The following is a 59,189-nucleotide window of genomic DNA, read 5'->3' on the forward strand; positions in this document are numbered from 1 at the left end:
CTGAAACAATAACCGGTAAATAAAAGGTTTGCTCTCACCAAAATTATTAGCTCAGTGATCTACATTGGAAAAAATAAGTTGACTGTTCCAAATCTAAAACACTTTTATTTTTTCCAGCTTTTGACCTTCTGATGGTACAGCTTGTAAAATCACGTCAGTTCAGGTATAAGAAATTAACTTTGATGTTTTAAAAAAAATGTTTGAACCTCTACAAAAGGGAAAAGTAAGAGTGTTGTGTTGTTATTCTTGTCTCTGTGGAAAGTTGTACTTCTGTTAAGGGTTGACAAGCCCCTGACTGTCCTTGAGGTGTAATTCAGATGATGCCTCACTTGAATTTTGAAATCAGCCTAAACGGTTCAATTCTTTCAATGCTACTGTTTTAAAAGAATCACTCGATCCCTACGTTTTTACAGACATTTTACGTTGAGGTATTGAAAACATTTGTCTGTGTGAACGGATGTAGGCACGCTTCCAAAATGTATTCCTGCTCTGGAGTCACATCCAGATGGGTCTGAACTAAAACCAGATGCGTTGTGCAGGGGAGATAATAGGTGCAGTTTTGCTCTGAGATGCATATGGTCAGGAACCTTCATGGGGCCAGACTAGTCTGTTTCTAAATGCGCAAACATCATGTCCACCTGTCTAACATGTTGATCTTCTCACCACTGCATATTTTATAACCTTTTCATCTGTCTGTACTTACTTCTTCCACAATTTGAGCTTATTTGAGTTAAATTACAGCATTTTAGTCTTTACTGCGTCATCAAATCATCACTATCTCTTTCTGGAGCCACTTAATGGGTACTGAGCACTTCAACACAACACAATGTAAAAAAAAAAGGGCAGATAAAAAGTATTGACAGATGCCAGACTTTAATTTCACTATGTCTTATTTGTGTAAATTAATTAAACAAAAAAAGTCAAATTTAAAATCACAGGAATACATTTCATGTATCAATTATTTAGCAAATATTCTAAATTTTCAGTCACAGAAAATAAAACCTTAATTGCTTATTACCACATTATTACCATTCAGGCACTCCTTTGCAACTCACAAGAACCTAAATCTTAGCTTGAAGCTCAATCAAAGATTATGTGAAAGTTTAATAATGTCACAGTCACCTCAACTTTTAGATGCATCCTGCAGATGCTTTGCTTTATTGATGGGCTTTTTTCTAGCTTTTATTTTTGAATAAAACACTTTTTGAGCAGTTGTGCAGAAATGAGAGAAAAGTTCCAACAACCTAGTCATTCCAAACCAAAAAGAAGCGAGTCCAAACAAATGAGTAACAGATCTGTGTTTTTTTAAGCCAATCTGTAGCAACTGGACTTAATGACTTTTATGAGTATGAGTGTTAAACACAATAAATTTAAAACATATGCAGTGATGTGAATGTCTCAGAGATAAAAGTGTCCACATGCTGCATTACTGCTGTGCCCTTTTTTTGCTTTGAATGTATAGTTTTTTGCCATTGCAATTGTGAAGTAATGTGTGGAATAGGGATTTTAAAGGCATCAATATAGCTGTCTTTAAGGGCATGTTTTTGATCATATCATGCTTGCAATTATTTACAGAAAAAGATTTTGTAAATTTGAGGGGTGAATTTTGCGTTTGCCAAAATGATCATTTTCCCAAGTTTTCAAAATTTTGGACGATAGCAAAATGAGATTATGATGAAAAACAGTGTTTAAGTCTTTCATAATGGTTTTGTGATCAAAACACTTTATCCCAGTTGAAACACTTTGGTTGCACTCAACTTTCCTTAACCAGCGCACTCAAAAATGTGGTTTTTAAGAACACTGAATGGTACAATTTGATTCACAAAAGCAGCTTCAAAACGTTTTTGGACATTTTTCTTAATGAATGTAATTTCTCTGCGTAGAGTTTTACAGATGGATAATTTCTTGAGATTTAAACTCATTGGCGTCTCTTCAGACAACTGATGTTACCACTGGATGCTGCTGGACAGATTCTGTTATTTGATTTTTTTTTCCGTCTGCAGAGCCTCTTCCCAGTGCCCAGCTCCTGTTAAAAATATTTCCTCAAAATTTAAGTGTTATTCTCATGAGAGTACCACAAGCATCTGCTGCTGGAGAGAAAAACATATTATCCCCTTGGCCAAACTTCACACATCAAAACACAAACACACTCTCAATTCCAAATGTAGGCACAGCCACAAAAGCACGGACGGGTTTGAGAAGCAGTTCGAACCACACTCGATCTGCAGACTGTCTTGTCAAAGAACCCCTAAAGAGTTTTTATTTCAACCATTCCAGATCCATTAAATTGCGTCTCTTAATTTAAGCTTCATAAAAGTTACCAACGTGCAACTAAAGTCCCTCTTGTGGACACAAATAGATTTGCAGTGACTTTGAACTCTTTTCTAACAGTTAAACTTTTTTCTAATTTTTATGCAAATACGAGTAATATTTGTATGGGATGAAAATGTTGACCTGTAGCTGCAGATTTATTTTGTTAACCTTAATCTTAAATTTGTTTATACTTAGCAATCTGACAGTCTTGTGTGTGAGCTTGCAGCAGAGGCAGCAGATGCTGGACGGCAAACAGCAAAATGCTTAGGGCAAAATTCAACTTAGATGCAAAGTGATCCCCAATCAGAACATCTTCACCCATCTCGATGGAAATGAATGTAAAGTTTTTTTTTTTCACTGCAGCAGAGCGTTCAATGCATGTCTAGTCTTTGCAGAAGATGTGTCCTTTCAGTGAACTCTGTCCTCTGTCTCCAGTAGCATGTCGGTGTCTGTGAGGTTTTCTGTGAACAAGGTGAAACACCTTCTCCCACCTGACAATAGAATTCATTATCTTTCCCCACTGAGGATGCAGAACTTGTCTTCATAAGAGTTTTGTGGTATGGCTGTGTTCCAACAAGGAGGGGGCACGGTGATGCCTTCGCAGGGATCGCACTAACTTCCACACTCATGAATAAACTCTTTTACTTCACATCTTCAGCTACAGACACACCAAACCTCCACCCACTTGAGTCAAGAAAGCAAAGAAAGTAAGGAATTTAAGAGAAGTACCATATCTACACCATACATTGTTAGAGCTTTGTCCTCCTTTTAATTTTAAGAGTACTGACCCAACACACATGCAGCAAAAATAACTTCTGCTGTACATGACAGTTATTTTATATAGGGGAGAGCTAGCCATTTGTAAAATTGTCTAATTTTGCATTTAACATTTAGGTTTTTTGAAGAGAATCGTAGTAAAGACCCACTCTGATCATTTTTTAAGCTATTGCAAAAAATGTTCCCAGTGGTCTTTTTTTATTGTGATAGTGCAGTTTTTAGCGAAAATTTAAAAAACTGTCATATGTCTAGGACAAAGTTTCTGCAGAACGGCAGTAGTTTATTAGAAACTTGCCTATACGTTGTGGGCAAACCTGCCCTCATTTCTGTTACCCATAACTGAGAGCTATCCTCTTTCATGATCTCCTGCTAGCTTACAGCTCCTCACAACCCCAACCTAACATCAACGGTGCAACAAAAATGGTGAGCAATTTTGGAGCTATCCAGCCGTACAGTTTTGAGCCAGATGTCAGCTCAGATGAGGAAAGAGAAGACGTTAATGGATCTATTTGTCTGCAAGGGGATACATCAGAATGGTGTGGAGCAGGGAGACTGTTGCCTGCCAATTGTTTCTACGTTACTGCTACAAACTTTCTCAAACAGCATATTACGTCCACTCCTGATTCGCAATGATTTTTAAAAATAAATACGCAGAAATGCTATTTTTGGCTTTATTTTCTTTATGTACTGTATGCCCTCATTTGTTCACTTGTGCTATCCTATGACCCCACCCTTGCATTGACGTGTTATCCCTAACATGACAAAGGTGGATAAAGGTGAAGAGGATTTCATGTAATCCATGGACACCAGTGAGGATCACAAATCATTCAAGAAAAAAGGTTCCGCTCCCAACTCCCGATGTTAAAGTGCCTAGGATAGCACAAGGGTTACAAGAAAAAGGCCTTAAGCAGATGTTAAAAATACCAAAAACACTATTTTCATCTGAGAGGGTCTATAAGGTGTCTTAATACTTAATCGTGCAACATCTTTTATAGTCTCTCATCCATCTTTTTTACCATAATTGAGTCTGAAAATTGATAGAAGTTTCTTTGTAAGGCTGCCAAATGTAATGTCTGCCAATGATGAATGTCACTTCCTCCTCCCCCAGCAGGTCCATAAGTGGTTTCCCAAATAAAATAACTGCTAGCTGCCAAAACAAGTGACAGGGAAGAAACAGATTCCTGCTAAGTTTCACTAAACTTTGCAAAATGCAGAGACACAAGAATTGCCACTTACTACTGAAGCTAAAGCATTCACGCATGAATCAACAGAGACATCAAACAATCAGCTGCATGTGTGAACATGCAGTGAGCATGGAAACATGTTCAGGGAGATGAAATTGGACTAGTTTGAAATCTAAATCTGCATCCCTCACACTCTGATCATCAGGGTATTTCAGCTTGCGCTGTCTGAAATGGTAGAGCAGCACACTACGTGAGGAGGCGTGTGGCCTCCACATTAAATGATAGCTTACAGTCCCACACATCATCCTCTGTGTGCCGGAATGTACAGCTGCAAATTAGTCAACTGTGAGCCAGCTTTTTACAGGTTGAGAGGAAGAGAACAGTGCACAGTGTGAATCAGCAACTCTTGTGGCTTATCTCCATGTCCAGTAGATCTCCCAAGCACAAGTTACAGTGAGGTCATCCTCAGGCATGGTTCAGGAGAATGTCAAAGTGATAAAAAAAAACATGGCATTTGAGTTGATATTTGAACGATGCTGTTAAAATCTGGACAAGTCCCTGCTTCATTTGACTAACAACTTTGTGATGTACCTGCTGTTAGTGTGGTTAGAGGGTTTTGAATCTGCCGATAGGAAAGACTGGATAACTTGACTTTTGTCCTCCACCAAATGGGTACAATCACAATTTAGAGTGTAAGAGCCTTGCTGTGCGTGAACGTCCACTCATTTTGGGCTTGTCTTGTCTTCACTGTCTCAGCCCTGAAAAGATTCATTATGAGCAACATTCAAGGCACCTAAAACAAATGGACTTTTGAGACAAGCAGACTAATTTTTTTGATGAAATCAAGTGTATTTTGTGTACAGATGTTGGTTTCCTGAATCAGGCCAAATACATCTGTGCAACAATTTTTTCCGATTTCTTTTCCTTTCTCCATTTATAACTTATTTTGAAAAGAAAGAGGTTCCATAAAATGACAAGATAATAAGAAACTGTCCATCTGTACTTCCATCTTCAGAACCTACTGAAACTCTTTGGGGTCATGGGGTTTCTGGACCTACTGTCGAGCGAAGGCAGGACAACCTGAAAAGGTTGCAAGTATGTTGCAGAGCCCCACACTCACACACTCACATGTACTCCAAGGGGCAATTTAGAGACACCAATCAACCCATGAAGCATGCTTTTAGAAGCATGCTTTTGGACCATAAGAGAAAGCTGGGGCATCGGAGAACATGCAAACACGCAAAGTTCACACAGAAAAGTCTCAGCTGGGATGTGAACCAGGGCCTTCTCGCTGTGAGGTGACTGCGCCACCATGCAGCCCCATAAAACATTGTATCTTCGTGTATTTATTTAGGGAATAATGTTTCATAATTGCTTATTTTCTCCTACAAACCAATGGCACAAAGTTATTTCAAAGTCTTTTGATTGTATTACCTCAATTTTAGGGACATCAACTGGACATGGAGACAAGCCACAAGAGTTGCTGATTCAAACTGTGCACTGATGTCTTCCTCTAAACCTGTAAAAATCCCTTCACTTTTAATTATCTATAAAAGGCAGGACAATGCCATTATAAATTTTAAAAAAGAAATGAATTGTTGCATCATAAAAAACAACAGAATGCAAGGATTTGAATTTATGATGAAGAAGAAACAGGAAAGGCACATTTTTGGAAGCCTGGTTCAGATCATATTGGAGCACAACTATTGCACTGAATTTTCTCAGAGCAAAAGACAAGATGTTAACCTAGTTTCTGTCAGGTCAGGTGACCTAATTTAATGGGGCAGAAGTTCAGTCAAGGATCAGCCTGTTTCTAGTGAAAATTCATTATATAATAAAACCGCAACTGAAGCTTAGGATCAATGGAACAAATAGAAATATAAATGATTTCTTAGGAAAAAAACATGAAGTGAGTCATGGTATGAATCATCAAACTCTGAAGATCCTTTATCTATAGTGCTGACTAATGTAAAATATTGAGATAGTGGAAAGACCAGGACCCCCGGCTTGAATGCTGGATTCTGATTGGCCTGTGCGCTGAATCCATAACATGCAGCGCTCCTACATAAATGCAGACTCAACATCGGAGCGATCTGCCATGCAAGTCATGAGGATAGAGAGGAGTACTCTGTAGAACGGGGGTGTGGGGGGGAAGAACCTACTTGTTCCAGCCTGCAATTTGTTCTGCATGAGCTTCTGGAGCGTTGTTCTGATGAACTGCACTCCGAGCGGGAGGCGCTTTTTTCTGTTCAGTTGCATGATCTGCTGCGCTGAGAGGACGATGCCTTTGAGGAGCGGACTTTTCCTGCTGATGGTGCTGAGTGCATCTGCACATGAGCTGGATCAGAACGAGTCCTCTTCGCCCAGGAGGGCACGCTTCCCTGCCAACAGCCCTTGTAAGTACCACGCTGCTTCCATCTGCATATATTTCAGAGCCCAGCTGCTTTCTTCTGTTCATCCTCACCGTGCGTAACCCTGCTCCATCTCTGTATTCCCTTTCATTTTCTTTTTGCATGTAGTCTTCTTTTGTTGTTGTTTTTGTGTTTGTTTATTTATGAGATGGTGCGTTAATTCACACAAGGGGCTGCAAGACTAATTGTTTTTTTTTTTGCCGGTGTCCTACCGGCAACAGATGAGCGTGGAGCTTGGTGCTGACACCTGAGGGTGCAGGCTGCGTCTCACAGCTTAGGCTGGTAGATGATCAGGAATCTGTTCAACCAATCGATCTGTCAGAAAATAAAAATTAAAAATAGATAAAATAAAAATAAGAGGTTGAAAATGTGTTTTTAACCCATTAGAACCCAGGACCATTTATCCTAAAAAAAAAAGATAAGTGATTCACAGAAGACATCTCTGATGTTCTTCTGATGTCACCACACGCTCTTATGGGTTAAAATCTCAACAGAAGCTAAAAAGCTTTTCACTAACAGAAGCAAATCTAGCTCGATAAGGATTCTGTCATAAATATGCACCAAAGCGATGTTTCATTTTTACTGACACATCAAGCAATAACTTTCGGGGATTTGGTGAGGAAAACACCCCTCAGTATGTGGGAATTGATTCACCATTCTACGACCTAGAGTTGACTCTAAATTTTCAAAGCAATCTTTGGTCCCTGATGGCTGACAGACGTTGTCTGACTGTACAGGTCAACAAGGGGGCCCTTATTCAAAGGCTGCCAAGTAGGCTTAGGCTTCTCTATGACATTTCTTAATGGCTATTACATAGGATTTGAGTCGGGCTGGCCTCCATCTCTGGATTCTCGGATAAAGATTAAGAAAAGCCAACCTTCTGGATATGCTGATTTACAGATTATGTTTTATAGCTTTGTCTTGGTATAAAATTTCAAGCTGACTGCATGGAATTGGCACTGTGTCCACTTCTGACCATCATCACTTTCTGGCTTATGGAAGGAAATAGTGAACACTGCTGCTGGATGGCAATTTACAAGGATTACCAAAGATGGGGGTCACTGGTAGGTTAATCAGCCTGATAACTATTCCAGTTATTTGACTCGCTAAAATGAGAATGGCATTTTTTTTAACATATTCCTGAACGTACATGATTATGTAAATGTACACAGAAAGGAGGATTTTTAGGAGTGCTTAGTTAAAACTTGAGGCCTTGATTTTTGTAGCAGCTTATGCAAAATCATTTCAGATGGAGCCCGGTGGATGTTTGCATGCGTGCGAGGGGTAAAAGTGGCTGTTTATGCATTTTTTCAGGAATGCCAATAATATGCAAGGAAGTCTTTGGTATTTCTGGTGTTGTTTATCCAAGCGCCGTTGAAAAGAATCAAACAGAGGAATATCAGCTTCTGCCAAGAGAAGAGAACAGAAGTGCCAAATAATGTCTGAGATTCTTGAAGTTGTAAAGTGTCCAAACTCTAGTCAAGTAGCCGTTTGCCCTGAATGACTGTGCAATCTTTTGTGAATCACTAAAGTATAAAGATTCCCTTTAGTTCATTGCATATTTTAGCCGAATCCCAGGCGACCCTTGCATAATGAGCTCAGTGAGTGTGCAGCGATTCCCTGTGAACCCTCTGTTGGCTCCTAGGCTGATGGTTCATTCTCTGTGCCCACAGCAGATGTGGCACGCTGTCTCAACAGTGCACTCCAAGTTGGCTGCGGAGCCTTTGCCTGCCTGGAAAACTCAACTTGTGACACAGATGGCATGCATGACATTTGCAAGTCCTTCCTGTACAGTGCTGCTAAATTTGACACTCAGGTATCTAATTTAACTCTCATCATTGCACATAAAGCTGTGGATGCTGACATGGACGTTAACTGCCAAAGCAAGAATCATTGAAGGCTGAATGTTCTGTTTTCGCAGGGTAAAGCATTTGTGAAGGAGAACCTTAAATGCATTGCTAATGGTATCACCTCCAAGGCATTCGCCACCATCCGCCGCTGCTCCACCTTCCAAAGAATGATCACTGAAGTTCAGGAGGAGTGCTACAGCAAGCTGGATATCTGCACTGTTGCCCGATCTAACCCAGATGCCATTGGAGAAGTGGCACAGCTGCCAAGTCACTTCCCCAACAGGTGAGCTCTTCTTTTGCTTTTCATCTGGTGTTTTTGAACAGAATTGATTGGCAAAAAAGCTGAAGAAGAGTCTTGTGTTTTTTAGAAGCTAAGAAAAAAAATCTATCTATCTATCTATCTATCTATCTATCTATCTATCTATCTATCTATCTATCTATCTATCTATCTATCTATCTATCTATCTATCTATCTATCTATCTATCTATCTATCTATCTATCTATCTATCTATCTATCTATCTATCTATCTATCTATCTATCTATCTATCTATCTATCTATCTATCTAGAAATTGAGTGCACGAAACCAACATTGACCTTAACAAACAAATACAAGACATTAGGGCTCAGCGGTATAGACAGCTTCCCATAATTCCATGCTTTGGTTTGACTTTATCCGTCCTTGGATACAGTAAAAACACTGCAAACTGGAATGTCGAGTTGGGATGTTTTTGTCCATTGTGATGCATTTAGGATTGCAGCTTGGGAGTGGACACAAAAGAACTAGAGGGTGGAGCACAAGGTTTAGTGGTGACTAGAGTTACAGCATGGTCACTCCCATGCAGATGACCTCAGATCATACAACATGTGTGCAAACAATAAGGACATTCTATAAAGCAGTTAGGTCATTTTGTTGTATTTTTCTCCCATATGGCTGTAAACTCTGCAAGTTCCCTCTGTGATGCCACCTTTTTTCTAGGTTTTATGGGAAGCTTCTGCAGAGCCTGATGGACTGTGACGAGGACACAGTGGATCACATTAGGACCAGCATGGTGTCGAGGCTGGGCCCTGAGATGACCATGCTTCTTCAGCTGCTGCAAAACAAGCGCTGCCCATCCACTGCTGTGGCTGCAGCTGCTGCCATCCCGACTGGAGTGGAGGGCCGTGGGAGCTGGCGCTGGTCCACGGGTCCCCATATGTACAAAATTCAGCCTAATCTGCGAAACAGAGACACTGCTGGTCACTTGGGGAAAAAGCGCTCGTCCAGTGACAGCTCCTAACTTGTGCTCAGATTTAATAAAATTCCCAGCACTACTCAAAACATCAAAAAAGCTCTGCCATTCCCTCGGGGAGAAAAATCTTTTCTCCTGCTAGACTGGAAATTACTGAAATATGCACCACTAGGGAATGCCCCACCCTCCATATAAAATATCAGTTTGATTCTTATTACATTATATATCCTATCCACTAGACTTGAGATGAACCCTTCGCCATGACTTTGTTTTTTCTTAAATTTTTCTCATCGTAGTCAGTGTTAAACACAAGGCTGTCACATCTGAGAAACATGGTCCTGGTCACTTTTTCAAATCCTTCAACAGATGCACGTCTTGTAATGCCAAGTAAAAAAAAATGTAAAAAAATCCTCTAGAATACAAGGCGGGGGCATTAAAAGACCAAAGCCCCATTTAATTCTTCTAATTTGTACAAAAATTGAATTGAAATAGAAGTTGTAATAGTATTAACTAATTTTTAAGGATGATATCTTTTTTTTTTTGGAAACTCCAGTCAAGTTTTGAGCATTAGAAAAGTGTTGTACTGTAGCGCAAACTTAACACTCAACTGTACTGTATCCTATGTCATCAGAAGCAGCCATAGCCTGCCCTCTAAAAAGTGCTCACATAGGTTGTGGTCGAATTCCTTCACCACCTACTGTACTGTGTAGTGCAATTACCATTTTGTAGAGCTGTCCAAATCTACAATTCCAAAATCCAGTGCCCTAAAAATTATCTAGCAGTCTCAGCGTAACACCACTGTGCATCAATTCTTTTTAGATTGGCCAACATTGACCACAATGCATTACGTTTGAAGGATTTTTCATTTGGGGAAAAAAGTGTTTCTATTTATTTTTTATAAACTATCCAGGTTTCATATTCAGATTTGGTGTCCAAATTGCTTTAAAAAACCAGAGCACTGGATAGTTCCGCACTATAGATTTTAGAAAAGTAGGGAGGGAATTCGGACATAGCGATAGTCAGTGTTAAACACATAGAGCCATAGAGTAAGGTTTGTGGATGTTTCATGACAGCCTTTGAAAGGTTAGACTGACCTAAAAAAAAAGAAAAGAAAAAATCAAAACTGCCCGAATGCTATTCATGGAATACCAAACTTATGTATAGCTTTAGCGCTTAGATTTATTTATTTTTGTCTTAAAAGATATGTTTCAAATGATCAATCTGCACAGAAGGAATGTCAAGATTGTGGTTGCATCTATGGGGGGAAAACAACATTTGTGTATCCAGACAATTGCGACGCATGAGACTGTTGCGTTCTACAGAGTATGATGCAGTTTACGTCACTCCAGAGAGGGAAGCAGTAATGTAGATTCAGCACCTGATGAATCTCTGAGATGAATCATGTGACAAACACACTGACTCCCTGTGTCAAGATAGAGAATGACTATTTTAAAGAAAAGCCTTCTTTGAATGATATTTATTTTCCTACTATATTATTTAATGTTTTATTATAATTTGAATGCATTACTGTAGTTTTCATTACTTTATAGGTAAAAACAGTTTAGTCGAGGCTCCTAGTTAAACAAGAGCTTTATGCCAAAAAAAGAAGAATAAGAGGAAATGGGAGCTGTTGCTCAGGTGACTGAATGAGACCCATGTCATGACTCTATGCTGGCCATAGGGGAACACGGTTGATTCAGGTCAGATGATCTTTGTTTCAGGTGTTACAAGGGACCACAAGAAAAGCTATCTTTGTTTGACATTTCTGGATTTTTTTTAAATAGGTAATTGTTGCTTCTGATTAAAGCATATGTTAAGAAGAGGTTGGTCATCTTAGTGAAGATTGAACAGATTTAATGAGGGGGAAAACAAACACTAGTATCAAGCATCCTGTTGATGAAATATTCGGTTGGTTCTGCAGCAGTTTGTTGTGGCTCTCCTATAATTGCATTTAATTCATAGAAACGACTATGTTGGGGGTTTTTTGTGTGTAAAAAAGGGAATTATATTGACTTTTTGAGCATTTCTCTTTCAGAGGAAGACAATCATTCAGAATCATTAGGTTAGTGCCAAGCCATGCATAATAAAGAAGGGTCTTTATGGTAGTGTTTGCTTTTACATTTACAGAAATTCTAGCAAGGTGGATGTCAGTGAGTTCAGGAGAGGTTCCTCACACTATATATAAGCATGAAAGACATCGTACAGAGGTGAACTGTCAGAGCTGGGTTTAGGTCGCAATTTCCATCATCTGAAAACTCAAAGCCTGCAAATTGCTTTATTTCATAAAGCATCATTATGACAACGCAGCAGCTATTTACTATTCAGATTTTATTTTTTTGACTTTATGAAAGGAAATGACCCAAATCCCCTTTACAGTGAATTTGTCCTGGATTTCTTGGAATGAAGCACAGAGCAGAGTTCTATTTTTCTGTGTCAGTTTAAGAGCTATGTTAAGAATTCCAAACTATGCAATATCGCACACAAAGGATTTACAGCAACACAAAAACTGACCTTTATTTCATTCAGTGCCAGCTGATGCTGTGTGAATTAAAGTGGCAGCGTGTGTGCTTTCATGCTGCACTCACAGTGTGAAGGAATAACTCCTGGATCACTGTCATTTTCATTCTTCTGAAGCTGTGTTTCTATGGTTCTGTGAATAGAATTGCTTTGTTTGTGCCAAGCAGAATAAAGGGACAGACTCTCTGAAGGAATTTCTTAGGAAGTAAAGCGCTATAGCGACACTGTAGTACGTCCAAGCGTATATATTTTTTTGTTGATATGCATTTTAACCACTATAAAAGGGCATTGAAACATTCAGCACACGTGCAACTTCAGCATGTTTTATTTTACTTGATTAATGGAGAGGAGCTAGAATTTAGCTGGAATATTTCATAATCAGAAGGTCAAGGTTTTTTTTTGGTATTGATACATTTGTCTGTATCATTGTTGTCCATGGTTACAGCCAAATCTCAACAGTTGCTGCTAAACTCTATCCACCCTGTGTGATGCTGCCTGTCTGCTGCGGCCGCTCTGATCCATCAACCTGCAGAGAGCTCAACCTCATCACACAACTCCAATCCAAATGTTGATCTGTTTGCTTTTTTATTTTTCTGTGATCATTCACATCAAATACATTCAGCAAGGGCAAACTGACTGTTTTCTCACCAAGTAAAATGTAACGGTAATTTCAGAGAATGTACCTGTACACTGAATGTTGATTTTAAAACAAGGATAAGTCATGTGACCAATGAAAGCTACGAAGAAAACCAAAAGTGAGAAAAATGTTTTTAGTTCTCTGTCGTCTTAGATTTTGATCTGGATGTTTGGTGCTCGAGGTGATACAGGAGTATTGTCAAGTTGCCCCATGGTGACCTTTGTGAGACTTTTCTTGTTACCACTAGAGATTAAAACCTCCCCGACCTTTTGGCACTAAATGGTACTCTTTCCCCCTCAAGACTTGAAACAGATTAATAAGTGTTGTGCTTTAATCCAAAAGCTTCAGTGACTCGTGGACTTTATTTTTATTTTCATGTATAAGTGACAGATATCTGACTTTCAAATACAACATTTGTTGCAGATTAAGGATGATTACTGAAGCTCCTGTTACTGATGTTATGTAACGCATGATTGACCCTTGTGAATCACTTGCACTTTAAAATATACCCATATACATATGTACCCCTTCTGTGTATATGTTTGGGTTTTTCCTCTGTACTGAAAAAAAACAGATGCATCAACTGTGTGTCTTTGGCTGATTAGAAATAAAATATTTCTCAAATCTGGGATATGGGTATGAAATATGTTGCTTTGGCCTCTTTTTTTCCATCCACTTGTTTTAATAATTACAATTTAACACAAACTACACAAAATATCAAGATCTCAGTTATTTATTCTTTATTTTCGCCCCTCATTTAAGTCTAAAACTGGTGCCGGAACATTTAGCCTGAAATTTTACGGGTTAACCAACATTTTGCCAGAGTATATCATACTAAGAACATGCTGTTCGCAAATGTTTGGGGCAGTTGCAACGCCTTACTTTCTTTGACATATTAAAATTGAAGTGACCACAGCCTTATCTCAAATCTCTGGTGCCTGCTTTAAGAGAGCCAAGCCATGTGGTTTCCCTTTGTTAAATTTAACAAAGGACTGCAAGGAATGTTGGAATTCTAACAGTAAAAAGGTGCCAAAGTTTAGATTACCAGCTACCAGATGAGCACAGGTCATAACTATTAAATAATACTGTCTCTGCGCAGTGTTATGGCTGTGAAGCAGTGCATTTTGCTGAAAAAATTAAATAACAACAAATAAAGTAGAAGCAAAATAATCATTACTGATACATTTTGAGAAACTTTTTAATTAGATTCAAGCCTTAAAGTATTTTGCCAATAGGTCAGTACTGATTTGTACCCACATTCCAGGTTCTGTTTACTTCATGTCTGTCCTGTAGTCTGAGAAGACTACATCTAAAGCTTTGTATAAACCAAGCATGTTCAAGAACATGCATTTAGTGTGTGCTTGAATGCAATGAACACAATGGAAGAACATGCATTTAGCGGGTTTTTGAAAGCGTGTTTAGCGTCTGGTGTTTACACCGGACTTTAGCTACCTGATACCAGTGCATGTCCGCCATCTACAGTTGGAAGAGACTTGGTGTGATAGGTCGAAGTAGTCTAAATCTCGCAAATCTTGCTCCATGCTTTTACTTTCCCACTTCTATTCCGATATATGAAAGACCTGCATAATTGCACTTACTGCAATTATTAATTTCTCCTTCAAAAGACGTTCAAACGGTTGGCACTTCCATGAATTAACCCTTGTGCTATCTTAGATGACCCCACCCTTACTTTGACGTGTTCTTCCTACCATGACAAAGGTGGATAAAGGTGGAAAGATTTCATGTAATCCATGGACACCAGTGAAGATCACAAATCATTGAAGAAAAAAGGTTCAGCGCACTGTCTAGTGGGTCTAGATGACCCAACTCCCAACGTTAAAGTGCCTAGGATAGCACAAGGGTTACAAGGGACGCCATCCATACGTCACTACCAAATCTTAGCCCCTGATTTCGGCCTAGTTTAACCTGCAACACGTGTCCAGTGCATGCAAGTTTTGCACGAAGAGCCCAAAATTGGTTGTAGAAACTTGTGTGACGATGTGTGTGTGAATGCGAGAGTTTTGAACGTGGAAGCACGAAACACGTGTTTACATAGACCTTTCATTGAAAGTGGTCACTTGAACATGCATTGCCAATGGCAGTGTGAATGTAGCTTAAGGTCCTTGAAACATCATTCGTTAATGTTGCCAATATCCAGAATTTTCATGCAAAGGTGCTATTTTTTTTTTGCACAAGTGAGTTTTTATTGATGCGTACAGATGTAAGGTTACAGCTTTAACAGAGGGAATTTAGCTTAGTACCAATTTAAAGACATAAATTGAGCTTTTTTGTAAGCTGTGTGTTCTAAAACCCCAAAGTACAACATTCTTTCCACTCAGTCATACAATAGCTGCTTTCTTAAGCACCAATAATTAGAATAAAGAATTGCTTTGGTTTACCACATACCCTCAGCATGTAATAAACCCTGCAATACCCATGAAGGACGATGATGGGATGCAGACGGTACCTTCTAAAGAACATGAACTTTCTTAAACTCTTGCTGAAATGAGCTGAAGCTGCAAAGTGACTGGTTGGTTTGACAGCCCGAGGACAAGAGCTGGCAGAAGGCAAGAAGCTCTGTGGACACTAATCTCAGTCAGTGGATGATATAATTTCATGCTTATTTAGAGAGAGATCCTGAAGGGCTTTCTCATCAGCCACTACGCTCATTGATAGGTAATGCAGCAGCTCTGCTTTTCTGCCTATAAAGGGACATTCAAAACACACTCCTCTGGACTATCACACACAAGCATGATGGACAGATTGCTTTGTACATCCCTTTTAAAGACAGGTTTTCTCATTATGTCTTTCTGCACTGCTACAGTTATGTGGTGGGCAACTTTTAATAGCTATTTAGATGGAAGGACTGCTTTCAACAGAGGAACATCTTGTTGCCAGGAAACATTTGAGCAGATTTTTGACCCTGCCTATTCATTTTGTTGCCTGTTGCTTGGACAGCTGCCAAGTCTCTCACCACCCAAAAAAAAAACCCGACCAGAGTAATAATGCCTAATGACAAAATTACGATGTCATTGTGAAGATGCAGTTTGTACCATCTGCTTGTATTCGTAACTTTTTTAGCACAACTATCTTTTTTTTCTTTTTAATCAGCAGAACGTGTGCTTTGAAATTATACAACCAAGTGTAACAGATGTGTGCATGCTTGTGAATGTGTGTGGCTTTTGCAAAAAGCGAGCTCTCAGAGAATGCATTCGTTTGCACAGCTTGATGGGGTGCTGCTTTTTTTTTTTTTTTTTGTCCATGGGTAAACAAAGTGACCCTGAAGTCAGGCATCATAAATGATCACAGAGCTGCACAGAGGCAATTGACCAAGCTTTGTTTGTCACTTGTTTAATCTCTTGATGTGATTCTGAGGGAGGATAGCAATGTCTCCACAGTGCACATACACAGGGTCAGCAATTTCATGGGGCAAAAAGAACAATGCACTATGGTTACTGCGGTACAGCAATTGCTTCCACGCTTTCCCAGTGTGTTTTATATTCACTATGTCCTTCTCTTTCCCATGAAACTTGTGGGATATTCATCAGCACTGTGACAAATTAGATGTGCAGTGAAATGGAGAATGACTGAGAGCAGTGGAAGATTACATCCACTTCAATCTTACCCAGCAATCACTATCCCTTTATTTCTGTGGGGAAATATTCAAGGACAGGAAAGAAAATTAGATCAAATTTTTACTGAAGAAAGAGCTAGAGTGGCAGGGGGAGAGGATGAAACTGTTTTTTTTCTCAGGTTTTACCAAAGCAGGACTGTCTGAGGTGTTTGTCCGGAAATCAAAAGAAATGCAGTCTTTGTGGATCTGAATATGTTTGTTTCACAAAAGTACAAAAGAAAAAGTACATTATGAGGGATTGAACCAACAGCACATTTGATCACTTTACTGAAGCTCAAACATTGTAATCCTTGAGATGTTGCCTTCTTTATCTGCACCTATCAATGTCCCCATTTCTCTAAGCACAGTGAGAAATGCAACTAAGGTCAACATATGATTCATATCAGTAAAATCCTCTGTTCTTGCTGCATTCCCATCTTTGTGGATGACCTGGAAGAGATGTTCAGACCAGAGAAACACACCTACACATCACTGAGCCTTCAAACTCGCATTCAACATCCTCAAAAGACACATCTCAACTTAAGTCCATGAAAGAGATGAGGTTCACATATACATACTTTCTCTGTCTTTGTATTTCTGAAAGTCTGAAAAGAAGCTCCTAAGTATACACTTAATTCTGCATTGAGATAGAAAAAAAGTTACTGATCAGAAACTTTAAACAGGACCAATGATGTGCAGACAGTGTGGTAGAGACATCTAGTGGCCAAAATTAAGTTGCACCAATTTCCACATGGAAAGCTTTTGCTGACACCCTTTATAGTCATACACTGCATTTCCATATGCTCTTTCCCATCAGATGTCATGCTGGACATCAAGTGAGCTGAGAGCAAGAGCTCAAAATACTGTTGAGAATCTGCTAAATTCCATCCAGCCATAGAAGTTAGAAGGGATTTATTGTTTGATCAGTAACAAATTGGCTACAGATTTTTCAAATGCTAAATTTTATCAAGTATATTTGTCTATTTTTCCTATTACCTATAATCTGTTTTATACAAAACACAACAACTCAACATAAAATTTTGCTAAGAGAGAAAAACTTACTGAAAAAACGGGTCACATTGAGTCAAACATTCTTTTGACAGATTTTCTTTAAATAAAAAAAAGAAAACAATCTGGCAATGGGGTTAGAAAAACTGTCTTCTCAAGAATTCTTATTTTAAGAAAAAAAATTCAACACACCAAGACATGTCTCAAACGGACATTCAACATTCAATCACAAATTCACCTGGTTCCAATTTATAGCAGCAAGTAGGACATATCCAAGATCAAACGGTATTTGTGCCGCACTGATCAAAAAATGTGTTGACATCCCAATAATAACTTAATTATATGAATTACAAAAGATACTGTCAATGTTGTCATGCCACAGGCAATGATGGAAAACAGTTTACCAAGGTGGTAAGTGCCGAGGTAAACGGAGCTTTAGTCGGTTAAATGAAAATCTATTTTTATTATACAGAAATAACAGACTTTGAACGTTGAATTCATTTTTGTTTTTGTTTTGCTGATTCAATAACTTCTAGACTATGATTAACATGCGGGTCCATGTAAAACATGTGAATGTCCTGCAAAAATTTATATTTTTATATTTTATATTCATAGATTGATACGTTTTAAACCTTTATTTTGTTCTTGACATCTTTACTATAGTTTTGAAAATCCAAGATTTAGTGTCTCTGAAAATTAGAACATTGTAACAAGAAAAATAATAATAATCGTGAAACGTATACACTTAAACCACAATTGGCATCTAAGGTTGAGTGAGTGAAGAGGTTTCTAACATTTTTAAGAAGACCTTAAATTGCTCATCAGCCAATGGAAGTCTGGGTTAAGTTTCCGTCAATAGAGGCAGAAGCCATCTTCTCTTTCAGCTTCTATCAGGCTCCTCTTTTGCCAAAGGTCTTCTGGGTAAACTGTACTTCTTATGTTACCGTGACAGGACACATGATGGAATCAGTGGAAAAAGATCTTAATGATTTTAAGCAACATTAGTCATAGAAACAGTTAGACAGCATTGCCTCAAGGTTCGAGGTAACACCAGCGTGGTGATTAGGCAATTAACCCATCAAAACTGGGCAAACTGAAATGCCCCTAGGTATCACACAGTCAAGTGTTTCCACCTGTACGTTTGAAGTTCAGGTTTCTTTTTTTTCTTTTTTTTACTTTTTGCTGACTTCTTTTACAGAATATTACTGTTAAATATTTTATTGTTTAGGACTAAAGCAAGGTTTAGTTTGTTCTTAAACAGGAAGTATGATCCGGAACACTTTCTTCCCTTTTTTTTTGATTTATTGGAGTTTGTGGCAGAAACTCCTGGTGTAACATTATATCGACATTGTTTGACATGTAACATGAGAAACAAAGGAACAGAAAAAGAACTGGAAAATAAATTATGCCTTGATAATGAAGCGAGGAAAAAAATATTTAGGGGATCTTTCCACACCAACGTCCCCACTCATGATCACAGAGGGCTTCACCACAGGATCCCCCTTTCCAAATGGTAAAGAAAGACATTTGCCAGTAGAGGATTGAAGGAAAATATATGGAACTGACTTGTTTTTAACCATTTCCATAACAATTGAAGATATTTTTCTTGAGTTGTCATTCGAAATGTGTTCATTTTCTTTTATCCCAGATTAATATTTATTATAAACTTTTTGTTTTTTTACTGTAAATCCATATGGGCATTTGTTTCATGCAGTCGCTTAACTTTGATTAAAGAGGCTGAAACCTTATAAAAATTATTCATTTGAATTTTAGATGACTCCAAACAAAGTTTGACACAATTTCTTTCAATTAAATATTAGTATTCAAGCAGGACCTTCAGGTAATGTTAATCACTATCAACTTAGAAATTATTATTAATAATAATTTAAGACTAAATCTTCCATTTTTATTGTACACGCAATCATTTAGATGTCTATCTATCTATCTATCTATCTATCTATCTATCTATCTATCTATCTATCTATCTATCTATCTATCTATCTATCTATCTATCTATCTATCTATCTATCTATCTATCTATCTATCTATCTATCTATCTATCTATCTATCTATCTATCTATCTATCTATCTATCTATCTATCTGTCTGTCTATCTATCTATCTCAGGAGGAGCTGCTTCTCAATGTAGTATTGTATTGTATTGTAGTAGGCTGTTTCTCCTCATCACCATCACATCATGTCGACATTTTTATTTTTTTTATTTTTGGAGGGGGGACTTTAAATTTTGTCTCATTAAATTATGTTTCAGTTGAACATAAAGGCTAAAGGTTTTGTGGGAATTCACCACAGAACCACTGGAGTTTCTTCAAAATAACTGTATGAAAAGTAAGTGCAACCTCCAAGATTTTAAAGACAGTTTTCTTTGCTTGAAGAAACTACCACACCTATGTGGTTACTGTTTCTTTTCCAAATTTAAGATTTGACTTACAGTTTTTCTCAGTCGCTTTAGTACAATTCTCAGATCAGAATGAAATTCCCAAAACTATTTGTTCAATCTTCACATCATGATGTCACTTGTGCACATTATATAAGCAGTTTCTCACTTCTTTGAACAAGTTGCAATTGCTTTGGTACATCCATGAAAATGATTATGTACAAGTCTCTGCTCTTTGCTACATTATCAGTCGTTTATGTCATGTTGATCAAAATGTATTATATAGTTCACTGTGCAATAGTCTTACTCCTCAAAACACCCAGTAATTTCTTCATCGTATAAGTCATTAACTGCAAAATGGTTGACCAAGTTGTCACAATGTGACAAACATATTTCATTGTATTGCAAGAGAGGATATTCGCTGTGATGTGGATGAGAATTTGTGGCCTAACATACAGGAATGACAAGAGATGTAGGAAGACCACACCAATTCCTACTGCACTGCCTGAACTGTTGTACAGAATATTGTCCTATCTTTTTTTCCCCTTTGTGTTACTGTTTGCAGTGGGTTTTTTCTATGTTGGTATGACATGGTTCTGTCAACAAATTACAATATGAACAATAAAAGTGTAAATGTGAATCTTGTCCAGTCTCTTGCAATCAAACAAAAAATGTGTAACTTACATTTTACAATAATTGTCATCAAAACTTTAGCCATAGTTTACATCAGAACCTCCCTCTAAAGTACACAGTTATATTGACAACATGACTAACTAATTTGACAGTCTTGTTCGTAGACAATGACACAAGGACTTGACATTCTGATGGCACTGACATGTTCAATGACATAAAGACTTAGTTTTGAGAGATGAACTAAAGATTTTGAGCAAGTTACAGGCTTTTGCAAGAAATCCATAGTGTTTTGCTGTTTGAACAAATTGTTTTGAGAAATGCACACACGTATTTGCAAACTTCAATTCTGATCTGAGAATTGTACTAAAGCGACTGAGAAAAACTGTAATGTGTGGCACTGCTTTTGTTTTGAATGTCTAGTTTTTCGGTCATTAGACCATTGCCCTGATCTGTGAGCAACTTCTCAAACTGCTGCGCCCTTTGCCTTTGGGTGTCATCCTGTGCTCCATCTGTCCCATTAAGGAAGGATCTTTTCAACAAACTCAGTAACAGCTTCTCAGGCGCGTGGACTGCAAACAGGACTGAGTGCCCCCCCCCCCCCCCCCCCCCCCCCACACACACACACATCCCATGCAGTGGGACGCGCCGTGTCTGTCCGTGTTCCTGTCTCTGCGGACGCGCGCCTGGGCCTCAGTCAAGCATTGCGGGCTGGCGCCGCTGCCTCTCCACTTCCACAACATCAGGTGTAAAGTTACTGTTTGTTGTGGCCTGAGAGCGGTAATAACAAGGCTGGAAAACAATGTCGGAGGCAAAGCTGTTCTACATCACCCAACATCACTCAGCCCTGGAGGAGCTGCCTGCTGATTAGGTGGCTTACTGAATAGCCAGGAGCGCGTGCTTGGAGCCAAAATGTCATGACTTACTTCCGAAAGACTAAAGCAAAAAATAAACAACTTTATTTTTATGGGTTATAGCTTTTTATTACTGAAAATGCTAAATGTAACTTTTTATAGTATGACAAGTTTGTTTCTTAAAGGAAACTTTTATGAAATATTATGCAATTGTGCTATGTTCTCTCTCAGAGAAGGCGGGTATTATAAGAACTAAATCTGTAAGGTGAGAAGACTAGAAGCTGTGCGCCCTGAGTGTCGGGGTGTTGCCCTGTGTTTCTTCTGGGGGCAGATAACCATCTTCCGTGTTCATTAGCTGGACCCTTGAACCATTCAGATCTTCAGAAGTCTTCACTCATCAGTCAGCAAAAGAGAGTTCCGTCCGGGAGCATCAACATCATCAGCCCCCGCGCGCAAAGCACCTAACACATCTAGTAAGGATGCACCCGAGCTCCGCGACCTCGACGCCCTTCTCCGTCAGGGATATTCTGAGGCTGAACTACAGCAGCGACTGGGAGAACTGTTTTTGGATGAGTGAGCAGGTTGTTCCAATGCAGCACCATCAGGATGCTGCGTCTCCAAACTTCTACGACTGTCAGTCTGAGCAGAGCCTCCCTGGGATGCAGGAGAAGATGCGGGGTTCCAACTCAGCAGCAGCGGAAAAGGGTGAGACGATGCAGCCTAAAGGCCACATCACATTCATAGAATCGTTTTCTGCACGGTCTCAAGTGCCCTTCAGCCTATTGAGGCTCAAATTTACACATGAAAAAAGAAAGAAACATGAAGCATTATAATTTTGTAAAAATTATTGAGATTGCTCTTTTTTTCTATTCCGCTTTGCATACGTCCTGATATCTATCAATACCTCCACAGACGATATATTTTTAAAAACAGTTGTATGCATAAATAGTGAAATTTAATTATTATTTAATCTTTTCACTTATTCTCTGAAATTTGACAGTTTTTATTTGTTTGTTTTGTTTTTTGTTTTTTATTGCATTTTGTCAGACTATATTTCTCTCTTAAAACCATTGCGCCTTTTTGAATAAAAGAAAAAAGAAAGAAAGACAATTCAATGTCCACATCTCTTGTGCGTATTTTTTGTTGTTGGGGAATTTTAGATTTTTCTCATGTCGTGCAGGTATGATCCGTGCTGACAGTCCACCCCACAGTGAGCAGGACCCTAAAAGCCGCGCCGGGCTGCACAGGAAGCCCCGCGTCCTCTTCTCTCAGTCACAAGTGTCCGAGCTGGAGAGGCGCTTCAGACAGCAGCGCTATCTGTCCGCCCCGGAGAGAGAACACCTGGCCCACGTGCTCAAACTTACCTCCACGCAGGTTAAAATCTGGTTTCAGAACAGGAGGTACAAATGCAAGCGTCAGAGACAGGACAAGTCTCTGGAGTTAGCGGGGTACCCCTCGGCCCCGAGGCGCGTGGCGGTGCCGGTGCTGGTGAGGGATGGGAGGCTGTGCAGCGCAGGGGCCCCGTCAGCCCCCTACAACGTGACTGTCGGACATTACAACGCCGTGCTCGGCTGTGGGGGCAGTTTGTATGACTGCGGCTGTCACAGTTACCTTTCGCCCCGCGTTTGTCCCACAACCAGGATCTGACAAATGATAACGAGGGGCCCGTCTGCCACGGAGAGACCCACATTTTCCACGGAGATATATAAGCTGAAGATGTTTTACATATTAATGTAAAATATTTTGTGTGAAACTTTCAGCCAAAATAAGATCAAAGCTGAACCATTTAAGACATTTCTGTTGCAAATTATTTTAGTTTTTGCCAATTTTGAAGTTCTTTTTTTGTCAAATTTGAACAAAGTTTAATGCCTCCTCATTTTTTTATTGAAAAAAATAAGCTACCAGATACTTTGGCAGATAATGGCACAGCTGATCAGACACTACCAGTTTAGGAGCTGCAGCTTATCAACGGCAGCAATCAAGGGTTAATGGATGAAGTGACATCTGACCTGACAACGCTGTTGTATCAAACTGAGCTCATTATTGTCCCACTCTCAACCCTACTGATAAGGCCAGAGAGTCCCGAAGCTTTGCTTGGTAAACAGTCCAGCAGACAGAGCGGCTCTTCTTCGCTCACAAACTTTCAATCAAACGTGTCGGTAAAAGTCCCCTTCGCTCCAACGAGGAACGGATTTACAGCTGAGAAATGGATAAATACAAAATATACTCAAAGGACGAACTCCTGTCACCCTGATTGTACCTTCACGACATTAAAAAAAAAAGTTAGGAGGGAAGAGGAGATGCAGCGGCATCACAGCACAGATAAGAAAAAAGCTGCAGACAGAGAGGAGTCCAACAGATCAGATAATGATGTGCGTGTGCGCGTGGGTTCCAGCATGTGTTAAAGGTAGCAAGAAACATAGAGCAAGTGTTTTGGGGGAAAAAGGACATATTCTAACCATTTGAATGACATAAATCTGTGCAGTTAATGTTTTAACCGTGACTGATAAACTATCGCCTGTGCGTAAAAGTGCTATTGGTGTGACGGAGGGAGGCGCGACTGCTTATTCATCCCCTTCATTAGATTTTCCTTAATTGCATGCCTTAAAAGCAGCACAATAAGACAAAATTCAAACGGAAAATAAAATTTATGTATATGTTAGGATGATATTTTCATTCAATTTGAAGGTGTTAAAGAATGCGTAAAGCTGCATTGAGATTGAACATTATTTTCTCCTATTTTTTCGGAAGCTTGCTCGATCGTATTGCTTTAATTTAGCAGTTATTTTAAAATTTCTTTGCAAATAAAAGTTGAAAATCTGAAAGAGACCATTTTTACCCTTCAAATGTTTGAGATTGAAATATTCTGTTGTTATCAACCCACAAAAAAGTTCCTCCAGGACCAACAGATCTTCGAGGATCATAACTGCAGGGTTCTGTTCTATAGATCATAACTGCAGGGTTCTGTTCTATAGCAACAAAGTGAAATTGTGAACGGTTACAAACTTTTATGCTTTTAGGTTTGTCAAGAATTCAATAAATGAAAACTTCTGTATGTGCAATTTACAGAAAAAAGAAGATTTGGCAAAAATGAGAAAAGGGATGACATTTTTACAGTCTTTAAAGACATGTTTACAGTTTTGTTATGTGGGTCCATTTAAATACAGGATGACGTGATTGTGGAAGTTAGTGAAAGGACCATTGTATTTGATTCAGAAAGATTTGAAGTCATGATGCATTTTAGTTTAGCTCTGTAAGCCCTGGAGTGCCTCTCTGATTATGTAGTGATTGAGACAGCTGCAAAGATGATTTAATGATCCTGGTTCCACTGTCTGACACTGAACAATGAAAAACCCCAACAAGCCTAAGACACTGTTGGCTTCAAGAGTCAATAGGTTCATACTACTAATACTTCTACTAATGTTAGAAATGATGTCAATAACAATGAAATGGTGTTACAGGACAGGTCAGGTGTCTACAATAGGCTTAAAGCGCCTTCTAGTGGTGAATTAGGTGAAAAGTTACCCTTCATGTAAAATGATAAGACATTGGATCAAATAAAATGTATTGTACTAAATTAAATCGCGTAAAAACAAAAATATGGTTCAATTGGATACATCCAAAGGAAAAGCAACTAGAAAAGAAATACACTCCTCTTGGTGAAATACATTTGAATTTGGAAAATGCTTTTATAACAATTTGAAATTGAGAGCACTCAATGTTTTTAACCTTAAACCATGAAAATCGTTTCGATTATCTCAATTAAAAAGGATCTATTCAAAAATTTTGACTAATTTAAAATCACAAAAAGACAATTTACAGAGGGAAGGAAATAAAATGATTGGGAAATTTAGCGCTAATTAAAAAATCTGCATCTAGGTAATGTTGGAGCTTGTTCAAGAAAACATGAGCAAAAAACGTTTTCAAAGAACAAAAAGCACATTTCCACTGAAATGATAATTTAACAATCCAGGTGGCTAACTTTTCCTCAACAAAAAACGTTATGTGATGTTGTTAAGCCTTTCAATACTAGAATGAATAATTATGATTCTAAATTTTCTTTTTAAGAAAATAACACTTAAAAAAAAGTCTGGACATTCTTGAAAAAACTATTAAAAAATAACTCGGTATTTGATAAATCACTTGTCCATCATAAAGCAGAGATAATCTATAGGTAATCTGGTCTTGTGACATATTTGTTTCTTTCTACAATGCACATGAGGGAATGTCCTTGTGAAAACCAGGTGAAAGAGGCTCTGATGCTCATCAGATGAGGTAACAGTGGTCTGACAATTTTACTCCGAAGTTACAATGAAGAAGCAATCTCAGCCAACCAAAGATTAGAGAAACAGCAGAAGACTGATGGCAGAACAACTCTCCGTGGCTGAAGGAAAACATTGTTTCACACAGTTCCCACATAGTTTGTGCTTTGGCAGACAAATGCCTTCCAGGGGGTAAGAGGTCAGAGTCACATCTGATTCACCACCAGCGTATCTGTAAATGTTCAGAGCACAATGAGTGAAAAAAAGGGAACTATAGCTGGTTTGGAAAAGAGAGCAATCATGTGGATTGTTACATAATGAGGGCTAAGGATGACCGCATTGAGGGATGCTCAAAAAGAAGTTCGTTCAAACATGTTAGCACAGCTCACAGGTGCGACTCCTGCCTTCTCTCATGCCCTTATGGTGCTTACATGATTTTTTTCTAAGGAAAACAAGGAGTTTTACACAAAAAACAAAAACTACGTGGGGGTTTTTGTTTCAAAGATTTTAGATCAATCTTCATTTTATCCTTTAAAGCATTTGCTATGGTCAAAATTATTATGTGAAGAATTATGAAAGATGAAATGGAGTGTCTAGACGATGGGATTCTCAAGCAGACAAGTCAGAGCTAAATACATCACACTGCTCATCTTAACACTGTGTTGACAAGACAAATGTTGAAGCTAAAGCAGAATTTCAAGGAGTTAAGAGCAAATATTGAAGTGTTTTTTGAGGATCAACACGTAGACACCAGAAGGTATGTGGCGGGTCGTGTTTATCATACCTGCATTCAGACGTTTCCTGATGAAGCTTGAAATCCCAGAGCAACACGGATGTCTCTCACTTGGCGGAAAGAGGTCAAACCGCACGGCAGAGAACAACAAATAAGCAGCCAGCAAACAATGAGTGTGTCCATTCAGGAGCCGGCTGAAATGTGTCAAACTCATTAGTGCTCCAGGAGGTTTGACCACCCACCCTGACCCCTCTGCCCTGCTACTGCACAGACTTGTCTCCCTAGGCCACTTTGTTGCTACTCCGAGGTGATGGGGAGTCAGGATTAAGACATAAATCCATTTAACTGCTATGGCACCATGGACTTAAAGAATGTCTGGGGCAGAAAGTTTCATTCTGCTCAGAGAACTCAGTGTTCCACTGCAAAATGAAAGTCTATTTCAGTCTCTTTTCACATTTAACTTTGGCTTTTGTGATGAAATAATATTACATTCATGCAAACACTTAATTCTAAAATACATATTGTCAATATCTTATTACTGACGTATAGATTTAGACATTTTCCGAACCTCCAAGTAAGTGAGCAATAAAAATCTGTAAACCATGAAGCTTTATTTGCACAGGTTAAGTTGACAAACCAAGAAATAAAATAAAAAACAATTTTACAAAAAAAATGTGAAGATTTTTTTTTGTTTACTACTTCCAGAAACATAAATATTATTCTATTTAGAGCTATAAGGCTCATTAGACTGAAGTATGCTAATTGATTTTCAAAGTTAAAAACGTCACAATTTCTAAATCAAAAGCATTCTTTTGATTTGATAAGAGTTTACTTTGAAAAATAATTTTGATTTTTTTTAATGTAAAAAACTGGATGACTCTATCTGTTCTTTAAAAAAATGCTTTCGAAATCAGCCCCTTGTATTTGCATTGATTTTTTCAAAGACACATTGTGGAAGCGTGTAGGACAAAGCAGCCTTGAAAAAATACTCCTGAAGAACAATGTCAACAAAGTCAAAACAAGGTGATCTAGAAAGGCAGACCAACTTCTATTGGACGAGTGAGCCCGCCTCCTTCACTTCAGTCTGAATGAATCCACCCCCACACTTCTAAAACTTAAGAACTCCCAAGTGAGAAGGACAGACACACTGTCTGAGAAGCTCCAGGTTTCTGACACACTGGATGGAAAATGTCTTCCACGGTCAAACCTGTCACGTCTTTCCTCATCGAGGACATTCTGTCCAATAAAGGCAGCACAGGATTTAGTGGTAAATTCAGCTCTCTGAAGACAGACAGATGCTCTCAGCGGAAGGAGGATTTGGAACAAGTTCCTCCTCAGGAGTATGAAAAACAGACAGGTGAGTTTCTGTACGTTTGAGACACCACATGTGCGAATTTTTAACTGAAAGAAATGGAATTTGAAACGGATATTTACTGAGTTAACACACCTGCTTGTACTATGAGTTTGTAACAAATCACTGCAAGTAAAGTAAAAACAATTTTTCATTTGATTGCATCTGTTTTCTACATTGCAGAGTCTGTAGACCCATCCTGTTGCGGCTCCCCACAGCTGAATTTAAACTCCACGGGGAAACAGAAGCGCTCCCGAGCTGCGTTCACCCACCTCCAAGTGCTGGAGCTGGAGAAGAAATTTAACCACCAAAAATACTTGTCTGCCCCGGAGAGGGCTCACCTGGCCACCTCCTTAAGACTAACCGAGACGCAGGTGAAAATCTGGTTCCAGAACAGAAGATACAAAACCAAAAGAAAGCAGCAAACATCCGAGATGTGCAAGGATGCATACAAAGCAGACAGTTTGGGACTAAGAGAGGACTTGGTCAGATCATCACTGATTACCTCCTTCTATAAAGCTTATCAATACAAACCTTACCTTTGGGACTGCAGTGGCCCCTGGGCTCCGGCGTTATGGTGAAAATGCCTCATGATTTATTGTATTAAACAAGTTGCTGGAATTTTCTGTTTGACAAGGACTTCATATTTCTTCTCAGCTTTTGTGAATTGACCATAAAAATTCCTGAAATTGTAAACTCCTTGGACCTGACGTGGATTTACAAATCAGAGAACCCCATGACTTAATTAAGCTTCGTCTTAACAGTGCCCCCCCCCCCCCCCCCCCCCCCCAAGAAATGTGTGTAAATCATTCTCAAATTACCACCATAAATTTTCTAACATTTTTTAATGGAACAATGAACCAAACCTACAAACAAGGCGAGCCTCCAAAATAAAACAAAATGTCAAAAGTCTCTTAAAGGGGGCAGCAACAACAGCAGAATGTGTGTGAAATCCTTTCAGTTTTGACATACTGGGGGCCTTTCTCTGAAAACATTTAAAGTATCTGCCGTTGAACTCTATGACTGCACCGAGATATGTGTGATGTTGTCAGTGAGGGCTAAAGAATGAGACTTGGCTCCTATAAAGAGCCACTGATCTGATTACAGGGAGATAGAGAGCTCTTCAGTTTTCTAGAGATGACATCATAAGGAGGGTAACTGTATAGAGTTGAAGTCAGTGTCTTATTTGAGACAGTTTTTTCTTTGTTTATTTGTTTATGATGTTTCACCTTGAAGATGAGATTCTCTCAGAGGAAAATGCTGTAAAAAAGAACAACAAATTTGTGTAAATTTACAAATAGAGTGACTGAAGAAATAAGAAAAAGAATTTCAAATTAAAAGTGCAAGCTTTCTCTTATTTGGCTGTTAAATGTAAAACCCGAGCTATCCACTGTTCGATCTTAGCCCAAATCGGTGACAAGCAGCTTTTTTTTTTTTTTTGCAGATAAAAAAAGTTACATCTGTCAATTTTTCTCTTGTTACTGAGAAGTGAAGCAGAATGGCTGTCATGTTCTCCTCTTTAGTTAATGCACCAGTCATAGTATTGTAAAGCAGACAGTGTAGATGGATTAGAAACAGAAGAAGTTTTTTTGGGGAAAAAGAAGTTAAAATATTTTAGAGTATGTGGTTTATACACATTCTGCTTTATGCATGCCAGCAAAGTCCACCTTAAATAAAAGCAAGTACAGACTGCAGAAATGTGCTCATGTGTTTCTCTGACTACATTACAAAGGCCCACACAGTTGCCCAACTATCAAATACACACATCAGTTTTTTATTTTGAACATTTTTTTGTTGAGGTTATACTTTTAAGGGAAAACTCTCTTAAATTAACCAATTCTGATACCCCTACAAGCAGACAATTTGGAATTTGGGGTCTTGCTCAACGGGACTTCAGCAGATATAGATGGTTGAGGAAATTCTTCTAAATTTTCTTCCTGTACATTCATTTCCAGTCAGGGTCCCTGGATTGAAGGAGCAAAACCCAGTTACCAACCTCAACCACCAGGAGTGGTTGAGGTTGAGCCCCACCAATGTGGGGCTCAGTGTCTTGTCCAAAAGTACTTTAGCACATGGGCGGGCAAGGCGAAAAAAACCAAACCTATCCTCTAATCACATGTTGACTGCTTTACCTCTGCACCACAGCCACCCCTTTATTTTTAGTGACTGGTCAACCTATGAAGCACGTTTTCTGGACTCTGGGAGGAAGGCAGAGTGCCCGGAGTAAACCCTCACATGCACAAGGAGATCATGCAAACTGCACACAGAAAGGACCGAGCTGGGATTCCTTCAGTCTGTGGGAATCAAACCCTTAAATCAAGTCTACACAATAATGTATTGGTCCTCACATATTACAAATCTCTAATGTCAGGAATCCAACCAGGAGCTCATTCTAACATTAGATACTTCTTAATGTTGATTTGTATTTTTTCAACACAAACTACAGTGACTACTACCTACAACTTAAAAGGTCCCATTTAAATGATTTCGTAGGAAAAGCACTCCCAAAAGCAAGACTACAAAATGCACATCTATGTGAGTTAAATGAAATGAAATATCTTTATTGTCATTGTACATGTACAATGAAATTACAGTGCAATTTTTGGGTGAAACAATAAGGTAGCAATAATAATAATAATAAGGTAGCAATCATCTATGTTTTAAAATAAAACAATTATATAAATAAAATACTGCAACAATAAACTAGAGATGTAACTTTCTAAAGAGAAAAAATTCAGATTAAAGCTTATGATTCAAATAAAAGGCACATAAAATATCTGTATCATGACAGACTGTACATTATAATGTAAAAGTTTGTTCCAAGCTAAAAGTATCACTTCAGAGTACATTAGGTGTTTAAACATTGTACAAAGCTTTATTATACAAACCAGGTGAGGAAATTCTGTACAAAGGTCAGACTCTACAACGCGCCTTCAATGTGTTATTTTTGACATGTATTAATTGATTATGACACAAATCTTATGTTGATTCTTAATAATTCTTCATTCTGGTAATTTGGAGGGTTAGGAGGTTTAACAATGTATTCATGGAGAATGTTCACATGCTTTGTTGTGAACAAAAAACCCTGATTTAAAGCTTTACTGGCTCAACAGAGGTGTATGTTATCTTATTTTGCCTGGAAGTCATCACGCAGAGAGAAGTACATGAGCAAAGCTAATGCATGTTTCACTCAATTTCCCTTGAATTGTGTGAAAAATCAGAGTTTCACTGTGTGAGCTACTCTAAATCAAACTTTTTCACCTGCACTCAAAAGATAAAATAAATTCATCAGTTGAATCTGTCTCCTTGAGCAAGCACCACACATTTCATTCACACTTTAACAACAACTTCTTACACTGTTGTTTATAAATTATGAAAGGATCTAATTCCTGTTGTTCAGAATTTCTTTGAACTACTTTTGCACAAGCTGAACACAGGCATTGTGGTCTAGAAGTGAGCGTAACTGCGCGCAGGCTGGTATGCTGCGCTGATAAGACGACAGGCTGTAGAGCATTACATATTTAGGAAGGGCATGTTTGTGGTAACAAAACCAAAGTGTGAGCAGCAAGGCTGATGGAGCTGATAGTAGGAGATTCTGGAGTTCCCATGTCGCTAATCTGTCTGGGTTGATGAAGTACCTGCCCTCAAAGGGACCTGGGTGACTCAAGATGATCCCCATCTTAACTCTCTGATTCCTGTGGTTAACTGTAGATAAATCATTCTCAGATCTGTAGATGTGGTCACGACTCGCCTTGGATGTCCAGAAGATTGTCTTTCAAATCTGCAGGGAAAAAAAGGCATTGATGATACACGTGGTGTTTAAAACTCAGACAAAACTGGACTTTTTAACTGGTATTGATTGATCTCTTATCAACACGGGCAAAGGCTGAATTGTTCACCAAACCCTCAGAGTAAACAGGTAATTAGACATAAAAAAGGGTGGATAGCATCTGTTTTGACGGCACTGAAAATCCGACTGTATCTCTGCGTATTGCTCAGGCTGTACACGAACAGACTCATCAGATAAGGTGAAGCTTGTTGAAGGGTGAAACTTAACGTTATGTGAACTTACTTTAGTTCACCCTGCCATTATAATGCCTGCATTTCCGCAGGCTCAAAGAGACACGGTACATTTATTTTGAAAGACAGAGGACTTATAACAACATCTTTTTGTCTGTTTCCTCCTGCTGCAATCTTGAGGTTTGGGGAGTGTCTGTAAAACTAGCTGTGGGACACCTGGGTCAACCAGATTTAGCTGTGACAAAGACTAAAATGGGCAGGGGGTTATACCAAAGAAATCTATGAATGACTGCATGTTTATGTTGTATTAAGCAACAAAATAGTCATAAATTGCAGCCCTTTTGGGACACTTTTGCATTTATTTACTGTAATATTTCTTTACTGACATGAAAATGACAGCTCTTTTTCAGGTGGCCAACCATGCTTAAACAAACAAACAGATTTCCACCAGAGATGTACAGAAACAGCGACCCCCACCACAAAGAAAGTCTTTGTCGGTGCTCCAATATGCCGTGACCGCCTGACAAATTTGTGAGCGTTGATAAGGGAGGCCAGATCTTCCCATGGCAACGTCAAAGAAACTTTCTTAGATCATGTAACTGGATCCCACATGTTACACACCCAGCAGCTGTCTATCACAAGATACCCTGCACAGACTCTACCCTGAAATGGCTGACAATCATTGTGTTGCTGCAACAGTGACCCCCATGTAGACGGGGAAAAAGAAAAACACAAATGAAACCATGGGGAGGAGGAAAACCAGATGGAAAAGGGATTTTTCCGATGTTTTGCAGATTGGTTTTTGGTTGTCTTTATCTTTCCGATAAAGTGGTTAGACAGTTTACTGCAGATTTGAGAGATTAGTAAAAAGTATGGGAAGGATGAGGGACAGATACAGGAGAGTTCATTGTGTGTTTCAGATAAACAGACTAGTAGTGGAAGAGGGTAAAAACTAAACACTTCAGAAATGCTGCACAAGTGTACGTGTCCAGAGACATGTTGCTTTAGAATAGAGCCTTGAATTTCTGCAGAAAAATCACGTCAGTGGTTTGCCTTTTCTAGTTTTTTTTTCTGTGTGTTAATTTTTTGCTTTGTTTCTTAATAATATACAGAACACTAAACATCTACTCATCCCACAGTTTAAAAAGGAAATAGTTATACACATGTGAAAGTTAGCCTAGAGACAGTGGCACTGAGGAAAAGACAGGAAGCAGAGCTGAAGGTAGCAGAGATGAAGATGAGGATCTCTTTAGAAGTGACCAGGATGGATAGGATCAGGAATGAATACATCAGCGGGACAGCACATGTTTTGGAGATAAAATCAGAGAGGTCAGACTGAGATGTCCAGAGGAGAGAGAGTGAATATATTGGCAGAAGGATGCTGAGTCTATAGAGCTGCCAGACAAAGGGTCTAGAGGAAGACCAAAGAGTAGGTTTATGGATACAGTGAAGGAAGACATTTGGGTAGCTGGTGTTAGAGTAGAGCAGTGTTTTTCAACCAGTGTGCCGCGGCACACTAGTGTGCCGTGGGAGATGGTCAAGTGCGCCGTGGAGAAATTGCCCTCATTAACTGATCTAAAAACATTTTCCATCTCCAGAAAATCAGCTCTTTGTTCATCCAAACAGGCCCGGATAAAACACTGAGTAGTTAGGAATATAAAAGATCTTAAAATTACTTTTTCTTTGTGTTTATTTAATTCTATTAAAGAAATTTTGATAAGAATCACGGTACCGCGATTTACCTGCAGCTATGACAGTTTGCGGAAAAGTCCCGTCCCTTTAACTGTCTCCACCAATCATTCTTGAAGGCTTAATCACATGTCATCACTCTGACCAATCAGAAGTGCTTAAAGTCTTCACTTCCTTGTTCTTAATTCTGCTGATAAAGTCGCTCAGTTCTAACAAAAATACCAGCTAAAGCTCTTCTTTAGCGGTGTAGCTTTCCACAGAGTCCGGTGTCAGACCGTGAAACAAGTGGACAATACAATGAAGCTCAGAGACGCGAGTCTTTCTGCAAGTTTTCGGCAGTTTTCACACTCCATCTCCCATGATGCATTGGCTTAAAGAGCCAGTGTCCCAGCGCACAATGAGTTGTCCTTGCGAAACGCCTTGAAACCACAACAAACAAACAGTTTCTAAATTTTCTAATTTAACTTTCATTTCATCTCTTAGAAAAAACAGCCGCAACTTCCTGCTTTTCCGGCCACAATTATCACAAAAATGCACGTGAGATTGCGGGGGGGGGGGTGGGGGGGGGTGGGGGGGGTGGGGGGCTGTCGATCAATACAGACCATGAATTTCTGTTTTTTTTTTTTTTTTTGGATGCTGGTGTGCCGCGGGATTTTTGTCACGGTTAAATAGTGCCGTGGCTCAAAAAAGGTTGAAAAACACTGGAGTAGAGGATGCAGAAGACAGGGTTAGATGGAGGACGCCGATTTGCTGTGGCGACCCCTGAATTAAGGGAAAGGCCTTGTAAAATGCATTGTAGAACTTTTCTATTAAAACCTTTGCAAAAGTTTGAGGCACTTTATTTATTTTTTTCCTTTTTCATTCACATTGGATGGTAGACTTTTTTCCCTCACCCTATTCATCAGAAAAAACAATGATGTGTCCTGCAGTAATCTAATAGTAGTTTTAAGATCACTGCATTGGCTCCCCATGCAATTCAGAATTGATTTTAAAGTTCTTTTATTGGTTTACAAATGTTTTTATGGTCTCGGGCCTTCATATTTATCTGACATGATTTTTTTTTTTTTTTTTTTTTTTTTAACCTTGTCCTGTCCAACAGCTGGGCAAACAGATGAGAGCTGAGGGCCTCTTGTGTTGGACATATTTTACTTTAACAAGAGGGGTTATTAATCTTCAGACAAACCAAAGGTATGTCTGAATAAACCCCTTTTGTAATTGAGGCCAAACTTTATTAATTTCAAACATGTTTGAAGATCTTTGGTGTTGGACCGGACGGAAAAGGAAAGAGGGGAAGAAGAGAGAGGGACGTTAGAAAGAGGGGGGGAAGGAGGGTGATAGTAGGAGGGGAAGGGGGATAAGACCATGAAGCAGCATAGAGCAACAAGTTTACTGGTTGTTAATCACCATGGTAAGGCTCAAATGCAGTACAAAAAGGGCGGAGCCTGTCCACACACACACCCAAGTGTCAAACACACCTGCTAGTTGCAAAATAGTAGTTTTAAGATCACTGCATTGGCTCCCCATGCAATTCAGAATTGATTTTAAAGTTCTTTTATTGGTTTACAAATGTTTTTATGGTCTCGGGCCTTCATATTTATCTGACATGATTTTAAAGTATGAGCCCTCGCGGACCCTGAGGTCCTCTGATACAGGCCTTTTGCTTATTCCAAAAGTTAGAACAAAAACATACGGCGAGGCCTCATTCAGTTTTTACGGACCTCGCCTGTGGAACAGCCCCCCAGAGAGTCTCAGGGCCGCAGAGACTGTTCATGTTTTTAAAGGATGGCTTAAGACCTACCTTTTTAATTTAGCTTTTAGTTGAATTTTAGGATTTTTTCTTCTTTTTTGATTTTTTAATTTTTTTTTTTTTCTTCTTTTAACTAGTTTTATATGTGTATGTAAATACATTTATTTATTTATTCAAATAATTTTTAAGTCCCTCTTACTATTTCATATGCCTATTAAGGTTTATGTTATTTGTTTTTTGTTTATGTTTTATATATATTTTAATTTTATTCCTTCAACATTTTATTACACTCCAGTGTTTTCCTCTGAGGGATCCTCCACATCAGTGACTGACCCTTCTCAGTAAACGGGGTCGCTGCAGTTGGATCTCCTGGGTCTGACTCTTTTGATCGGATCTGGGGGGTTCTGTTGTAGTGTTCTCCGTAACATGGGTTGGGGGGGTCGCTGATGTGGACATGTCCCCAAAATATCGCTTCCCCACTTACAAAGCCTGGTCTCTACATTCTATCATTTTATCACTTTTTTTATTTATTTATTTTTTTGACGTGTGTGTGTGTGTGTTTTTTTGCGGGGGGGGGGGGGGGGGGGGGTTGTCGCACGGTTTGTCTTGTCATCTTGTTTTTAAATGTTATTGTATTTTATGCACAGCACTTTGGGTGACATTTGTTGTTGAAAAAGTGCTATATAAATAAAGGTTGAATTTGATTTGAATAGTAATGTGTTTTATTTACCAGCACCCTTGTGCTATCCTAGGCACTTTAACATTGGGAGTTGGGTCATCTAGACCCACTAGACAGTGCGCTGAACTTTTTTTCTTCAAAGATTTGTGATCTTCACTGGTGTCCATGGATAACATAAAATCCTCTTCACCTTTATCCACCTTTGTCATGGTAGGGAGAACACGTCAATGTAAGGGTGGGGTCATCTAAGATAGCACAAGGGTTAACTGCTATTTTAATGCTTAAATGGTACTATGCCGCCCTCTGCTGGAGATGTGCTGCTCTAGCTGGACACCTAAGGAAGAAAATTAAGTTTCAGTCAATTACCATCTTCAATATTTAAATTGAGGACCTAAAACAGGAAAGAAAGCCACAAACATTGATTTACTTATCACTAAAATCAAAACACACAGAACTCTCTTCTTTTTTTTTTATTTCAGCTCCAGTGTTACATACTGTAGCAGCATTATCACAATAAATCATTTGATTTGTAAAATCTGTTCCTGTTCTATACATCTCAAATCAGCAAAAATCAGTCCAACTCCCACATCAATCACTTGTGCACAAATTTACATCACGAAATGTTGCATTCCAGCAGTCACTTCCCATCATAACTGGAGCATCAACCCTAATATTGTGACATTTAATAGGAAACAATCGGCTATCTATGAACACTGAAAAGGAATGATGCTGACATCACGCAGTGTCGCCTGCATGCACAATGCTGTAACTTCAAAAACTGTCAAACAGCATCTTTGTTCTATTGGACTCTGTCATCACTTTAAAAAAAGTGTCTTCAGCTGCTCTAACCAAAACAACAGAAGATGAGCTGATTTAAATTCAAATATAACAGCCTTCCATCTATGCCCGTTCAGTTGCTTTTTACATTGAAGTAGGCATAAATGCATCATGAGGTTTCCGTTAGAAGCCATGTTTTCATAGAGTCTAAACAAACGCTTCACATCAGTAAACAAAAAAACTAGGTTACATGGTTCCATGTGAGAGAAAATCTTCCGAGACATTCATGGAAATGGATGACCTCCACTTTAACTGCTTTTGCTTCAAACAAGTGTAGAAAGCTTCACAAACTAAAAAGGAGGACAGCTTGGAGAACTTCCCGTTCTAACAAACGTGAAAGTAGAACTGTGTTTGTGCGTGTGGCAGCGGCATTCGCAGCGAAAGCTAGCTTCAATCCAGATTCATTAAAAGTAGAATGCATAGAATGAAACAAGTCTTTGGTTTGTCAATATTGAACAAGTTCTGGGAACAAGAGGGTGGGGGTCCCCTCCATAATTGATAACAAATAAATTAGAATATATTCTGGATTACATCAGGATCTGGCAACATTTCCTGACTCTGGATCAAAAAATAGACAATAGGCTGGAGAGTGCAGAGAGCACACGGGAAATGTGCAACTACAACAGGATGTGAGAATAAAATCTGGCTCCACTGCAACAAAAGTGGGCACGGTAGTCTCTGTTCTGTTTTCCAAACCCTTCATTTCCAAAGTAACTGTCAGAAGAAACATTTTAACATACGTTTTTAATAAAATCCAGAGCCTTTAAGACCACTTCTGCACATGACAAAGCAGCACCTCCTTTAAGAGATTTCTGTACAACAGCCACCAGAAAAGTACTTTTGTCGATAACAAAAAAAAATGTTTAAAGGAGCTTCGAAAGTTTTTAAATCCGACTGGTATTGTGCGTGATTCAAGAGCATTTTACTGCTGCTCTATAATAAGACAAAAACAATAAACCTGGACCGCTGCGGTCAACACAGAATTCAAAGATGGCGGATGCTGCTGGAAACATTTTAGTGCAAAGACAACATTTGAAGAAAAGAACAGCATCAAGCTGTTCCTGTTTAGTTTTGACAAATACGGCCAGTTGTTCAGAAAAAGTGTTTCCGTTTCTGGCAGAGAACAATAAAGTCCAATCAAAAGTCACGCGTGAAGTTATCTCTTTTGATGAGAAAGGCAAAATAACAAACAGGAGTTTTTTGTGAGGCACTTGGAAAATGGAAATGTCCCCATCAGAAGAGCAATGAAAATGACGTGCAGTTTGGTTTCTGTGAGAACACAGAGAGAAAAAATATTAAAAACAAACACTGAGATTCTTTCAACCCCCCCCCCCCCTTCCAAAAAAACAAAAATCTGCAGCAAAATAAATAATAAGTTCAGATATGTCTAAATATAAACATCATATGTACTAACTTCATTCACATGTTCAAGAGCTTAAAGTTGTGGGTCTTGTCGTTGTGGGAGGAATAGAAAAAGACGCCATTCTTCCTTAAAACACACATTTGTGATTTCTCTGTATGTTGGTATTAAAACCAGACACATTTGGGTAACTAAGGAAAAGCAGCGTTCCCGTCTCACTGCCTTGTGGGAAAAAGGACTTATCTCCCACGGCTTCAGGCGGGAAGTCTCTCTCATTAGTCTTGGCACCCGCAGCTCCGACCCACTTTCCATTACACCGACCCTGATCCGGCCTCCTGCTCGAGCTGCTGCTTCGTCAGGAAATATTTGAAAAACTCGTACACTGACCAGGCAATGGCGGTTGAGGGCATCTGATATATAACCCGCGCTTGGACCCCCTTAAAGAAGGCTGCCAAACCCCCGAGACGGTACACTGTCCTGAAGGCATTGACCATCCCCGACAGGTGGCCGCTGATGTTCATGGAGTGCAGAGCCACGTTCTCCTGCGTGTTCAGCAGGGTTTTACAAACGTCCAGCGGAGTGGTCACGGCAGCCGAGATGGCGCCGGCGGCTGCTCCGGACAATATGTGGCTGCCGGGGTTGTAATGCCTGTGAGGGTTGAGCTGCTCCTGCATCAGTTCATAGGTGATGAAGTGAACAGCCTGAAAGGGAATGTTCATGGTCAGTTGCGTGCTGTAGCTGCGGTAGAAGGCTCCGGCGCCTTCGGTGCGCGTCACAGTTTGAACGCAGTCCCAGAGTCCTTTGTAAGGAGAGTTGTACATTTGCATCCTCTGCTTCACCACTGCAGAACAGAAGAACCACAAAGAGCATTAGCATTTGACACCATAATCATTCAAAACAAGCATGCATATGTTATGACCACTGACTGTATATGAGAACTGGAGCGAGTGAGTGTGGCGTCACCCATTGAAAATGATTTACTTCCAGCTCCAATAAAGTGCAGTCAGTTCAATCGCCATTTTTTTGCAATCAGGACGCTGCCATGTTGGAGCCAGATGGAGTCAGTAAGCAGTGATCGTTCCGAATTTATCTGAATCAACATTTCAATGGCAACCCCTCTCGCTGATCAGAAGTGAGCGTGTTGGAAGGCCACACCCCTTCCACTTGAAAGTGGGGTTGGGAGAATCTGTCAATCAAACGCTTCAAAGGTTGGATGTGAGACCACATACTTTTATTGAGGCATCTGATTGCCCCGTTTAGAACTTGAATAAGTTGCACTACAAAAAATTATCTAAAAAAAAAATGAGGATTATCAAGAAAATAATAAAGTTATTAGAATAGATAATCTCAGCCCAGTTGTCATATACAGTCAATGGTTACGATGTTATGATGTTTTTTAGGAGAAATATGAAGGATTGTATGCATGCACACATTAAAACGTTTCATTATTTTCTTGGGAGTTATTAAAAGGGCTTTTAAATTGAAAAGAATTAAGTGAACGAGGACAGTTATGATAGGGCTTCCATTGTGAAACATTCAAAAAAGTTAAAAATACAATTTTGCATTGCTAAATAAAAGTTCAATTTTTTAAAACAACATTAACTGCCTTATCTGGATTTTTGTCTGTCATTCATCTTCTTCCGTTTGTCCCTTTCGGGGTCACGGGGCTTCTGGAGCCTATCCCGGCCACTTATGGGCGAAGGCAGGGGACACCCTGGACAGGTCGCCAGTCTGTCGCAGGGTCACACATATCACACACCCATGCACACTCACATTCACACCTATGGACAATTTGGAGTGACCAATTAACCTATGATTTTTGTCTTATAATATAAATTAAAAGCAACAAAAAATTGTGCTTATTTTTTTTATCAGAGAAACTTTTGCAAGTAATTTTCTAAATTTATGTTATCAGTGTTGAACTGTTTTCTTGGCTGCATTGACCTGGAGGAAGGGTTAGGGGTTACGTTTAGGTTCATATGTGCGACATCAACAACATTTAACTTGGAAATGCTTAAAATACGAGCGGACAAGGCACGGATTACCTCTGGCAAATATTCTTTTACATCAGTTTTTGTGCTTGGTCATAGGTAAATATGTGCGAATAACATCAGCCTTTTATTAAACTAGACAAAGTGCTTTGGCATCAGGCAGCTAAGTTTACATTTATCCAGTGAAATTTATTTCCGTTAACAAAAGTAATTAAGTCATTAACAGGCCAATGCTTTAATATTTTGTTTGTTAAGGGCCTATATCATACTTTTCTTAAGCCTTTCAGACCTAACAATATCCACGTATAAGATGATATTTTAGCTTTTGGCACACTAAAGAACAATTTTAAAAATAAAATTGTGGTTATTTTCCTGAGCTTTTGTCCAACTCTGAAGTCAGACGACTCTCTCTCTGAGGCTCCGCCTTTCACTCCTTGCTGGTCCCGCCTATTTCATGACATCATCCTAGAGCCGGCTTCGGCAGCGGGTCTGCGTCTCCCACGAAGACAAACAATATGCAAACTTTTGCAAAGATGGCTGTGTCTGTTGTGCATATCAAATGAAAGCGTTTAGCCGATCACCGCTAGCATAATGAGGAAAGTGGGTGTGTGTTTTAGCCTGGGGGCGGTGCTGGCAGTGGAAACTCTTCTTGAAAGGCGCTGTTCTCCGCTTATGTACGTCATAATACGGGAACCTGCTTGTTTTTGTGGATAGGGAGAGGCCGGTACTCAGAGTTTTAGAGATTTTTAGAAATGTCTGAACAGATCAAAACACTGCTTTGGGGGTTCTTTTCTTAAGGAATGAATATTATAATACATTTAAAAGCTCAAAAAGTTGATTTTGCACGAAGCAGGGCCTTTAACACCACTGCACAGGAGTCGAGGTTTGTTGAATATTGTTGGATTATTGTCCCAGATAAACAAACAGATGCTTTTCTTACCTTCAGCTGGATTCATGATGGCATCATGGAGAACAGTGGCCACACTACCTGCTACACCTGTTAAAATATACAGGTTTTTTAATACTATGTTTCCCTTTTTGTTTCCTTTTTTTCAAACAACTACCTAAGTCATAGTACCGGTAATCACTTTATTTGAATCAACAACTTACTTTCCTCTCTAAAATATAAACACAGAGATTAACAAATACATGCTCCAAACAGGAATTGCCATTTTTATTTAAAACACCTGTAGTTCTCCAGGCTATGTGGTTATATGTTCAAAAGTGGCGAGTTGGAGGCTCGTACCGTTGGCTATGTGGCTGTTCCCTCCATTCTGAATGACGTCGCTGAGCGATCGCTTGGCCCGTTCGTAGCAGGCGAAGTAGAGAGCGTGGGCGGGTCCGGCTCCTAACATGGTGATGTTGAGGCCTCTCAGGGGTCTGAAGATCCCCTCTGTGCGGATGATCCTTTTCAGTGCTTCATACACGCCCTTATACTGTGCGTTTGGGTCAGGCTGCAGGCTCTGCATCCTAGTCTGAAAACACACAAAAACACATTTAACCCCACATTTGGTATGGGTTCCTAACATTTGCTCAAAGCTTCAGCTCGCAGTGAAGCTCCTGGTGTTAGAACAGGACCACGATTCATTGTCGCTACATTTACATTTAATAATTTAGCAGGTTTTTGTGCGTCACCCCACTTTTATAAGGATGTAACACAGCCCTCCCGCCATTTTGTTCTTTTACATCGTGACGTGCGATGTGCGTCACCAAGGCTTGGTTTGGGACGCCGTGGCAGCTCCTTGGTTTATTCGGTCATGCCAAGTTGTCCATCCAACACAAAGCCTGTTATTATTTGCAGAGAGATCTGGGACCAGCTCAGGAGATGGACCAACTCTATCTTCCACAGCAGGTTTGCCTTCGTTTCCTTCCTTTGGTTTGACAATAAAATATCCATGACATTTCCGCTGGACACAGATTTGGGAAGCCGGGGGCACTAAACTATTGGCAGGAGGTTTTCTGAAGCTGGCCTGAGCCTTAGTGTCCTAGAAATCCCAATGTTCTTCTTCAAGTGTGTTTGTATACATCGGATTGTGAAGCTGGGATAACCTGCACGAACTTTCACTGGAGAATCCAGAGGATATTTATCCAGAGGATATTTATCTAACATTTATGACCTCAATCCTTATGATCCTAACAAAACAGACAAAAGAGTGACGAAATGTTACACTTGTGAAACACACACTGTTGATTTGATGCACTTTTAAACCAAAAGTGTTTTAGGTTACCGTTAAATGTTAAAGTGTTTTATTGTAATCATGTAAAAATAGAAAATGTAGCTTAGATTTCTTGGGTTAATACAGTATTGGATGAAAATCTGTCTTGGAAACTTCATATATGTCATTATGTTAACTAAAGTGTTCAAAAATATGTTTGTGTTGAATAATGTTAAGTATTTGTCATCTAGTAAAACAAAGAGAATGATGAACTATTCACTTATTCTGCCTTATCAGAGTACAAATGCAGTATTCATTATCTAGTTTTCTGAAATTTGAAGCCTTAATAGAACAAACAATAGAGCGATGCCAGAAAGTTTACAAAAGGTTTTTACTTTCAGTTCTGATAATCAGAAAAGGAGATTTGATTGCAAGTGCCCACTCGACTTTAAACCAAATGTCTTTTTCTTTTGTTGGTGGTGAACTTTGGAATTCACAACAGAATTATTTGAAAAAATGTGCACATATTGTCAAAATTGTAATTTTGAACGCTCCGATTCAAAACCTGGATAATGAACAGTGCAGGGGACGTTTTCCAAATTACTTGTATTTCTTCAACATAATCAAGTGTAAATAAATGTGTACAAACAAACAAATAAACACGAATTAAGGGCAAATACGTTCATATTTTTGTTTTCTAAAGTTTAGCCCACTGTTGTTTTTTAACATCAAAATAGTCCAAAGGTAACATTATTAGAACATTCTACTATACTGTATGGTCACATGTCTTTCAGTGTTTCCACACATGGGACTGGAATGATGGTTTACACATTTTTGCTCCCATCACACGGGTGTGTTGTCCGCTGTGATGCACTTGGTCGTTTTTGTGTTATAGTAAAATAAACAAAACAGAATCTTTTACTATATTGATATAAATGATTTATTCCACTTTGAAAGTATTTTAAACTGGTATAGGTTGATTTGATTTGAATAACAACTTGCCTCATATATACATATAACCCTATGTATATTTATGTATATTCAAATATACAAACATATGTATTCCTTGATTACATTCAGAACATGTTTTTGTATTTTTGATTCTCCATGACAGGAAAAAAACTTATAAAGAAAGAAAAGGATCATTATAAAATAGTAATTGCATTAAAATTAGTTTAATAATCCATTTTTATGGGGTTATGATCAGAAATGGTAAAATCCCAGCTACTAATTTAATTAAATATGTGGTATCTGTTTTCTACCACAACATACAAGTATGCATGGTACTGACATTGAAGATTGTATCTTCATCATTTGAAATGTGTGAGTCTTCGCTCATTGACAGTTTCCTAATCAATCCAAGAGAGGAAGGGGTGCGTTCACACACCCTCCTCTGCAGAAGGCTGATTCCAACTGTGCACAACACTGATAAGAAACCCCTCCTCTCATTGAAACAGGCTACTCCCTAAATTTGTGTCTTGCTTTTTGCAAAACAATTAAGAATAACTTCGGAGATTCCACTTGGAGTGGACTGAAAGCTTGAAATCAATTTTCTTTGTTTTACAAGAACAAAAACTGTCGCTGCACGCTTTTGACTCCTCAATGCGTCCAAATCCAGCTGTTTATAACGGCAGATTCATTCTAGTCTTTGGTTACCGACAGGCAAAGGTGAGAAAGCAGTCGATAAAAAGATCAATAGGGTTGAGTCTAAACTAAATGTCATTTATCATGGTAGACTGAAGGGTAACGTTGAAAAAGTGGAAACTTCATGAGGAAATGGCAACACAAGTTTGGGTAATAAAGACCAGAGAACTTAAAAGGAAGTGTGTGGAGTGAAGGAAATCTGAACACAGCTGACAAACCTTTACTTAAAAGAATTGTTATGAAACATTAGGGAATTTTACAAGCTGATGGGGAGGAACTATGTTCATTTAAAAAAACTAAAAAGAAATCGAATGTAACAATAAATTCACAGATAGATTTTTCTTTTGATTTGCCCCCAAGGGGTTGAAAAAGGAGTTTCTTATTTGTATACAACCTGTAATAGAATACTACCATTCCATCACAGGAATACTACATGGATATTATCCAACATGCATTAAATCAAACAATAAAAAAATAAATATTTTTGTCCCCATGTTTTTTTTTTTTTTTTTTGGCTGGTCAGCAGGCCAGCAGGTTGTCTGCTGCATAGGAGATGCAGGATAGATCCTATATGTTGCATCCACCTAAATGACATAGTTCATATAGTTAAAGTGTGCTTTTCCAACTTTATTTTAAACCATGTAAAATTTAAGAAAATATCTTATGTGTAAAAAACAGAAAAAAAATCTTTTAATGACATTTGATGTCCTCTGAAAAGGGATTTTCAGTATGTCCCAGAATGGGTTTGTCTGTCATTTCAAAAGCTGCTCCCTTTGTTATTTTTAAGTGACTTAATATTATGGAAAATCCTGGAAAAAAATTACAGGAACCTCTCACTAAAAGACTGGCAGTATGTATCGTATAGTATTCTAGATATAGTCATATATTTGAGTAAAATGTCTTTTTAGACTTAGTTACTTTTATACTTTCTCATACAGACTGCTCTAAGGCCTCGTACACGTCACTATAAATTGTATTATATCTCGCTATGTGTGTGAATAAATCCAATTTGGCTGTATTCACTGTAACCACCCTCTGTGTTGGATGGATGTCAATTCCATAAATTGTTTACATCTACAGAAGTCTCTCATCACTTTGCCCCTGACTGAAGATGATGAACAGAATTTTGTGGATGGGGTATTTACATTCTGGAGGGATCTATGAAGGACTTCTATTCTGTAAATTAGCTGATCCAGCAGAGATGGAGACATTTTAGCAAAGTAAAATAACTTTATTTTCTAATCCTAATCTCTTGAGGCGCTTCACGGATGGAGGTCAAGACTGATTACTAGTTTGAATCCACTTCTGTGACTTTTAGACACGTTTAGCAACGCATTTTGTAGATTTCTTTTTTTTGGGGGGGGGGGGGGGGGCTTTGTGTTTTGGGGTTTACCTGACAGTAAAAAAATGATAATAAAAAAATTTTTAACTTGACTTTCCCTGTAAACACATCGTGATTTGTGCTTAGTGAAAATAGTAAATACACAGCAGGGGAAAATAAGGCGGAGGAAAAAAGATCGAGGGTAAAATACACAACTTATTGATGTATTGTGTGCTTTCTAGTTTAAATATTGCGCTGGACGTAACAGGCTTCTTGTGTTTGCAAAGTTTTAAACTTTCCTTCCTTAAACTTTTTCGGTTTGAGGAAGGAAACCGTAAATCCACTCATTTTAACTTTGCTAGCCCGTCCAACTTGTTAGTTCAGTCTGGAGCCAATGGGCTGAGATGAGCTAACACCAAAGCTAACTAAGTCCGAAGACTCGTAGCTAACATTAGCTAGCTACTGCGCCGTTTCTGAACGGAACGGCCCGCTTAAGACGTATTGCTGAATGAGCCGTTCCAGAAAAACTCCTATGAAGAGCCATTGTGATCCCTCTGGGTGCGTTACCTTTACAGAATCCACGGGGTACATCACCGTGTGCTCCAGTATGCCTGCTACCGCTCCTGCTGTCATGTGGGTCGCCACAGAGACGTCGGGAGGCAAACTCTCGTAGTCCCCATCCACATCAAAAGTATCGTCGTTTTTGCTTTTGGCCTGCGACATCTCCAGAGTTGCCACCCCACGATCCGAGCTCAACTCCATGCGTCGCGGGCTCTCATTGACGGGCTTCTTCACGGGGAAACATATTTGGAGGTTTCGGCAGCATGGATAACCACAACATCACCACTGCCTACCAGGAGTCAAGCGTTGCTGTGACGTCATCGATTGGAGGCGCGGCTCTGGAGACGGGAACCAATAGTGTTTCAGAATACAGAAATAGTGGGCGGGCTTTTGATTTGAGAAGCCAATGAAAAGTTGCCGTGATGGATCAGTCCTTTGCTTCAAAGCCCCGCTGCTAAAAGTTTATTCATCCATGGGGTTTGAATGGGCTCGACAGAAACGTGATCTCCCAGAGCTACTGTGAGGATAGATAAGCAGGTGTGGCTTTCCTATCAGGCACTATCTTTTCATTAGTATCATAAGAAAACTACTGTTTTCATTCATAGTAACTTCAGATGTGTGAGCTATACACACAAAAGTGGGGGAAAACAAACAAAACTGAAGAAATGTACTAATCATTGATCACAGCATGATCTAAAATTGTTATAAAAGACTTATTCTGGGATAAAGTTTAAATGATTATGCGAATTCATCCATAATTATCTAAATTACATTAATAATAATGATAATAATAATGATGGGCCACATATGTCATATAAAAAGTATTTATAGGGAAATATTTAAAGTGATATTGAAACGTGTTTAGCAAATTCATTGTAACCCATTCAGATTTTTCTAGTTGACCTAAAACAATTACCTGCAAGCCAGTTCAATTGAAATGATCTGTAAGAGGATCTATGCTTATGACACCATACTTCTAAGTCACAAGAACAGTCATATGAAACAGCCTGGAGTAAGGGGCAGGGTCTTCTATCAAACAAATGGGTCTTTCATTCCCACTGCTGTTAGACTGCACAACCTATCTGTTCTATTTCCAAATGACATATTACTCTGCAGATTAATGAATCTGCCTTTTATACATTTTCATTAATAAGCTTTTTAAACTTTTTAGGAGCTGTTTCACTCTTTGGAGGGTCACAACATTTGTATCCTGTACTATCTGAACATGGTTTAATTTTTGTTAAATGAAAATGTTTCGTCAAGATTTTGATTTTTTTTTTAATCCCACTGCCTGATTTCATAAAACAGCACAAAAGGCAAATATGTGTCATTGTAGAAACAAGTTTGGCTTGATAAAGTATTGAAACGCGAGCTCTCCATACAAAGCACTCAGCTTAATCAGTGTGGGTGTTGGCAAAGCGCCGTGACTCATCAATGACTCAGCAGTTTTGAAGTTGGACAAACCTTAAAACCTTCTTTTTTTGTTCTTGATATTTTGCCCGATTGTGGATCTTCAAATTTATTTAAGAAACTAGGAACCATGACCGTGGTTTGTACATCATAGAATACATTGTAATACTGTAATACTAGTTTTAAATGTATGCTCTGAGGACAATTTGTTTCCTCAAACAAGTTCCTTAAAGTCCAAAGACAAATTTGTAGCCACTTCCTTCTTCCTCCTCACAAACAATACCATGGTGAAAACGTGAAAGCAGAAATATCCACGAAAATTCAAGAAACCTGTTTGGATTTTTTCTCTAGTTAGTCTAAAGTTGACAATTGTCATAAGGACGAAAACTAAACAAAGAAAGAGCTTGTTTTGACTTTTTTTGAGTAACTGTTGAAGTTTTTTCTTGATGTATTTTTTTTTCCATTCAGGTCAAGACTTTGGCCTAGAGCTCATTAACTAAAGACTGTAGAGAAGAAAGTTAATGTTTTCGAACTGTTAGGTCAAAGTCCAGTTGTCAAAGGTCAAAAGGGAAGGTTTGTGCATTTTTGACATAAACTATAGACTTGAAACACTGCAGACTGGCGACTGGTCCAGGCTGTACCCCTCCTTTGCCCAACAGTAGAGGGGACGGGCTCCGGCATCTGTGCGGCCCCAGCAGGTTAAGAAAATGTATGCAAAATTTGTGCAAACTGGGTAGACCTGTTGGTCATGTGACTCAGTTAATACAAATAAAAAAGGGTTTCCATTGCAGTTTTGGGAAATATGTACAAAAACCAACTCCTCCAAGCACAAAAACTATTTTTTGACAAATGCAAGTTTTTCCCCCCGAAATTGACATGTTTCCATTCATATTCTCCAATCCAATTTGCCTGATTGTATAGTCAATGTAAAGGCATTGTTGAAGAGGTAGAGGGGTTTGAAGAGGTGGGAACTCATAATAAGCTCACTCCTTTTTGGCGAAAGTAGTTGCCATAGATACAATGATTCTGAGCTACTCGGACCAGTCACAGTCAACTGGTTTCAACATGGCGACACCCTTGTCAGGAAGCAATGGTGAGGGATTTGGCCTCATTTCGTGAGAGCCGGAGGTAAGGCATTTTCTCCGGGTGATGACACACCTCGATTTGTCCATTGTTTTAGTCTATGACATAAATTGAGACAAAAGTTAAATCTACTGTAAAGAAAAAGGCACAAACTATGATAGTACCACTGCCATGTTTTACAAATACTTTTGAAACAAAAACAGGATTTGATCTTCTAAAATGCAGTTGAAGAAATAACCTTAACTAATAATAACTAGGGGGAGACCTCGCCTTTCAAGCAGTTGCTCCCCAACTTTGGAACTACAGCTCCCTGTCTCTGCGCCAGATTGACTCAAGTTAAGACATTTTTATTTAGGAGAGCTTTTAGCTGACTTTTACTTGTGTTCACTTTTGCCGGTTTGTTTGTTTATATGTCTGTGTGCGTTTTATTGGGTATCCCTAATGATTTTATATTGTTTTAACATTGTGAAGCACTTTGTGAGTCGCTCTCTATGAAAAGTGCTATAAAAATAAAGATTACTTACTTACTTACTTTTGCAGGGCATGTTTGCTAATTCTACATTCAGCTTTTAATTGCTCACTGTTGAACACACATGAGTTCAGATTTATTGTTTTATAGGAGTTCTGTGTAAGTGCATTTCAGTATAAAAAACTAATTTTAAGTAATCAAAATGTCTCTTATTTCTATTACACACTTCCACAAAAGTGCTGAAACATCAATATATCATCTTGTTAACATAAACAGGGAAACTACTATCCCACAGACTCTTCATGTTTTCAATTTCACTATACCTTTATGAAGCATTTATATTTTTCTTACCACAAATTATCTTTTTTCCTCAGATATCGATACATTTATATTAAAGAAATTGTACTTTCCACTGTTTTCAATTCTCACACTTGCTGACTGTTTCGTCTTATAATGCACAGGAGTCAAATTTCAACACTGATTCAGTAGGTGCTCACATATCTGTATAGTGAATTTGCAGCAACAAAACCTACCAGTAGATAGTCAAGTTGGTCTTGGTATTTCTCCATGGTAATATACTCTGTACTTTACACTCAGGCTTTCATGTTACTTTTCAATTCGGCATAAACCTGCAGATTGACTCAGGTGAAATGGAAACTACTGTGGTTCAGGACATTTTCCACACTTAAATGAAAATAACCCACAAATTTTTAACTATTGTAATATTTATTTCACATTTATGATTGAAGCATAATTTATTATTTTATAAAGTCATGTGCTTTCAGTTACACTCCTCACAGCAGTGATATGACAACATTTCAAAACTTAACCCAACTTCAATAAAATGTGACAGTATCCAAGTTAATTGGACAGATGCATTATTCTCAGCAGAACCATAGAAGATATGCTCTTGGCTGAAAGGCAAAACAAGTATACCAGAATGTTTAGACAGTGACAAGATGTGTATTGCACTAATGTAACTTTACAGGCTCTCATCTTGCACCCCAAATGGGCAAAACAGACAAACGTGCACACAGAACATGAAACATTCTATCCGGCTTGAATGCATTAGCAAAGTGCCTCAGACACAAATAAGTCCTCCTGCATTCAAGGTTTCTGCAAAAACAGCAAGCACTTCTTAAGCTGTGTGTATGTGTCTGTAAGATCATGTATGTGAAAAGGCAGAAAGAAAGGCAAAAATCTCCAACAAAACATCAACATAAAATGTGTATGCAAGGTTTATTTGAACAACTATGTGAAATTTCAATGTGCAGTTTTGGATTTTTAGTGAAAAGTACCATATGGTCTAGAAATAAGTTTGTAAGAGAGCTGCCTTTTCACAGATTATGTTGTACTGTAAAAGAAAAACTGATAATAAAAAAAGGTTTCCACAGTTTAGTCAATATTGATACCATTGTCAACACATTGTGGAGTGCAGAAACCTCAAAGAAGAGGGCTGAGCCTTGGCTCTAGAAAGCCAAGAACAAAGTCCTGACTACAGCATTCAGAGGATGATGGGAAGCATTGGTGGGCCGAGACCTTCTTCGAGCCACGGCACAGAGGAGGGAGTGTAGTGCTTCACTGCCAGCCGATGGATGCGGCGCAGTCTCATTAAGTACAGTATGATAGAAAGCAATACGATGAAGAAACAAGCAAGGAATAGGTAATGATTGTTGACAAAGGAGAAGCTGTGACGCCAGTGGGAATGTGTTCCTTTAAGACTCTCTTGCTGGATGTCTCTGAAATAGGGAAAGACAAAAACAGCACACCATCATTATTTGACATTTGGGGAAAAACTATTACAATGTAATTAAAAACAGTCTAAGATGGTTCGTTTTTGCCATATTAGACACAGAAATTAATGAATAAAAAAGCGGCACATGCCATGTTATACATGCATTGTAAAGAGTACAATTTGGTGGATTTGTGAGTGCAACTAAAAGATTTTCATCTTTTTCTGACATATACCGTAAATTCCGGACTACAAAGCGCACCCGATTACAAGCCGCACCCACCCATTTTCACGTGTAAAATTAGTTTTATACATACACAAGCCGCGGCAGAGTACAAGCCGCGATATTGTCGTCCTGACAGATCACGGCCAGCATCCCAGAGTGAGTGCAATTCATTAGCACATTGCGGGTGGTGCCAGCTTTGCCTCTGGCTCATATATTTGAGTGTATCGACATCTGTCAAACAGCATGGACCTCTATTCTGTTCACAAGTTCCTCAGTTATGGTGTTTTTATTTCATTTTTTTTTTACTTATTGACAATCTAGGTATCATACATAAAATTACAAACAGTAACCATATAATCAACATTACATCCCTCAGTTATAATGAGGAAATTTACATCCGCGATTCCACATTTCCCATGAGTCTTAGGGGCTAAAGGCGGGGCCAATGCCCGGCTTGCCATACTGTTGTACGTGTTTAAGAATGAGTATCAGCAGTGCATGGAGGGGTGAACGGGAAAAGCTCTCCTTCCGCTTGTGTCGCGGCAGCGTTATGGGAGTAACAGGGCTGGTTAAAAAACACACCGGTAAAATACAGCAGCGGCGACTGAAAAGCGCGCGCCTCAGCGTGATACGCGCACCTCAGTGCGGCGCGTGCGTCAGAATTCAGAAGCCTCTGCGCTCCGCTCCCGCCCCGCGCGCTCCTTGTCTCCCCTTCCTATCTACTCCGACACCTCTGGCCAGGGCGGCTTCAGGGAGGAGCACTTCGTCCCCGTTGCGCCGGTGGATGGAGCAAATCGTTTCTGTGCAAAGCAATCGGACTTATTACTGTACGTTTTGTGTATGAGGGGCGGGTGCGTTGTTACGTGTGGGAGCCTTCAGACTGCCATCGGCCCCGCAGCTCAATCAGCAGGAGAAGATGTCTCCAGCTCACACGGAGGCTGTGAGTTTTTCAAAGCAAAATTCCGCTTTTACGGTTTCCTTAGAAACCGTAAATGGAGTGTAAATTCACTCCATGCGCTGTTCTCTCCGTCACGCAGCAAACCGGCTTTTCCAAACCCGTTGGTGATGGTGGACTTTTTTACGCTGCTTTTAACGATTGCTTTTAACTTGAAAGCTTCATCATATTGTAGCGGCGATCACGTGCACGTTGGGTCTAATGGCCCCAAAGGATTCTGGGATGCGGCTGGGCATGCGTGTTTCATTTTGTTGAACCATGACTGAAGTGTCTAAGACCTGAAGTCAAGTCCATGCTGTTTGGCTACTTAGAGGTGTGTTGAATATAAATGTCTTGTGCTTGGTGTTAGATAAAGAATACAAACTATTCACTGAGTACGAAAGTACGTACATGGCGGCCGCTAATTAAATCCATAAATTAGCCGCGTTACTGAATAAGCCGCAGGGCTGTAAGCGCAGGAAAAAAGTAGCGGCTTGTAGTTCGGAAATTACGGTACTACATTTATTCAACTATTAATGAAACTTTAAGAAAAAAACTTGAAAGATCAATTAAATAAATAACTGATTTATTGCATTTGTTTAAACATTTTATTTCTTCCCATGTTTTTTTTTGAGTCCATCACAAAATAATCTATGAAGCAGATAGCAGACAAAGAGCTTCTGTTTCTCTTAATCTGACTATTATTTCTATTATCTGGAAAGCCCCAGTTTCAATCATTCCCCTTGTCGCTCATGTAAAGAGGTACAGAATAGACATTAGTACAAATAGTTTTGTAGATTAACCAATCATTTATCCCCAAATGCTAAAAACCAAGTTTAATAGACTTTTTAGGAGTTGAAACTACTTCTAAGTAGAGGAATATTCTTACCTTAGGGGTAAAAATCGTGTTCTGTAAAGTATAGCCCCAAGAGTCCACTGGACCTCTTTCTCATAAACCAGCAAGGCTGTTTTCAGGTTCTTGTAATTTGTTGGGAAAGAGAAACCAGAGTGGAAAACCTCATACATCCATGCAGACTTGAAGCACTGGTACCTGCAGACACGAGAAAGAAAAAAACACTTAGTGACTCAGTGATGAGGAGGGCTTCAGAGATGGTTGATGAAGACTTACTTTAGCCTGTGATAGTCTGCATGTGACGCGTACAAACCAGAATCAAAGCGCTCCTGCAGTGTCTTCCACTTGGTGGCACAATAACCCTGTGAATGTTTTGGCACAGCATTAGGAGCTTCCAAAGCGCGAACTGTTGTTGTCTGGCTTTAGCAGGTGTCTCATTTAGACTCCCTGAGAAAGTCAGAGGGTGGTAAACGTTTACCTTGGCAGCCGCGGCATATTTGGAAGCATTGTAATCCCCACCCATACGCAGAACGTCTTCTGTGCAGTAATAGAACTCAGAGAAGCCATAGAACTGGCTGTTGCTGTAGTCTATCGCCGGCTGGTACACGCCGTTGAGGGAGCTATGAGTGTCGTTGGTGCGGTTCAGGAAGGGCTGGAGAATCTGTCTGCACTGGTCAAAGTCTCCCGTGCCTCGCAGATACAGCTTCTCCGTAGATGTCCCAATCTGATCTTCCAGGTCAGTGGGAAGACAAGGATCAGGCAGCGGAGACTCTGCTGTCTCACCAAAATGCTCACCTAAAAGCCTGTACAGACCAAAACCAGAGACTTATAGAAACCCACAAGTATCTACAGGGTTCAAATTGAGCAGACGCACAAGGTGGAGGACCTCACTTGTTTCGAGTGATGGTTTTTCTCATGAGGTTTTCTTCGTATCTTTGGCGTGCTGCGTTTCCTCCGAAGCCCAGGAAGGTGGACACGTAAACACGGTAAACGTGCTCAGTGCGGTGTGCGTCGCATCCCAGGTTGAACTCTGCCAGTAAGTTCTTGGCAACTTCTTCCTGTGATCCAAACACACACATGTACAGCGCCTTGCAAAAGTGTTCACCCCTTTGGACGTTTGTCCCTTTTGTTGCTTTCATGAATCACTCGTGGTCATTAAAATGTGTCTGTCCTCACAAAAAAGCCTTCAATGTCAATGCCTAAACAGAATTCTACAAAGTAATGTCAATGAAACAAAAATGTGAAATGGAATATAATTATTTGCATAATTACTCACCCCCTTTTAAATTGAATGGTCTAATTCAATAGACGTCCATCCAATTAGGGCTAATAGTCTCACAATAAGTGAAATGAAGATCACCAGAGTGGTGTGGGTGTGTCCCAAGTGACTGAGTTCTAAAACACCAGTCTATGAAGGGTCCAGATACTAGTGGAGCAGTATTCCTGGCTACCATTTCACCATGAAGTCAGAGGAACACTCCAACCAAGAAGTTTGTAACCACTTTGAAGGAGTTACAAGCTTCAGCTGCGGAGACGGGAGAATATGTGCGTGTAGCAACGGCTGCCCGGGTTCTTCGCCGACCAGAGCTTTATGGGAGAATGGCAGTGAGAAAGTCACTGTTGAAGATCTGTTGAGTTCACCAAAAGGCATGTGGAAGACTCCATGATCACATGGAAGAAGATTCTTTGGTGTGATGAGACCAAAATTGAGCTTTTTGGCCATAGACACAAGACGAAACCAAACACTGCAATCATCCCCACTGAGAAGCATGGTGGTGGCAGCATCACGCTGTGGGGACTTTTCTCAGCAGCAGGCCTTGGAATGCTTGTAAAGGAAGATGGCAGAATGAATGCGGCAAAATACACTGGAATCTTGGAGGACAATCTTTTTTTTTTCAGCCTGCAAGAGAACTACGGCTTGGGAGATTTCTTTCCCAGCCAGTGCAGGAGGCAGACAGTGATCCAAAGCCTACTTCAAAAGTTACACAGGAATGCTTTGAAAAGAACCAGGTAAATGTTCTGGAGGGGCAGAGTCAAAATCCCATTTAGGGGTGGAGTTGAAAATGGCTGCTGTTCATGCCCAGAATCCACACTACAACACAGAACTTGAGCAGTTTTGGATAGAAGAATGGAGCAGATGTACAAGACTGACTGAGACGTATCCACACAGACTCAGTGCTGTGACTGCAGCCAAAGCTGCCTCTGCTTAATACTGACTTGAAGGCGGGTTAAAAGTTATGCAAAAATTTAATTTTTCATTTCACATTTTTGTTTAATTGAAATTACTTTGTAGAATTCTGTTTTCCCACTGACATTGAAGATTTTTTTTTCTAGTAGATATTTGTTTAAGGAAGACAAGCTGTATTGACCATTAGTTATTTATGAAAGCAACAACAGGGACAAACATCCAAAGGGGTGAACACTTTTGCAAAGCATTGTCTCTGGGAAATCCTCACGCCACTACAACATTCAATCACTTTGGTCTAAACACAAAAGCAAACACTATTTGTTATGTTAATTTATGGATATCTTAAGATAAGGGGAAAACACAAACACACCCCCTGACTGCAACTGAATAAATCACTAATAAAAGCAAGACATTCATTATTTTTGGTGGTCTGGCAATTGTTTCGGAGTCCTGCCATGAAGTCCTGCGGCAGGCAGGCCAACAGTCTGCCCCCACAGGGATGAATGGATAAGTCCATCATCTCCACAGGACAAAATGGTTCGAACACGTTTAACGACGGAAAGGCAAACGTTTGGAAGGAGGACGGAGAACAGAGCGTAAGTGACAAAACTTAAAGACAGGCACGGAAACAGAATTGTTTTGTATAATGACCTGCTGTGGGGAGACAAATCTTACAGTTTTGGGCACTTCATAGGCAATCTGTGTGGAGACACCTCCCATGTCCAGAACCCCAGCTGTCCTTTGTCTCCTCAGTGTGTCCTGCTGATCGATACTTGGGACATGAACCTCCACTTCAGCTTCCCCATCTTCGCAAAAAAAATGAAATAAAAAAAAATAAATAGTGTGTGATACAAATGACAGCCTTCTCTTTTGAAGCACCAGATTTTTTGGACCATAAGGAGCAAAATGAATAAACTGAGAATGAAAAGTCATATTTTCATACATAAGATGCACTGGATAACAGAGTGCATTAAGGAAAACATGTCAGAAAACGTGAAATTGAAACACTACCCAGAATGCTTAGAGGGGCCAGTTATATTGTTGTTGTGTGACTTTGGTAAAGCGGACGTAGGAGAGGACAGCATGAGAACGGTAAGGAGGGAAGTGAGGACGTGAAAGAATAAAAAGAAGCCCTTTACAGAAAAAAAAAAATCACCGATAACTGAAACTGCACCCTGTAATCCAGTCCGCCCTTATGGTCGTGAAAATACGGTATCCAGTTTTAACCAAACTCAAAAAGTCTGTGATGTTTTTTAAGACTGCTACAAAAACATGATGCAAACACCAAAACACCATTTTCATTTAATCCAAAATATTCCTATAGATTCCTTTTAGAATAGTTATACGTGGATGAACTCTTACCACTGTCACCATGATTGAACCTTCCGAGCACAAAGTTTATTCCAATCCATGCATAGACTCCTAAAACAGATACACAAATACAAAGAATTATACCAGACTTCGAAATGTTGCTATAAAAATATGTAAGAGATTAATTTTTATACAAGTAATGAACATAATTATATTAAAAAAACGCTTCCATGAGCATAAAATGTTGAATTTAGGCGTTTGCACTGTATAAATCAAGCATTAGCAAATCCTAGTGTGCGTCACTCTTCATTTTGTGTTTATTTACCTTCTTGTTTTCCAGAAATCACTTCCACGTGGGAATCAGAGAACAGGAAATTGAAGTGGACTGGGATATCTGTGCGTAGATCCTCAAGAATGGCTTCTTGTTGGCTTCACCAGTAAAACACAGAAGGACGATAAGCAACGGACTGGCTTTTCTCATTGACAGATGAAATCAGGAAATTGAGAATCTTTACCTTTCTGGTAATACTCTCATTCCAGCTGTGCACAAGATATACAAGGGGGTTTCCTGGTGTTTGTTTTTTGGAATATGCTGAGCTGCGAAACTTAAAAGTGGGTACATGTAATCACTGGCTTTCTCTGGAGTTTTAGCCAACTCTGAAATGCCTGAAAAGTAGGAAAAAAATGTGTCACACATTCAAATCAGACAGTAACTTTGAGATATTAAAAAAAAAAAATCAGCTGAATGACCATCTTACCAGGCTTGATCTTCATGACCACTGGCTTACGATGTTGATCCCGCATTTGCCGGATGTCCAGCAGTTCGTGAGGGTTGCCGTTGTGCCGAGGCCAGCAGTACACGAATATCCTGGAGCCGCTGCTGCCGCAGTCCACCACCAGACCGTAGTTTAGGTTTGGGTTGCTTGTATCTGTCGCATCCACATCGGTGACCCTGGCGAGGTGCCTTAAGAACAGCAGCCAGAAACTGAGCTTAAAAAACACAGGAAACATCTATCTTTTAAATATGATTATGACTAGGAGCACCTATGGAAGTTGTTTTCTCGTGTGATCCAGCTGACATGACCTTTTCCAACAACGAGCAGCAGGTAAAGCAGTCCTATGAGGCAGATGAGCAGGCTGAAGAAGAGCAGCTGTCTGAGGGAAGGGATCAGAATCCGAGGGAGAAGCTGGGGCGACACACTAAAATGCCAAGAGGCCGGGAAGAGGCATGAGAAGCTGATCCTGTGAACAGACAGGAACATGGCTGGAATCCATGGCGCGTATGCAAATTAAACTACGCAAACTGACTGCACGATCCAGCTTACCTTCCCATGATGCAGTTGACGTCAGTCGGCTGAAGGAAAAAAAAATCCGTCCATCCTCTGTGGGTCAGTTTTTATGAAGGCCTTTTGATGGAAAACACGCGTAAGATATTTTATTATTTCCGCATCGGGACCTCACCTTCTGAGGGAGCCAAGCGTTACAATATATTTAGCATAGCAAAATTAAACGCTGTACGTTTATCCTAATAATTACAGTCTGGCTAAACTACAGGAGGTAACTCTAATACGTAACTGATGTTTTCACACAATGTCACAAAGTTAAGTATTTCAAAAAAAAAAAAAAAAATACAACACAGCTGCAGCTAAGGCTTTCACGACATTAATATAATATGCCAAAAAAAGCTGAATCTATACGTACAAGCAACAGCAACCCCCCACTTTTCCTGGAAAAAAGACATATTTGAGCAGAAGATGCTCACTGTTGGCTAACTGGTGTCTAGCAAGGAAAAAACACGGCTCCGGCGAGTGACGTGTTACCCAGCTGGCTGGTGTTTGATTTTAAGACCCGCGTACACCGGATCAACAATCAACAGAGATGGCATCGCACCGCTCGTTCCTTACGGTCATGTTTCTCGTGTTCTGATGACTAAAATATGTTGATTTTATGATTTTCCTGTCCTAAAGTGTGCAAAAATAAAAACAAATTTACAATTAATTTATTCAAATAGCTCCACCGTTTAATGCAGTCGGTGTAGAAACAAAAATCGGACGATCCTGGTGAATAACACCGATCACCTGAAAAAGGTGACCCGCCTTCTTCTTTTGTGTGGTATAGCTAGAAGTGCGGTTAACTACTGCTGCCTATCGGCTGGAGCTCTGCACTGAAACTTAATTCCAGTATTATAAATAAACTAAAACATAAAACCCATATTATTTATTATTATAATTACTTGTAAAACTATATGACATCTAGTTTCTATCACAGTTAGGGTTGTCAAAAGCCCACCATTGCTGAATTTGGTCATAGCAACTGTTTCACTGATTGACACAGGTGGTTTGGCAGTGAGCTTCTACGCCGGATGCCCTTCCTGACACAACCTTGTATTTTTAAAGGCACACGGAGATCCGGATAGGCAGCAGCACGAAAGGCCTTGCCTAAGGACACACACCGGAGTTTTAGCTCATTGCATGCCCTAGGAATGACAACTGAGCTATCAGATAGATATGAAATATGTGTTGAATGTCCCAGTGTTGTGAGCCATGCCTTAGGACGTAGAAACCAACAGGTTTTGTTTCTTATTTCCAGTTATTAAAAACATTGAAAGAGACCTTTTACACAACTTTTGAAGAATAAAGACAATCAAAACTAAATATTTTTTTCATAGTTTTGTTTATTGCAGGTTGCCCCTGGTTGATCATAAAAGGTGCAAAACTTACACGATGAAAACATTTATGAGTCAAATTTTTTCCCCCCATGCAAATAAATGACAAGAAGGTATTAAAAGTAATAAAACTGTAAAACACTGGCAGTTAAACTATTCACATATCTATACACTGTAAATGTTTATTTTTCTCCTTTGTTTATTCCCTTTAGGGATTGGTTGACTTGCCTTTAGTTTTATGGCAGATGCCTCAGCATTCACCCAGACTTTGGACCGGCACATGAAAACACTCATGTGGTTGCAGTGACTTCCAGCACCTGCTTGTCCCAGAACACTAAGCAGCCCCAAACCTGCTTAGTTCGTGAGATGAAATGACATCTGGACTGTCCAAGGCTACTGTGCGGAGGGTGAATGTGCTTTGCTTTCTTTAAATAATTATTTACTTTAACTAAGGACAAACCGTATTAACTGGATGACAAGATTTCAGGAACCGACTAGACATGCTTCATGTGATCAGCAGTAAGAAGGGATAACTGGATAACTAACA

The 59,189-nt window shown here is 39.4% G+C and overlaps 5 protein-coding genes across 8 annotated transcripts; 3 read left to right on the forward strand and 2 right to left on the reverse strand.

Annotated features, from left to right (window-relative positions):
• Positions 1-6,345: 6,345 nt before the first annotated feature.
• stc1 (stanniocalcin 1) lies at positions 6,346-13,565 on the forward strand. Of its 2 annotated transcripts, none has more exons than XM_020706035.3 (4): positions 6,346-6,670; positions 8,362-8,501; positions 8,607-8,818; positions 9,515-13,565. In XM_020706035.3, the coding sequence occupies exons 1-4, from the start codon at positions 6,463-6,465 to the stop codon at positions 9,813-9,815; spliced, it is 861 nt and encodes a 286-aa protein (XP_020561694.1). In that variant the 5' UTR covers positions 6,346-6,462; the 3' UTR covers positions 9,816-13,565. The 2 variants fall into 2 exon arrangements, with proteins under 2 accessions (XP_020561694.1, XP_004072523.1); XM_004072475.5 differs by having other exon boundaries at positions 6,349-6,670; positions 8,359-8,501.
• Positions 13,566-21,773: 8,208 nt separating this feature from the next.
• nkx2.7 (NK2 transcription factor related 7) lies at positions 21,774-24,245 on the forward strand. The gene is made up of 2 exons (XM_004072664.5): positions 21,774-22,125; positions 22,601-24,245. Exons 1-2 carry the CDS (start codon positions 21,900-21,902, stop codon positions 23,065-23,067), a joined length of 693 nt encoding a protein of 230 aa, XP_004072712.1. The 5' UTR covers positions 21,774-21,899; the 3' UTR covers positions 23,068-24,245.
• Positions 24,246-27,511: 3,266 nt separating this feature from the next.
• nkx3-1 (NK3 homeobox 1) lies at positions 27,512-29,464 on the forward strand. The gene is made up of 2 exons (XM_004072474.5): positions 27,512-27,772; positions 27,950-29,464. The coding sequence occupies exons 1-2, from the start codon at positions 27,604-27,606 to the stop codon at positions 28,345-28,347; spliced, it is 567 nt and encodes a 188-aa protein (XP_004072522.1). The 5' UTR covers positions 27,512-27,603; the 3' UTR covers positions 28,348-29,464.
• A 6,892-nt stretch (positions 29,465-36,356) lies between these two features.
• slc25a37 (solute carrier family 25 member 37) lies at positions 36,357-46,088 on the reverse strand. Of its 2 annotated transcripts, XR_002290856.3 has the most exons (5): positions 45,778-46,088; positions 41,336-41,564; positions 41,030-41,086; positions 38,153-38,939; positions 36,357-38,007 (listed from the first exon to the last, which is right to left on the reverse strand). XR_002290856.3 is itself a non-coding variant. In XM_004072663.5 (4 exons), exons 1-4 carry the CDS (start codon positions 45,970-45,972, stop codon positions 38,410-38,412), a joined length of 1,011 nt encoding a protein of 336 aa, XP_004072711.1. In that variant the 5' UTR covers positions 45,973-46,088; the 3' UTR covers positions 36,357-38,409. The 2 variants fall into 2 exon arrangements, 1 of the variants encoding a protein (XP_004072711.1); XM_004072663.5 differs by having other exon boundaries at positions 36,357-38,939.
• Positions 46,089-49,440: 3,352 nt separating this feature from the next.
• Positions 49,441-58,081, reverse strand: entpd4 (ectonucleoside triphosphate diphosphohydrolase 4). 2 transcript variants are annotated; one of them, XM_011479312.4, is made up of 13 exons: positions 57,679-58,081; positions 57,303-57,383; positions 57,022-57,219; positions 56,736-56,941; positions 56,493-56,643; positions 56,303-56,406; positions 56,029-56,088; positions 55,342-55,472; positions 53,370-53,536; positions 52,957-53,281; positions 52,755-52,840; positions 52,515-52,676; positions 49,441-50,472 (listed from the first exon to the last, which is right to left on the reverse strand). In XM_011479312.4, exons 2-13 carry the CDS (start codon positions 57,308-57,310, stop codon positions 50,238-50,240), a joined length of 1,833 nt encoding a protein of 610 aa, XP_011477614.1. In that variant the 5' UTR covers positions 57,311-57,383; positions 57,679-58,081; the 3' UTR covers positions 49,441-50,237. The 2 variants fall into 2 exon arrangements, with proteins under 2 accessions (XP_011477614.1, XP_011477613.1); XM_011479311.4 differs by having other exon boundaries at positions 55,318-55,472; positions 57,679-58,049.
• Positions 58,082-59,189: the final 1,108 nt, after the last annotated feature.

This window comes from Oryzias latipes, chromosome 9 (genome assembly GCF_053564925.1).
Source record: "Oryzias latipes strain Hd-rR chromosome 9, Olatipes_Hd-rR_3.1".
NCBI lineage: Eukaryota > Metazoa > Chordata > Actinopteri > Beloniformes > Adrianichthyidae > Oryzias > Oryzias latipes.

Bases quoted from the DNA above. Each gene is read 5' to 3' on its own strand.
- stc1 (XM_004072475.5), top strand. From the start codon at position 6,463: ATGAGCTTCTGGAGCGTTGTTCTGATGAACTGCACTCCGAGCGGGAGG. The intron at 6,671-8,358 runs GTAAGTACCACG...CTGTGCCCACAG, and splicing joins CTTCCCTGCCAACAGCCCTT to CAGATGTGGCACGCTGTCTC. The intron at 8,502-8,606 runs GTATCTAATTTA...CTGTTTTCGCAG, and splicing joins CTGCTAAATTTGACACTCAG to GGTAAAGCATTTGTGAAGGA.
- nkx2.7 (XM_004072664.5), top strand. From the start codon at position 21,900: ATGCACCCGAGCTCCGCGACCTCGACGCCCTTCTCCGTCAGGGATATT. The intron at 22,126-22,600 runs GTGAGACGATGC...CATGTCGTGCAG, and splicing joins CTCAGCAGCAGCGGAAAAGG to GTATGATCCGTGCTGACAGT.
- nkx3-1 (XM_004072474.5), top strand. From the start codon at position 27,604: ATGTCTTCCACGGTCAAACCTGTCACGTCTTTCCTCATCGAGGACATT. The intron at 27,773-27,949 runs GTGAGTTTCTGT...TCTACATTGCAG, and splicing joins GGAGTATGAAAAACAGACAG to AGTCTGTAGACCCATCCTGT.
- slc25a37 (XM_004072663.5), bottom strand. From the start codon at position 45,972: ATGGAGTTGAGCTCGGATCGTGGGGTGGCAACTCTGGAGATGTCGCAG. The intron at 41,565-45,777 runs GTAACGCACCCA...GTGTGTTTTCAG, and splicing joins ACCCCGTGGATTCTGTAAAG to ACTAGGATGCAGAGCCTGCA. The intron at 38,940-41,029 runs GTAAGAAAAGCA...TCTGTTCTGCAG, and splicing joins CATCATGAATCCAGCTGAAG to TGGTGAAGCAGAGGATGCAA.
- entpd4 (XM_011479311.4), bottom strand. The intron at 56,089-56,302 runs GTAAATAAACAC...TATCTGTTTTAG, and splicing joins GATTTCTGGAAAACAAGAAG to GAGTCTATGCATGGATTGGA. The intron at 53,537-55,317 runs GTCATTATACAA...TTTGGATCACAG, and splicing joins GATTTGTCTCCCCACAGCAG to GAAGAAGTTGCCAAGAACTT.